This window comes from Oryza glaberrima, chromosome 3 (genome assembly GCF_000147395.1).
Source record: "Oryza glaberrima chromosome 3, OglaRS2, whole genome shotgun sequence".
Classification (NCBI taxonomy): Eukaryota; Viridiplantae; Streptophyta; class Magnoliopsida; order Poales; family Poaceae; genus Oryza; species Oryza glaberrima.
The window spans coordinates 31,678,022-31,737,863 of NC_068328.1; the positions used below are offsets into that span (position 1 = coordinate 31,678,022).

At 44.4% G+C, this 59,842-nt stretch overlaps 11 protein-coding genes, 1 long non-coding RNA gene and 5 other non-coding genes across 23 annotated transcripts; 4 read left to right on the forward strand and 13 right to left on the reverse strand.

The window, feature by feature from the left end:
- Positions 1 to 3,134: 3,134 nt before the first annotated feature.
- LOC127766231 (actin-depolymerizing factor 2) lies at positions 3,135 to 6,256 on the reverse strand. The gene is made up of 3 exons (XM_052291315.1): positions 6,022 to 6,256; positions 3,964 to 4,229; positions 3,135 to 3,589 (listed from the first exon to the last, which is right to left on the reverse strand). Exons 1-3 carry the CDS (start codon positions 6,040 to 6,042, stop codon positions 3,439 to 3,441), a joined length of 438 nt encoding a protein of 145 aa, XP_052147275.1. The 5' UTR covers positions 6,043 to 6,256; the 3' UTR covers positions 3,135 to 3,438.
- Positions 6,257 to 8,184: 1,928 nt separating this feature from the next.
- Positions 8,185 to 13,589, forward strand: LOC127766226 (inosine-5'-monophosphate dehydrogenase). The gene is made up of 4 exons (XM_052291309.1): positions 8,185 to 9,275; positions 10,797 to 10,976; positions 12,079 to 12,336; positions 13,164 to 13,589. The coding sequence occupies exons 1-4, from the start codon at positions 8,280 to 8,282 to the stop codon at positions 13,233 to 13,235; spliced, it is 1,506 nt and encodes a 501-aa protein (XP_052147269.1). The 5' UTR covers positions 8,185 to 8,279; the 3' UTR covers positions 13,236 to 13,589.
- Positions 13,590 to 14,199: 610 nt separating this feature from the next.
- Positions 14,200 to 17,184, forward strand: LOC127766228 (tubulin beta-7 chain). The gene is made up of 3 exons (XM_052291311.1): positions 14,200 to 14,708; positions 15,813 to 16,082; positions 16,181 to 17,184. The coding sequence occupies exons 1-3, from the start codon at positions 14,315 to 14,317 to the stop codon at positions 16,852 to 16,854; spliced, it is 1,338 nt and encodes a 445-aa protein (XP_052147271.1). The 5' UTR covers positions 14,200 to 14,314; the 3' UTR covers positions 16,855 to 17,184.
- A 1,189-nt stretch (positions 17,185 to 18,373) lies between these two features.
- Positions 18,374 to 20,861, forward strand: LOC127766230 (dihydroceramide fatty acyl 2-hydroxylase FAH2-like). 2 transcript variants are annotated; one of them, XM_052291313.1, is made up of 7 exons: positions 18,374 to 18,573; positions 19,256 to 19,321; positions 19,589 to 19,681; positions 19,753 to 19,949; positions 20,035 to 20,140; positions 20,269 to 20,415; positions 20,515 to 20,861. In XM_052291313.1, exons 2-7 carry the CDS (start codon positions 19,271 to 19,273, stop codon positions 20,632 to 20,634), a joined length of 714 nt encoding a protein of 237 aa, XP_052147273.1. In that variant the 5' UTR covers positions 18,374 to 18,573; positions 19,256 to 19,270; the 3' UTR covers positions 20,635 to 20,861. The 2 variants fall into 2 exon arrangements, with proteins under 2 accessions (XP_052147273.1, XP_052147274.1); XM_052291314.1 differs by having other exon boundaries at positions 19,261 to 19,321.
- Positions 20,862 to 20,969: 108 nt separating this feature from the next.
- Positions 20,970 to 24,759, reverse strand: LOC127766229 (alpha N-terminal protein methyltransferase 1). The gene is made up of 8 exons (XM_052291312.1): positions 24,458 to 24,759; positions 24,199 to 24,337; positions 24,019 to 24,077; positions 23,599 to 23,718; positions 23,398 to 23,499; positions 22,790 to 22,844; positions 22,589 to 22,686; positions 20,970 to 22,506 (listed from the first exon to the last, which is right to left on the reverse strand). Exons 1-8 carry the CDS (start codon positions 24,677 to 24,679, stop codon positions 22,378 to 22,380), a joined length of 924 nt encoding a protein of 307 aa, XP_052147272.1. The 5' UTR covers positions 24,680 to 24,759; the 3' UTR covers positions 20,970 to 22,377.
- A 1,047-nt stretch (positions 24,760 to 25,806) lies between these two features.
- On the reverse strand, positions 25,807 to 29,187 carry LOC127765591 (uncharacterized). The gene is made up of 11 exons (XM_052290527.1): positions 28,805 to 29,187; positions 28,135 to 28,323; positions 27,979 to 28,032; positions 27,511 to 27,621; positions 27,323 to 27,385; positions 27,000 to 27,254; positions 26,730 to 26,876; positions 26,620 to 26,647; positions 26,470 to 26,540; positions 26,235 to 26,294; positions 25,807 to 26,154 (listed from the first exon to the last, which is right to left on the reverse strand). The coding sequence occupies exons 1-11, from the start codon at positions 29,051 to 29,053 to the stop codon at positions 26,086 to 26,088; spliced, it is 1,296 nt and encodes a 431-aa protein (XP_052146487.1). The 5' UTR covers positions 29,054 to 29,187; the 3' UTR covers positions 25,807 to 26,085.
- Positions 29,188 to 29,937: 750 nt separating this feature from the next.
- Positions 29,938 to 34,864, forward strand: LOC127766047 (pentatricopeptide repeat-containing protein At4g21300). Of its 5 annotated transcripts, none has more exons than XM_052291058.1 (5): positions 29,938 to 33,003; positions 33,138 to 33,292; positions 33,967 to 34,140; positions 34,219 to 34,269; positions 34,730 to 34,864. In XM_052291058.1, the coding sequence occupies exon 1, from the start codon at positions 30,031 to 30,033 to the stop codon at positions 32,587 to 32,589; it is 2,559 nt and encodes an 852-aa protein (XP_052147018.1). In that variant the 5' UTR covers positions 29,938 to 30,030; the 3' UTR covers positions 32,590 to 33,003; positions 33,138 to 33,292; positions 33,967 to 34,140; positions 34,219 to 34,269; positions 34,730 to 34,864. The 5 variants fall into 5 exon arrangements, with proteins under 5 accessions (XP_052147018.1, XP_052147019.1, XP_052147021.1 ...); XM_052291059.1 differs by having other exon boundaries at positions 29,938 to 32,816; positions 32,895 to 33,292; XM_052291061.1 differs by having other exon boundaries at positions 29,938 to 32,574; positions 32,895 to 33,292.
- Positions 34,342 to 35,417, reverse strand: LOC127766049 (uncharacterized). Its single transcript, XM_052291065.1, has 2 exons — positions 35,229 to 35,417; positions 34,342 to 34,873 (listed from the first exon to the last, which is right to left on the reverse strand). The coding sequence occupies exons 1-2, from the start codon at positions 35,388 to 35,390 to the stop codon at positions 34,703 to 34,705; spliced, it is 333 nt and encodes a 110-aa protein (XP_052147025.1). The 5' UTR covers positions 35,391 to 35,417; the 3' UTR covers positions 34,342 to 34,702.
- LOC127766048 (probable ribose-5-phosphate isomerase 4, chloroplastic) lies at positions 35,387 to 38,340 on the reverse strand. 2 transcript variants are annotated; one of them, XM_052291062.1, is made up of 9 exons: positions 37,952 to 38,336; positions 37,728 to 37,855; positions 37,518 to 37,587; positions 37,323 to 37,430; positions 37,117 to 37,212; positions 36,979 to 37,035; positions 36,734 to 36,851; positions 36,589 to 36,655; positions 35,387 to 36,360 (listed from the first exon to the last, which is right to left on the reverse strand). In XM_052291062.1, exons 1-9 carry the CDS (start codon positions 38,135 to 38,137, stop codon positions 36,291 to 36,293), a joined length of 900 nt encoding a protein of 299 aa, XP_052147022.1. In that variant the 5' UTR covers positions 38,138 to 38,336; the 3' UTR covers positions 35,387 to 36,290. The 2 variants fall into 2 exon arrangements, with proteins under 2 accessions (XP_052147022.1, XP_052147023.1); XM_052291063.1 differs by lacking the exon at positions 36,589 to 36,655 and having other exon boundaries at positions 37,952 to 38,340.
- A 1,029-nt stretch (positions 38,341 to 39,369) lies between these two features.
- Positions 39,370 to 40,928, reverse strand: LOC127766050 (uncharacterized). Its single transcript, XR_008016199.1, has 2 exons — positions 40,743 to 40,928; positions 39,370 to 39,663 (listed from the first exon to the last, which is right to left on the reverse strand). It is a non-coding gene; the product is annotated as an uncharacterized LOC127766050 (long non-coding RNA).
- LOC127769149 (small nucleolar RNA SNORD18) lies at positions 39,797 to 39,878 on the reverse strand. Its single transcript, XR_008016716.1, has one exon. It is a non-coding gene; the product is annotated as a small nucleolar RNA SNORD18 (small nucleolar RNA).
- Positions 40,016 to 40,083, reverse strand: LOC127769161 (small nucleolar RNA Z105). The gene has a single exon (XR_008016727.1). It is a non-coding gene; the product is annotated as a small nucleolar RNA Z105 (small nucleolar RNA).
- LOC127769134 (small nucleolar RNA SNOR75) lies at positions 40,198 to 40,283 on the reverse strand. Its single transcript, XR_008016702.1, has one exon. It is a non-coding gene; the product is annotated as a small nucleolar RNA SNOR75 (small nucleolar RNA).
- Positions 40,428 to 40,514, reverse strand: LOC127769135 (small nucleolar RNA SNOR75). The gene has a single exon (XR_008016703.1). It is a non-coding gene; the product is annotated as a small nucleolar RNA SNOR75 (small nucleolar RNA).
- A 225-nt stretch (positions 40,929 to 41,153) lies between the features above and the next one.
- Positions 41,154 to 41,997, reverse strand: LOC127765026 (U1 small nuclear ribonucleoprotein C-like). The gene has a single exon (XM_052289825.1). It carries the CDS (start codon positions 41,985 to 41,987, stop codon positions 41,472 to 41,474), a length of 516 nt encoding a protein of 171 aa, XP_052145785.1. The 5' UTR covers positions 41,988 to 41,997; the 3' UTR covers positions 41,154 to 41,471.
- A 1,018-nt stretch (positions 41,998 to 43,015) lies between these two features.
- Positions 43,016 to 45,740, reverse strand: LOC127765025 (reticulon-like protein B8). The gene is made up of 6 exons (XM_052289824.1): positions 45,583 to 45,740; positions 44,235 to 44,429; positions 43,979 to 44,159; positions 43,752 to 43,893; positions 43,524 to 43,593; positions 43,016 to 43,367 (listed from the first exon to the last, which is right to left on the reverse strand). Exons 2-6 carry the CDS (start codon positions 44,413 to 44,415, stop codon positions 43,198 to 43,200), a joined length of 744 nt encoding a protein of 247 aa, XP_052145784.1. The 5' UTR covers positions 44,416 to 44,429; positions 45,583 to 45,740; the 3' UTR covers positions 43,016 to 43,197.
- A 5,754-nt stretch (positions 45,741 to 51,494) lies between these two features.
- TRNAA-AGC (transfer RNA alanine (anticodon AGC)) lies at positions 51,495 to 51,567 on the reverse strand. Its single transcript has one exon. It is a non-coding gene; the product is annotated as a tRNA-Ala (tRNA).
- Between the last annotated feature and the right edge of the window lie 8,275 nt (positions 51,568 to 59,842).

Here is a 59,842-nt window from a genome sequence, read left to right on the forward strand (position 1 = left end):
AGGTGGACTTGCTCGGCAGGTCCTCGGGCAGATGTGGCAGGTGAATCTTGTCGCCGGAATCACGAGGATTCTGCAGGAACGTGGCGGCGGCGGCGTCGTCGCGGACTAGGATCCATCCCTGAGGCGTCGACCATAATTTTTTCTTCCTGTTGGTCAGGCTGTCGATGGCGCACTCGATCATCGCCTCCTCGAAGATGTCGAAGAATGTCGGCTTTGGCGTGTTCGCTCCTTCGTACAGCGCGAGGCAGGGAAAAGGGAGAGGATCCATCAAAATACCAAAAATACCGTACTCTGATCACCAAAGAAGCTGTGTGAATTCCACACACGTTCGCTGGATGCAGCAGATCGATGTTTGTTGGTGAAGAAATTACTACCGTGGCTATCTCTTATGTAGGCGAAGAGTGCATTGGCAGGAAGAACGAAGCCGAGTACAAACAGCCCCGGCCGTCGGAGTGCAATCGGATTTTGAGTCTCTCAGTCTGCACGAACCGCAACCGAATTGGATTCCTCCTACACCGTGAATCAGAGTCTGTCGTATCAATCGAATCTACTATAAAATTTTCCCATCTACTTACTCAGTCTCAAAAAAAAAGATTTGTTATACTAAGATATATCATATCTAGTTCTATGCTTGTTTTTCGTGAGACAGTGGGAGTAACTATGACCTCTGTATGATGTGTTTTAAATGGAGCCAGCAAGGCCTAGTTCGGCGCTTGAATTGAGTTTCCAACTCACTCCGCGCGCACGTTTTTTAAACTACTAAATTGTATGTTTTTTTAAAAAAAAATTATATACGAAAGTTTTTTTAAAAAATCATATTGATTCTTTTTTTTAAAATGCTATTAATTAATTAATTAATTACGTTCTAATCGACCGTTTCGTTTTGCATACAGGAGGCATTTAATCACATGCTAATTGTATTTTGTCAAAGCGTATTAATATATGGCTATGCCATTCATCTTAATTTTGTTCTTTCTATTTCACCGAATCGAAGAGGTACAGCCTTACGGAGGTAGACAGCATTGACATGTAGACATTGATAAATGGCAATACTAAAATGGTTGAATTACTGATGCCCCGCAAAAAAAAAATTACTGATGAATGATAAATATTGGCCAATAATGCTAGAAAAATGATATGTCAAACAAAAAACTGGTTGTTATGACCATACAAATTAATATACTCCCAAGAGATTAGAGATAGATCCGATGACTGTATATGTCGTGTACTAGGATATTCACTTGAACCAAGAAATTCAAGTTTTAAGACAAGGGATACCCTGAATCCTGGTAGTATATTATAGTATTGTATTGTTTGATTTCTCATGTGCTGACCTGTCAAAAACAGCTCTCCCATTCCAACAGTTTGACACGACCAATAAGTTTTTGATCATAACTTCAGGAGTTCAGGGATAATGGAGTCATCTAGAATATCCGTACAGGATGTACTTTGTCACATTAGTCGTTGCTCTCCGACTATATATAAACTACTCCTTTTAAAGTGCATGAAAATGACCATAGGATTACTTTAGTTTGTATTTAGTCCCATTGTTTTCAGCAATTGTCAATCTTTCGTATTGTTGGTAGATCCTACTCTCATTCATGCAACAGCTATTACAAGATGGTAACTAGAAGACAAATGCATAGGACAATATAAAAAAAAATGTTCATGGCCAAACCAGTAAGATCACCCACTGAAATCTCACCTGCATTGCAAGTTTGCAACTTGAAAAACCTTTGCTTATATATAAGCAAGAGAGGATCAGCTGTATGAGTGTATCACCATTTCTCCAACTAAGAAACATTAGGGAGAATGGGGGAGATCTTCTCAGTTCATCGAGGGCGCGTCCCGGTGCTCGTCGGCGAGGGGAAGGAGATGGAGAGGACCGTGATCCACATGGAGGAGCTTCACCACCCTTACTTCTTCGTGTTGCTGGAGCTGGCAGCAATGGAGTTTGGGCATGAACAGGAAGGCGTTCTCAGGATCCCTTGCAGCATCAAGCAATTCCAGGCAATCGTTGAGCTCATCAGAAGCAGCATGTTGAAGGTGAAAATGGCGTGCCTCCTTTCAAGATGTTGATGGAGAACTGGGGAGGGTGAGAGATGGTTATCAAGGAATTGCCGGCTGCCTTCTGCGTGTTCTCGATCGTCCTGATCTTTTGGTATCAGCGGTTTAGCACTGTGATTGATAGCTACTACTAAATGTTGGAGGAGTTTTGTGTAGCTTGTACAGGGATGATCCCTAGTCATCTAATCTGATGATAACCTGCCATGTGCAAAGTTTTTCTTGGGCATTATTTTGTCACGTGTTACGAGCTATGATTTCGGTTTCGGATGATTATTGCATATCACTTATATCCTAAACTATAAGAGATTTCACTCATGTAAGGAGGGCAAAACCCTTGTACTGTAGAACCAAGTTAGTACTCCCTCATTCCCTAAATGTTTGTCGCCGTTGACTTTTTTAAATATGTTTGACCGTTCGTATTATTCAAAAACTTTTGTGAAATGTGTAAAATTATATATATACATAAAAGTATATTTAACAATAAATCAAATGATAGGAAAGAATTAATAATTACTTAAATTTTTTGAATAAGACACACGGTCAAACATTTTTTAAAAAGTCAACGGCGTCAAATATTTTGGGATGGAGGGAGTAGGACAGAATAGCCTGCGGTGTACAAAGTTTTGTCAGACATTTTCTTCATCAGAATTACTACTGCTTTGTCTTGTTTTTTTAAGCAAAAGAGAGTGCATCTTATCGAATTGAACAGGTTCGATAAAATTGTCCCCCTGTGGCCTTGTGCACAGCCAAACGCCTCTGTACGACACGCGAGAGATCCAGGTGCGTTGCAAGAGAAACAATTGGCTGGTTGGTAACCAGGTCCAAGTAGGTAGACCAGATCGTAGCGATGGCGTTTTACACGGAACCAAGTGGCCGCCGCCGCACGACACAAGGGAAAATGACGGGTCAAAAACACTCAAAAAGCCGAGAACGAATGTTTCTTAAGAGTACCGACTAATTCAGTAGAATTACAGTATCATGCAGGTTGGTGGCCATAAGGTGATTCCAGCTAGCATAATGTTCCAGAATGACACGAGACAACGAGAGGCAAAGCGACAAAAAACATGTAGGACAATCCACACCCAGTAATCCATATTAATACCACAATATAAGAGTTTGGGAGAGGGTGTTTCATACGTTTTACAGGCTCTGAGACCTCATACGGGTAAATCTCCGACAACACTCCATCTGCAGCTAGAATCATGCAGGCAAGGCTAAACGATGATGATGATGATGGTGGTGGGGATACGTTTTACAGGAAACATGGATATCTTTCTTATTAACAATAGTATCGCAAGGGAGCATCACTGATAGGATGAATTTGCGTCTTGACTTGAGATTCGCAGGTGATCGATCATCAGGGCCAGGGCCTTAATGAGCCCGCTCCCGGAGGACCTCAAGGTCTACCTCAGTTGGGTCGGTTGCCTGGATCTCGTAGTGGAATCCATCAAGTTCTTGCTTGATGCGATCCTTGGAGGTGGAGTACAGCATCTTAGCACGGATCCGGGATGTTGATGGAGACCTGATGCAATATATCAGAAAGTAAGCAAAGATCTGTATATCAGGCATGTAAAAGTTATAAGCGCCTTTCAGATCAGATACTAAGCTCCTAAATACTATATTGGATTACCAACAGCAAGTACAAACCAAAGAAGGTTAAGACTGTCATCACTTCCAGATTCTTATAGCAAAGATCTAATCAGTGTTCATAAATGCCTTTATTAACACAGTAAGGAGCCAATGATATAAAACACTGATGATTACTTGTGTCCCTCCTAAAGTGCCCCCAACTAATTTTACTTAAGACTAAACAGGATTATGGTAGAGAACCACTCCAGCTAATGTAGCTGCTATATGTATAGCATAACAAAGTGGATTTGTGATTAGGAAGCTCACCAGGCGATGAAGAAAATCTTGCTCTTTTGCACATTCTCCCCAGTAACAAAGTCAAAATCATAGAGGGCATATCTGCAGTCATTTTTTGGGAGAGATGCCAGGAAATCATCATAACTCTCAGTTGTTGCCCCGGTCTTCTCCACAACAACTTGCTTTTGCTTTTCCTCGATTTTGAAGATAACATAGCGAAATGCTTTCTTCATCTGAAGCTCAAGGAATGTGTCCCTGATGTCAGGAGCAACCCCCATACCGGAGGATGCATTGGACTGCAAACATAATTACAGACACTTGAGAACATGATCAATAAAAACAAGACCTAATAATAAGAGAAACTGTTCAAAATTCAACATCACATGTCAATTCAGTATTCAAGTAAAAAAAAAGTGAAGTAAACCTACATAGAAGCAAAGACCATTCAAGATAAATCTTATTTAGTGTGACAGAGTGGTGCTAAACTTTCAGAAACACATTGTAAACTTGTAAGAAACCATGAGATTGCTAACGCATTCTGCGCATCATTGAGCCCTGAACATCCACATGTGCCAATGGCAAAATATGTAACACTCATATTTGGTATAACAAACTACAATATCAGTAATCGACTTGTTGTAAAATTGTTAACAGTAACATAACTTGGCTTGGGTATATTTTTTTATGCTTGGCCACAGCTCATAGGCAGTAAAAGAACATGCTCACACAGAAAAAATGCACAAATATTTAAATCAAATAGCACAGAGGCCCAGGACCCAGGGTTGACAAAATGTGTTGAATATGCATCTATTAGGATAAAACTAAGATATTAAAATTTAAGAATCATATGTAAATTACATGGCTGGAAATTTGATATTTGGGCATCATAAAAACTTAATTATACAGGTTATTCTTTAATTAACTCAGCCACACCGAACCTAAAAAAACACAGCTGTGTAGTTGTGTCAGGTTAACTTGACCATTTTTGGCCTTTTAACCTGGCAGACTGAAAATATTGGTGTTCTAAAACTAGGACTTACAAAGATACATACAAATGAATGGGTACCCAACCTTGTAGGGCTTAAGCAACATAAGCGGTCAATTATGCTGTACAGGCTATACAGGGTGGGTGACCGCAGAAATAAGTCTCACTACTTTTCAGAACTCCACAAAAATCCTATAATTGAAGAGGCATCTTCCAAATATCTCTGATGTGGAAAAATATTGTTCTACCCTGATAGGCAGTCACTCAACAAGGACGCAAACTTTTAACAGAAACGACAGCATAATTCATTATTAGAAGTCATAGATTGTTTCAGTTGACTCAAAAATACTTTCGTATAATGCCTAATGTACCTGGCGATCCAACGCCGACATAAATAAATCCAAGTCAAGTGGCTGCTGAAGAACAATGCCTCATTCCCCGCCCACAAAACCAAACTATTATCTCGTGGATACTTTCCACAACGTGTTTTCTTTCATTTCTAAGTCTCGCCTATTCCCAATCAGTCCCTTTCATTTCTGTCTTGCCTATTCCCCGACCAGTTTCTAATGCATTACATACCATCGCTCCCTACTGCACCATCTCACAAATATATACACTAAGATAATGAGAGAAATCATATAATTGCAGTCAAAACAGAGAAACCGTTAGGCATGCAATCTGACCACGAGGAATCTAAAACACTAAACTTCAAATACAGTAACCAACTTTATCTAATCCCAAACTAGCCATAAACAATTTCACATAATCACCCCTAAAAACCTCTCATCTACCTGCTAGCCAGAACCGTCCACAAATCACGTCATCAACCACACGAAACCAAAACGATCTCCATAAATCCATCGCGGCACACAAAGAAACTCCTCCCACGCCAGTGGATCTCACGTTTAGCCGTTAGATGAAACCCATTCGACCGGATCCGAACAACACACCGTGAGAAGGATCACGAGGGGGCCCTCGATCCAGACCACGCAGATCTAAACCACCCCCGCCGCCGCCGCCCGCAGGCACCACAACCAAAACGGCAACCGCCGCCAACGAACCAGAGCAGAATAGGGAGGAGGAAGAGGAGGAGATCAACTCACGTGGGAACGCATGAACGCCATGGGGATCGGAGCCGGAGGAGGAGGAGGAGCGCCGCGCCTCTGCTTCGATCGCACGCAGATTCCGGAGAAGAGAGGAGGACTAGACTACTTGAGGAGGAGGCAGATGATTCGGTTGCTGTGCGCGAGTTTTATTTATTTTTTTTCTTCCTTTTTTTTTCTCTCTTTTTTTCCTTTTCCGCCTTCGCGAGTTGGGCGGCGTCTTTTGGTGTGGAGAGGAAAAATTCGCGAGGAAGGGGCGCGTTCATATATAGTTGTGGAGGCGGGGAGTTGCACGTCGCGTGTGGGATGTTTGTGTCACTGACAGGTGGGGTTAATGTAATGTGGGGGCAGGGTGTCAGTGGCTGGGTTGGGTGAGGAGGTGGGGGGATTGAGGAGACGTGGGGTTTGGACGGCGGGGAAGGGATAATCCAACGGCTGGGATGGGGTCGGGTTGGCTGGCTCTGACTGAGTCTGTGGGCCCTTTGCCAGTGGCGTGATGAGTTGGGAAGTGTTTGAAAGGGTGACTTTTTGGGGAAGAATAAAATGAGGAGGAATTCGAATGGAAAAATGGGGAAAGGAGAAATGTAGGGACAACTTCTTCAATGTACAGTTTTACACGCCTGTTGATATATAAGTTAATTGTTTCATTACTTGTTCAAAGGATTGATGGTTTTTACACGCGTCCATATAATTGAACTCCTGACTTATGGCTTAAAAAATATTTTCAAAATTTTAAATGTATAGAAATCCAACATATATTTATTCACGTTTAATATTTATATTTCTCTTCTATAATATACCCCTGGAGTATGTGTTTTGGTTTCTGGACTGTCTTTTTAGTTAAATTATGTTTTGTGGTTGATAAAAACGATTGCAGTATGTCCCGTGTGATTTAATGAAGTATTACCAACAAAATTGTTGAGAATGAAACGAGAGGGAGAGAGATGAGTAATTCTCATTGATCAAATGTTTAATTTATACATAGGGAAATGGTTTCAATCCGAGGACGTGATGGTTGGGTGTGAGGAGTGTCGAGAGACCGAGGATGTGCGACTAAGGCTTTGTTTAGATCTCAAAAATTTTGGCAAAAAACATCACATCAAATATTTAGATATATGCATGGGACATTAAATATGGGGAAAAAAATCAATTGCACAGTTTACATATAAAATGTGAGACGAATCTTTTGAACCTAATTACGCCATAATTTGACAATGTGATGTTACAGTAAACATTTGCTAGTGACGGATTAATTCAGGGGTGGATCTCAAAAAAATAGTAGTGGGGGCTGAATAAACTACATCAACATAAATCGAACCTTCAGTCCACACATCCTATGAATATATGGAAAAAAAATAGTGGGGGCTTAGGGGGTCTCTGTCCCGGGGCGGTACTGGGGTCTCAAGACCCCCACTGTGAATACGCCCCTGAGTTAATTAGGTTTAATAAATTTATCTCGTAGTTTACATGTGGAATCTATAATTTATTTTGTTACTAGTCTACGTTAAATATTTTAAATGTGCGTTTGTATATTTTAAAAATTTTACACTCAAACACACCCTAAACCGCTGTGGTTCCTTGCGGTAGAGTAGTAGAAGGGTGAGGTGCCTATTCACTGGGTCAATCCCATCTAATGATATGGATGAAACCATCCAAAAAATCGTAACACTTCCCTTGACTGAATCCAACATTTGATCATTACTCACTTATTATTCACTTATTATTGTTCTTACTGTTCTACATACATGTTAAGAGAATCTTAGAAATAATATTTAATATTTATATTTTTCTTCTATACAAGTCATGATATACTTTCGGAGTATGTGTTATGGCTTCTGGACCAATTTTAAGTTCAATTATAAGGTAGGAGTATTAGCAACAAAACAACTCCATTCCTTTAGCGATAGACAATTCAAAAGCCAAGTTCTCAAAAAAAAAAAAAATCAAAAGCGTGTAAACCGTTTTTACCATGAAAATATCTCCGATGATGCAAGACTCGCAGGGGGGCCCGATGGCGAGCCGAATGCCTCTCCAAAAGGGTACGTGGGACCCATTCGTCGGTCGAAAAATTCAGACGGCCTAACATTACTATGGGCCCGTACGTCATCCACCGAGCGCTACCCGCCAAATGTTAGCCATAAACCCTGAGCCGTTCACGTTTCCCATCCCATTCTCATCATCCTCACCCTCCCCCGCGCCGCCCCCCCGCCGCTGCCGCCGCCGCCGCCGCTAAAACCCTAAAACCTCCAACCTCACCCATGGCGGCGAGCAGCGCCGATCTCGCCGACGACGGCTTCCCGGCGCCGCGCCTCTTCTCGCAGGGCGTCTCCTACACCTACGACGACGTCATCTTCCTCCCGGGCTACATCGGGTTCCCGGCCGACGCCGTGGACCTCTCCACCCGCCTCTCCCGCCGCATCCCCCTCTCCATCCCCTGCGTGGCCTCCCCCATGGACACCGTCTCCGAGGCCGCCATGGCCGCCGCCATGGCATCCCTCGGCGCCGCCGCCGTCGTCCACTGCAACACCGAGCCCCACCTCCAGGCCTCCATCGTCCGCGCCGCCAAGTCCCGCCGCCTCCCGTTCATCTCCTCCGTCCCCTTCTTCTCCCCCGCCTCCACCCCATCCCTCTCCGACTTCGCTGGCCACGACTACGGCCTGGTCACGGAGCGCGGCGATTCGCTCTCCAAGCTCGTCGGCGTCGCTGTTGCAGCCGAGACCTCCTCTCGTCAGGCTCCCCTCCCTGTCTCCGAGTACATGCGCCCCGCCCCGCGCTCGGTGTCCGCCTCTTTTGATTTCGAGCAGGCGGCCGCCTTTCTAGCGGACGAGGGTTTGGATTATGCCCCTCTTGTATCCGATGATGGCGAGGTAATCGACCTCATCACTGTCAATGATGTGGAGCGCATCCGGAGCTATCCGAAGCTAGGCAAGCCGTCTCTTGGAGCAGACGGGAAGTTTGTTGTTGCGGCTTCCATTGGGACCCGTGAGGATGACAAGCGAAGGCTGGAGCAGCTAGTTAAGGCAGGGGCAAATGCGATTGTTGTAGATAGCTCGCAGGGGAACTCTATCTACCAGATTGATATGATCAAGTATGCAAAGAAGATGTACCCGGAAGTGGACTTGATTGGAGGTAATGTGGTGACGATTGCGCAGGCACAGAATTTAGTTGCTTCTGGGGTGGATGGATTGCGTGTTGGGATGGGCTCTGGCTCAATTTGCACTACCCAGGAGGTTTGTGCCGTGGGCCGAGGACAGGTAAATGCTCGATAAAGTTCCCATAAACTTTTTCTTCCTGAGTTGTTAAATTCAATTACACAATACATTCAACCTTCTGGAGAATTTATTAGTTATCTAGTTTGTGGATCCTCTGCCATTTATAGGATGACCAGCATGCCCGTGCTGCCTCTTGTTCTGAGAACCATCTGATGCTTTGTTTTAGAGTTAATTGCACTTTGGTCCACCTTTTATTACCAAAGTTTCACTTTGGACTATCCTCTAGCTCATATTTTCACTTTGGACCAGGTAAGATTACCTTTGGTGCACTTTGGACCACCCCAAGTCATTTTCTTTAGCTGTATTTACTCTATAAATGTTGTAAAGAATTACCTACGTAAGTTGGAAAAGATTACCGGGTTACGGGTTGCTGATGTGTTTAAAGTTGGAACAGTCTTTTATGTATTCCTAAAAAAGTTTATGGGGGTGGTCCAAAGTGAAAGAAAGGTAAAGTAACCTAGCCCAAAATGAAAAAATGTGTTAAAGGGTGGTCCAAAGTGAAACTTTGGTAATAAAAGGTGGCCCTAAACGCAATTTACTCTTTGTTTTATTTAGAGGTCTGGTAACGAGACAGAAACATTGTTTGGTTACTTGTATCCCCACTTTTCCACAATCCCGTGCCGAAAGTGTGACAAACTGCAGATTTTGTGTCTCAAAATTGGTCACCACACTTGTGGCCTATTTTGGCTATGGAGAGAGTTGATGACAAGTGGGGCTAAAGGGTTAGAAAGTGTGGCACACCGTAGTGATAGTAACAAACCAAAAGCACCAGCCATATTTGGTCAAATCCACCTAACTGATGTGCGACAATACTTGGCAGCCATCCAAATAGGCCCAGAATCTGATGCCTTACTAAAATTTCTAATCCTTCATCTCTGCCTTGCTATCCCAAGCATCTAAACTAGATTCTGATGCCTTGCTCTAATTTATAATCCTTCCTCTCTGCCTTGTTATCCCAAGCATCTATCCAAGCATCTAAACTAGTTGGATGCTTCGTCTCTGCATTGTTATCACAAGCATCTAAAGTTCTAAACTAGTTGGATGATCTATAGCGTCTTCCATTTCCACCAACACTCAGGAGGATATGGATATCCTGTTTCATATTTTTAGATGGCACAAAGTGAGAATGAGTAGATGTTAGGTTCTTCTTGTTTAATTAGGCTGGGTTGTCCAGACGTTACATTTTAAGTGTGAACTTTGTGTTAGTTGCTACAACCTCCCATTCATACCCGTGGAACCTGGGCATTATGTTGTTTACGAGATTTTGTTCTGTGATGTATTGAGACCTTGTCCAGCTCATTCCTTTTCTGCTGTTTTTAGACCTAAACTTGAAATGAGGTTTGTATAATAAGTGGATCATGGGACATGTGGCGGATACAAATGTTATAGGGATACAACAAATATGGTATATATATGGTATATATTGTATAAATACCAAAGAATTTTGGCACTGCTGTGTGCTGCATGTGTTTGATACTTGTTTCTTGCATTTCTGTGCGACAGGCTACAGCAGTGTATAAGGTTGCATCTTATGCCAAAGATCACAATGTGCCAGTCATTGCGGATGGTGGAATTTCAAACTCTGGACATATTGTGAAGGCTTTGTCTCTGGGGGCATCCACTGTTATGATGGGTAGCTTCTTGGCTGGCAGCCATGAAGCTCCTGGTACTTACGAGTACAAGGTATTCAATTTTTTAAAGCTTCTGCAGGAATTTTTAGGTTCAGCATGTGATTTTATTTCTGATATGCTTTTACCATGCATAAACTATTTTGTAATTCTTTAGCAATGTCTGTCTGAGTCTGTACAACCGTACGTATTGAATTGATACTTTGAAGGACGACCCACATGCCATGCACATGCAAATGTACATCCCATGTGACCACTGCAATGAAAACATGCTATCAATGTTTAGGCAATATTTTGGTCTAATTGATGCCATAAAAGTGCTAATCAGGCCGTCATAAAAGTTCCTATATAAGATGATTGTGTGTTTAGATATGTTGCTTCTGAATATTTGCTTCATGGATGACAATATTAGTAACATGGCTGCTGAAAATCACAGTTTTTTAAAACACAACAAACCTAGTAGCGAGAGATACTGAGACAATTTGCCTCCTGTGCTTTGTATGAGATTGCTCTGTCTGAACCAATTGCCAGCACATATTCTGTTAAGTGTAAATACTAGATATATGTGTGTTCTATTGGTCTTTCACATCACTCTTGGTGATCACAATCTGTGTGCCTGAAGTATTCATGTTAGTTCTTAATTATTTCTGCAAGTGCAACCAGTGGCATGGCTAGATTGTTCTAGCTAGTTGTTTTAAGGTCATATCTGGTAATTAGAAACCATTGTTTTGGATAACCACTCTTATTCTTCAATGATGATTTGGGTGAAACCACACCTTAGCATTTTCCATTTGCAGATGTTTCAGTAAATTTGACCTGCTTTAGGATTATTACTACAATATACTAGTAAAAATGGGGTGATAAGCTGCCAATATATTAGTAGCTATTATTGTCCTATCTTAGATTGCCAATGTGATGCATGTAGTTGATAGGATCATGTAATTTAATGGGCAACATTAATCCTTAAAATATTTTGAATTATTATAATTAAGATGTCTTCAGCATTTTCCTGTGTCATTTCTAGCACTGTGTCGTAGAAGTGGGTTTTTAATTGCTTATTGTGTTGGTTGGTCGAATATATTTATGTTACTCTTATCACACGTACCTGTTGTTTCACTCCCTCCTGTCTGAAATTGTGGTTCTTGGAATGCTTTTAGGATGGCCACCGTGTTAAAAAATACCGAGGCATGGGCTCTCTCGAAGCAATGACAAAGGGGAGTGACGCCAGGTACCTAGGCGATACCCTCAAGCTTAAAGTCGCCCAGGGAGTTGTTGGAGCAGTTGCTGATAAAGGTTCTGTGCTGAGGTTCATTCCTTATACAATGCAAGCTGTTAAGCAAGGGTTCCAAGATCTTGGTGCGTCATCTTTGCAGTCAGCTCATGAGCTGCTGCGATCGGAGACTATCAGATTAGAGGTATCTCCATGCTGGACAACATTTTTAAATTATGAAATGGAATAATAATGTTAAGAATGTTAGATTGGATAAAATGCTTTTTAACAGTACAATTTTTAGAAGATAATGAACACATTCCCTGTTTCTAGGACTACACATGCCTGCAGGCTACAGTATAAACGCTGCCTTTCTGCCTCTAAATTGAAAAAAAAAGGTTTAGTATCAGAAGTAAACAGCTAAGATATGGTGAATAAGCTGTTCCACTCCCTATTTTATAGAGTATGAATCTTATTTCCCGTGCAGTACTGGCTGCTTTTGAGCTTATTCTCTGCCAGCTAAAACATAGTAAAAATTCCAAGGGATTAGAGATCGATAAATTTTAATGTTGTGATAAGGCTTCAAGGCATATGATTTTCACCCCCAAGTGAAATTCAGATTGCAATGCTCGAGGAATGTTCTATTGTTGTTATGCTTGACCTTTGTTTTCAAGATCAAGGGACGATTTACCTCATCTCGCGACCAAACTGTCCCTGCCAAGTATAATCGGTCGTTTGTTCATACCACCAAATGAAGTCTCCTTTTTAGTAAAAACCAAAACGACATACTAGTAGCTAACTGAACATTGTGGTCGAATAAAACTGAAAATGCACAAGACGCCTTGCTCGTGGATGATGTATAGTCCATAAAGTACATGAACTGATTTAAAATTCCCCAAATTATCTATGTTCATAGCATTGTTACCATGTGTGTTTCTCTTGAAATGCTATACTGATTTTGTTTAACCCCCCTCCCCTCCCCCCCAAAAAAGAACAGAGAACTGATAGAACTTTTACCATCTTCCTTTTCAGGTGAGGACTGGCGCCGCGCAAGTTGAAGGGGGGATACATGGGCTAGTGTCGTACGAGAAGAAGGCATTCTAGTTCCAGATTTAATCAAGCATCAGGACAAAGCGGCTATTGCATCCTAAGGAAACAACTGTTCCCTATCTTTACCTGATCAATGATTTTCAAGAACAGCTCGTCTGCTTGATGAACCTGGCATGCTGTTTCATCGGTCGGTAGCATCACCATCCGTTTACCATCGCAACGACATGATCGATTGTGCTTTAACTTCAGTTTTGCTAGAGGGGAAGCTATCCCATGATTTGCCTCAACCGGTTGATGCTGATGTACTTTGCCTTTTTGTGCAAACTTCCAACCGCAAACTCATCCTGTTGTAGCGAATTCGGCTTATGTTTTCTTTTCATGAATAAGAATAAATAAGTTTGGTTTGTACTTTCGGCCAATTCGGCCCCAGATGTTATCGTTGCTTGCTTTTGTTTCCTGATAGACCCGTATCCGTGTGGTTGCTGCTGTTGATTGGTCCCTTTCATCTTTCTTAGCAACAGCTATTACTACATCCTTTGACATCCATGATCCATGCGTTGCTTGGATTACCAGTCAAGCATCGCTATCATCCATGATCCTCTTAAATTGCCGTCACAATTCGATATCTAATCATCCTTCCTTCAGCTACACACCCTATCTCACAGGGTGTGTAGTACGACCCCACCACATCCATCCTCTCTGGCTTATGCCATCCTGGCAAGCGGGACCCACTTCCATCTGCCGCTGCAGGTGGGCCCCCATATTCTTCTTCGGTTGCGCCAGGCTGGAACCGGGGGGAGCGATACCTCTGATCCGCTTCCAGAAACTTCAGGTCCCCGACCGTCCGATGGCGAAACGCACGGTCGAGATCAATAACACAGCCACGGCACAGCTGGTGTCGCCTGCCCGTGGGCCCCACGTCAACTGGATGCTGGGTCCCACCGAAGTCACGCGCCTCTCCACCCACGGAGGCGTCCGGCGGTATAAAGACAGCGAAAAAAACCATTTCGAATTCTCACCCAAGCAAGCAACCCCGTCTCCTCCGCTTCGCTACTCTCCTCGTCGTCTCCGGCTCCGGCTCCGGTTTCCGGCGAGCGGCGGCGCGATCCCGGGCGGCGAAGGAGGGGGAAGCCATGAGGGAGATCCTCCACATCCAGGGCGGGCAGTGCGGGAACCAGATCGGGGCCAAGTTCTGGGAGGTGATCTGCGACGAGCATGGCGTGGACGCGACGGGGCGGTACGCGGGGGACTCCGACCTGCAGCTGGAGCGGATCAACGTCTACTACAACGAGGCGAGCGGCGGGAGGTACGTGCCCCGCGCCGTGCTCATGGACCTCGAGCCCGGGACCATGGACTCCGTGCGCTCCGGCCCCTTCGGCCAGATCTTCCGCCCCGACAACTTCGTCTTCGGGCAGTCCGGCGCCGGCAACAACTGGGCCAAGGGGCACTACACCGAGGGCGCCGAGCTCATCGACTCCGTCCTCGACGTCGTCCGCAAGGAGGCCGAGAACTGCGACTGCTTACAAGGTATCTCATCTCATCTCGCATGTCCCATTCCGCGTGGTTTAGCTAGATCCGAGAGAGGCTTTGCATCATCGAGTTAGATCTAGTACGGATCTGAGCTTGTAGCGGGTGGAAGCGCGATTAACGTCTTTTTTTGAAACCATGGAGTGCGATTAACATCGGTGCCAGTTTCGCATTTAAGGGAGAAGCGGTTTTAGCATTTAGACATTCCCCAATTCGTAGTCCTGTTAATTGTAGTGGTGTATGTATCGAATTGAACTGTCCATTGCTGTTGATCTTCTCTATAAGTATGTCTTCGTGTTATTTGTTGTATAGCATGATAATCTGTCATCTGTGCTACTTGTGTTCTAAATTCTAATGGCCCAATTTGCATGTAGATTATAATGCCATTGTGTGACCAATTTTTCATATCTTGGTAGGGATGTGCCTGTGAGAATTTTAAGCTCCATAAGACGCTCTATCAATCATCAATCTATGTTTTGTATATGAGCTCCTATTGTCTTATGTAGCTTGATCAACATCAATTGTTGTTGCCTTGTTGGTGGAATGGGCATCAACATCAACACCAATATCTTATCTAGCTCCTACTGTAGCTGTTCTAGATGTTTACACAGAACTTTTCTCTTTACCTGTAGTGTCCACCTGTGTCATAGCTGGATTTAATTCTTTAAAAACTCAAAACATAGCAAAATTGTAACCTTGTCTTTCATGGTTTACAATGAAATCAAAACTTTATTGCTTTGGTCATCCTTATGATTATTTATTTTTGGTACAGCTGTACAGGTATAATATTCAACACGATAGACCCAAGTAATATGCCTTAGTTGAATGCCATGACAAGTTCATCGACTAATAAAGCTTGGTAGAAGAAGATGTGAAAAATTGCCTTTGCCTTAATCCATATAATACCTTCTCTATTGGAACATGATCAATTGCTCCCAAACTCTGGTTTCGTGGAAGACACAGTGATACCCTAAACTTCTAGCTGCCCTTGGCCTTTTGAATGTTGCTACATTCGTTGAACCCAAGGCTGCCTTTTGTTGATGCATGTTTGAAGTCTGTTTGCATTGATGACTAACATCATGGTCTTATATTCTTTACTTGCAGGATTCCAAGTTTGCCATTCATTGGGAGGAGGCACTGGATCTGGCATGGGAACCCTTCTTATTTCTAAGATTAGGGAGGAGTACCCGGATAGAATGATGTTGACATTTTCCGTCTTCCCATCACCAAAGGTCTCGGATACTGTTGTGGAGCCTTACAATGCTACCCTTTCTGTTCACCAACTTGTTGAGAATGCTGATGAATGTATGGTGCTTGACAATGAAGCTCTCTACGACATATGCTTCCGCACACTAAAGCTTGCTACCCCTACCTGTAAGTTAGTCTCCTCTTGTTTACTTCTCCATGATATCACTAAATTACTGTTCAACTAGAAGTAGGCACTCATAGCTTGCTTGGTTCTAACAATGCAGTTGGTGACCTCAATCATCTTATCTCTGCAACCATGAGTGGTGTTACATGCTGCTTGAGGTTCCCTGGTCAGCTCAACTCTGATCTGCGCAAGCTTGCTGTGAATCTCATCCCTTTCCCCCGTCTCCACTTCTTCATGGTTGGCTTTGCGCCATTGACTTCACGCGGATCACAGCAGTACCGTGCTCTCACCGTTCCTGAGCTGACACAGCAAATGTGGGATGCGAAGAACATGATGTGTGCTGCTGATCCCCGCCATGGCCGCTACCTCACAGCTTCTGCCATGTTCCGTGGGAAGATGAGCACCAAGGAGGTGGACGAGCAGATGCTCAATGTTCAGAACAAGAACTCCTCATACTTTGTCGAGTGGATTCCCAACAACGTCAAATCCAGTGTCTGTGACATTCCGCCCAGGGGGCTGAAGATGGCGGCGACCTTCGTCGGGAACTCCACCTCCATCCAAGAGATGTTCCGCCGGGTCAGCGAGCAGTTCACTGCCATGTTCAGGAGGAAGGCTTTCTTGCACTGGTACACAGGCGAGGGAATGGACGAGATGGAGTTCACCGAGGCAGAGAGCAACATGAACGATCTCGTCGCGGAGTACCAGCAGTACCAGGACGCAACAGCCGATGAAGAGTACGAAGACGAAGAGGAAGAAGAAGCTGAGGCCGAATAGCATTGAGCCCCGTTTGCCCTTCACAGGTTGTTTTGCCAGTGAAGAGTTTTGTGTCTTTGTGATGCTGTGCTCTTTTTTCTTTCTCTGACGTGCGTGATGGATGTATGGGTGAGGTTTGCGTCCGTGCTTCGTTTTGTCACCTGTGCTGCGTAGCAGGCTGCAGTCCCGTTTTGTAAGACGTCTCTGGTGGTCAGTAGCTGAAGGCTTGAAAAGTGTTTTGAGTGCCCTCCTTGAGCTAAATCACCTGTAAGTTCTGACATGTATTGGTAGTGGTTTTCTCATCTCTGTGAAGTTTCTGTGTAGTATGTTACTATATCCAGTTTCTCTGTATATCGATCGTAGTGTCACCTTGCTTAGCTGAAACGTTTTAAAGATCACTCTGGAGTACGCTGTTAACCACTCGCTGAATGGTAGCTGCATCATGAGCTCGATCATAGCGGAGGAACTGTCATTCTCTGAATTTTCTGCATCTCTAAACATGCCTCTGAACACTTCGAGTTTGTGACTTGTGAGCTCTTTGGCTTTACCACTGACCTCTTCACCAACAGTGCGCCACTTGTGCTGCACTTGCAAGCGCGCACAAGTTACACAACGAGTTACCGTTTCAGATCAGATCCAAACTGTCCATGGATCCAGCGGCCGGTCAAATCGAATGCACATGCACATGCAAAACGGATCTTCAGACAGAATCATGGGCTCATGGCCTCATCATCATCGTTCTCTTAATTAACTTGGGTTAAAATTTTTCTCTCTCGCAAGAATGTCCCAAATAAGAGAAGAAAGATATTTAGGGTCTCCTTGTTTGCTCCAAAAAGAATTAGTCGTCACTAAAATTTGAGTTTCAAACATAAATTTGGAGTTAATTTTAAGGTATTTTGAACATAGTTTCTTTTTAATATTGATTATTAAATCGTTAAGGACACATCATATACAATTCTTTATTTACAAATTATTTTTTACTAATAAATTATTTTTGATTTATAATCAGCATTTGATCAACACATAAGGGCCTGTTTGGGGAGTTTGCTGTAGCTTCTCCCAGAATTAGAAGCTTTCCCAAACAGTACAACTTTTGTTTTAGAGTTTAAGAAGCTGTAGTTGTAGAAGCTAGAAAATAAAAAAATAGAAGTTAGAAGCTGGGAAACCCATTTTTTTCAGATTCTCAGAGACTGGCTAACAACCAGCTTGTGTAGAATTAAATGACCTTTTCGAACCACACATACCATGCCTCCATTTGAATGCAAGTGCAACTATGCATGTTCATGTGAAGAGATGCATTTCTCTATGAGTAGTTGTATCATTTTTGTTTTCTTGTGAGATGCCAATCAATAACAAAATCGCAGTACAAATATTTGCTGGATTACTGTTCACTACTCCCATCACGGCACACTGATTCACAGCACACAGTACAGCCATCGCCAAGCTGGCAGGCCCGGGCCCACCACCCACCTCCCTCCCTCCCTGCCTCCTCCTCTATTTGAGAGAGCCGGAGGGGTTAGCGGGTTACAGTTGTAGATGCACCCCTGGAAAACCCTGGTAATTACGTACTAGTCCTTCTCCAGCCCGGCGAGGCGGGGGAATTTTACAGATAAGCCCTCGGTTCCTTCCCCCTATTCCTCCTCCGCTCCTCGCGTCGTCGTCCTCCGAGAGGGGGAGGAGAAGCCGAGAAGGGGGCTCCGGTGGTGGGAGAGGGAGACCGCCATTGCCGCTGCTTCCGAGGTACGTCGGTGACCTACTCGATCCCGGGTGAAGTCTTGATGGTTTTGGATGTGGGTTTGTGCCCCGTTCGTGTCGGTTCTTGATGGTCGCCACCGCATTGCTTTGTTGCTTCGTTCTTGGCAAGTATGGCATTCGTCGTCGTCGTCGTCGTCGTCTAGTTTAGTTGCTGGCGCGAAATTCTAGTGGGGGTTTTAGGGATCTCGTGGATTAACCGATGGCGACTTGGAGATCGAGTACTTCTTGGGGGGAAGGAAAAGATTGGATCTAGAACGAGATTTTTCCGTGCCTGCATTTGTCGTGGCGGCGTGGTTCGAGTCAGATTCGTGTGAACAGGAAAAGGGCAATCTCTTGTGATGGCACTAGTTCTTGCCAAATTCGTGTGAACGATCGTTGTGCACTGTAAACGAGGAGATGGAGATGAAGCTTGGTTGCTGTTGCTGTTGTGTTAGTGGAGTCCCATGTGTGTGATTGTCCAGTCAAAGAAACGTTAGCGTGGGGCAGTGCAAAAAGTTGGTGATTATGGTACCCTCTTCAGTAATTAGGATATGTGTTTAATAGCATCCTGCGGCTGTCAGCATTGGTAGGATGTATTTGTGGTACAGTTAGTGTTGCTTTTGGACCTTGTCTCTGAGTTGTGATTGTTCAGTTTGTGTATATAATGATGTGTGATTCTGTGATGCAGTTCAGATTGGGGAAGATGGTTGTCCAGGAGTTCACCGTTGATCTGAACAAGCCTCTCGTTTTCCAGGTTTTGATTTGCTCTCTATCAGTGGTCTTTTGCGAATAGTTTTTTTGCGTCACTTGTCCTTGAAAATCATACCGTTGCCATGCTCACCTTCTTATTGTTTTTTAGCTTCTTGCATACAATTCTTAGTTTCTGACCATAAGGTCAGTTGCTCAAATGTCAAATTCTGATTTTCTAGCAATGCGCTGTAAAATTCTGGATTCTAAGTAAAACTAGTTCAGTTGCTTTGCATTTGGAGTAACATTTGTTTGTGGTGTGAATTTGATGAAGGTTGGCCATCTTGAGGAACGTTATCAGGAATGGGTTCATCAACCTATCGTGAGCAAGGAAGGTCCACGCTTTTTCGGAAATGATGTCCTGGAGGTATTATACATTCCAATTATTATTTAGGATTTTGTAAACTGAGCTGTCATAACATAACTTTTTGTGTCCAGTTCTTGACGCGCACAAAGTGGTTTGCTGTGCCAACCATATGGCTGCCTGTCGTCTGCTGGTTGCTTGTGAAATCTATTCGGATGGGTCATACTATTCAGGAAGTAGGTCTAATGGCCCTATTTGGAATATTCATTTGGACATTGATCGAGTATACTTTGCACCGCTTCCTATTCCACATTGAGACCAAAACCTATTGGTAAGAAATTATCAACCTTGAGCTGGTTATTCTATTGTTATTTTTTCCTTCTTCTCAGCGAGTGGCTCTGAATGTGATATTGCAGGGCAAACACAGCACATTACCTTCTTCATGGATGCCACCATAAGCATCCTATGGACTCACTCAGGCTTGTATTCCCCCCTACTGCAACAGCAATTTTGTGTGTGCCGGTACTTCCCTTAACCCATTGTACAAGCATAGAATCTGATGAGACTGTATACTTATGTTTCCATTCAAAAATTGTATCCACAAAACATGGTCCATTTAAATCGAAGTGGTTAACGGCTTCCCTTTTCAGTTCTGGAAGCTGGTAGCGTTCTTCGCAACTCCAACTACCACTCCTGCGCTATTTGGTGGTGGCCTGTTGGGATATGTGATGTATGACTGCACTCACTATTACTTGCACCATGGACAACCATCCAAAGAGCCAGCGAAAAATCTCAAGGTGACAACTTAGTGCCACTTATAAAGCTATAGATTATCTAGCTGTTCCAACCAAAGTCCATGAGGCTTGTATTCCTTACAACGTTTGCTCGTTATGCAGCGGTATCACCTCAACCACCACTTCAGAATCCAAAACAAAGGCTTTGGCATCACCTCATCACTCTGGGATTACGTTTTCGGGACATTGCCTCCGTCGAAGACCACCGGAAAGAACAACTGAGCCACTGACAGAAATGTATTGTTTTGCATGAGAAATTTTAGAGGATATGTAATATATTAAGGCTAGGCACAACTGCTTGTTTTGTCTTTCTGGGACAACAGGTTCACATGCCCATTCAGTTCGAATTCCTGTGGTTTACTGATGACTGCCTTGATGTGGGTGAAGAAGACATTTCATTGCCTTGACATCCAATGTTCTGAATTCAGATAATAGGCAGTTCTTGATGTGATCCATATGCCATGTTAAGCTTAGCAATTCTATTGGCATGTCCAATTACAAAATGTTTGTCTTTTCTTAGGATTTTTTCCCCTCAATCATCAAAGAGTATCAGATACTCACAGATGCGAGATGCCGTTTTCTGGGTCCCCGTCATGCCTGTCATGATTTTTTTTTTGATACGCCTGTCATGAGTTGTCTGGCAACTACATTTCGGTCTAAAGGCAAAATGATGTTTATGTAATCATATAAGTAATAAAGAAATATGAAGTATTATTTTGGAGGAATAAGCATACTGGATAGCCCTACAGATTTATACAGGCGAGAAAGCTACTCAGAAGTCAAACAGCTATGACAAAATAGATTACTAGTTCCTGAATTTCTGTCATGGATATGCCTTTTCTAGTTTTCTTCCTTTTTCTTTGTGAGGACATGCCTTTGTCATGGATATGCCTTTTCTTCCTTTTTCTTTGTGAGGACATGCCTTTTTCTTATTAAGCGAGCCAAGAGTCTAAATGCAAATTCTGACTTTTGTTTCATGAAAAATATCAGACATTTTTTTTTTACGTAAGAAGGTAGAGCAGGCTCTACCTTATGGCCATTTCATTGATAGAAATGAAGGATTACAAGATTTTAAGGAAGCTTATAGAGGAAGAAGAAGAAAGAGAAAACAGAAAAAAAAAAGAGAGAAAACAGACAAACAGGAATAAGAGAAAGACGGGGGTTAGGATTGTAGAATTTACAGAGGTATATACAAGAGCCTCTTCCTAACTTAATCTCGAGCACCAAGAGATAATTTTCTGCTTGATTTACTCGTTTGCTCTTTTTCATGAAACGTTAGAACGTGGCAAATACGAAAGCAGTTCTTGAAGTCGCAGCAGATCGCACGTGAAATGCAGACATAAATTTAACACCCAGTTCAGCTATCAATGAGTCTTTGCTTATCACCAGATCCCCGGTTGAGATGAACAATAATTCCATTCATTATAATTCCAGATCTACAGACAGTTGGGGCGTTGGAAGCACATGGGAACCATCTAGTTCCAGTTCAGATCTTCAGATGCCCCTCATGAAACATATTTCCTCAGATGATAAACACACTACCTCCTTTTCAAAATGTTTGGCACCATTGACTTCCATACAACGTTTGATCTTTCGTCTTATTAAAAAATTTAGTACAAATATGTAAAAATATAAATTAAGATTATACTTTATTTGATGATAAAACAAGTCACAACAAGATAAATGATATTTCACTCCTTTTGTTTTGAATAAGACGAATGGTTAAACGTTATGCGAAAAATCAACAACATCAAACATTTTGAAATGTTGAAATGGAGGGAGTAGTATGTTACAACAGTATCCAATAATCCAGCAGCAAGTGAAAAAAAATCAATTTAGCCACAGTAAAACTGTGCCTATTCAAATTGAAATGTACACCAAACAAAAATGAATCTGCAAAATTCGAGACAGACATTTAGCAATACATTGCCAGACAGTGTAATAACCCATCTGATATGGGGGATTTTAAGAGCGGATCATACGGGGTGAATTTTTAGGGCGCCTTCTCTTCCCATTTTTTTGAATTTTCGGCTTTTCAGTCACCAATGCATACATTTTAACAGCAAATAATTCCTTTGGAAGGTCGCTCTGGTCCTGTTATAATTGCAAGATTAGATGATTTACAGGGAAAATATGAAGTTTGTAATTGAAAATTGCAATTTTATGACATGCATACCTTAATGCTATGGATATATAAACCACATTTTTTAAATAGCTCCTTGAAGTACGCATCAGATCTAGTGATACTGTTATCCTCCTTGTCCAAAACAAATCCTGAAAGTGCAGTACCTCATATTAATTCCCAAATAAGTACGATGTTAAATCTCTCAAAAAGTATATGCAGTAATCAGACAAACCATTTGATACAGTGACTCACCGTTTCTTGCAATATTCTCCTTCAGTACAAAAAATCCATTGGGTTTGAGCCCAATCTGGAAGCAATATTACCAATCCAAACTTAATTAGAATGCGTAGAGATGGAATATCTTAATTCGGATTTTATCACTACTAATAATAAGTGCAGAAACATGAATATTGATATTTTTCATTCGATAAAATTAGAAATAGGCTGAAAATAAAGACTCGAAGACCAGAAATACTACTTGGCATGGATTTAGAACAAAGTATCGGCATCCAACTAGCAGTAAACTCCCTCAAAATAAATATAGCAGTGCAACAGACATAATTATCAAGGTAGAAGTGGTAGCATCATTGATCAACTGGACAGGTATTTGCAGATAGTATATAGTAACAAACAACTTTGTATTCATGCACAAGAAGAAGTTTATCTGTATCGAAGGGAAAAAAAAGACCAGTTTCCTTCTATAAAAATAATGGTATAATGCTATAGCATATATTAACATCTTTTTGCGCACAACAAAAATTTTAAATCTAACTGTCAAGCACAGATGAATACTTCAATACAAACAGAAACAAATCATTGTAACAGTAAAATTTACATAATATATGAATTAAATGCAGCACCTTTGCACGGTTAAAAAATGAAATAAAGTCATCATCAGGAAGTTGCCCTATGCACCACTGGATCCATATTACATCATATCTTCCTTCATCAGGAGTGAAATCCTAAGCAACAAATGAATGCTATTATAAGAAATGGAGTGGAAAACAGCACAAAGTATCAAACTTCAATTAACAATGATCTAAAGAAGTAGAGAAACCAACCTGAAGAGGTACACAATAAAAATTAGCAGCCTTATGTGTATCTTCCCCTACTTCCATACATTCAGTAAGATTTTCCCGTGCCGCTTCTAGAAAATGGGACACTGGCTCAACAAGATCAACCTGAGCACCCATTTCCAGTTTAAAACAAACCATTGGAAGATACAGACAAAGAACATCAACAATAAATATTACAGATAAAAAAGAACAAAAAATAGTACTCCTACTAGAGTTATGCTTGACTGGCAAAACAAAATGCATTGATTCTTGCCAATATATCATCATGTGGGTACTACAACAGCAGCTGCATGGACTGAAGATAACTCTATATGGTCTAACAATATCATGATACCGATAAGCATGTGAGCGTCCATGATTACAGTTACATCTCAAAGATTGTGAGAGAAACATACAGAGGCATACCTCGTTGAAATGCCTAAGAAGAAAATTCTTTGTAACCCTCCCGATGCCCGAGCCACAATCTGCCATAAATTCAGACATCAACCAAGTGGATCAAGCTGCATATCAGCACGGCGACGATTGTATATAGCTCTAGCACCGTGAACAGCCAAAAAGAATATCCTTCCACAGAAGTGAACTCACCGAGGGCGACGAGATGGCGCCTCGCGGCGCCGAATCGCTCGGCGAGGAGAGGACGGAGGAACGCGTCGCTGCCCTTGACGTCCACGTCGTTCACGCATCCGTACCCTCCAAGGACACCCTCGGTCGACGCCTCCACGCCCTAGCACACCCAAATCAAGAAAACTTGTAGCCGAATTCGCCGCGAGGAGACAATGCGCTCGGATTTGGGGGGGTTTAGGGTTTAGGGAGGAGGAGGAGGGAGTGAGTGAGCGCTCTTTACTTGCCAGTAGGCGATTGCCTTGGAGTACCACTCCTCCCGCTTCCCGCCGCCGCCTGCCTCCTCCTCGCCGGCGACCCCGTTGCTTCCGGCGGCGGGGGCCGGAGCGGGTTCGGCTACCGCGGCGGAGACCGGGGCATCCGCCGCGGCGCCGATTTCGTGCGCCCACATCTCGGTGGCGCTGGAGAATTCCCGGCCTTCGGAATCGAAGCCGCGGGAGTCCATCTCTCCGGCGGCGGCTGCGGCGGCGGCTTGCTTGCGCGCGAGCTTGGAGAAGCTGAGAAGGAAGGAAGAGAGAACGCCTTGTAATAAAGTAGGAGTAGTACTTATTTGTAGTTTTTGTAGGGGCCTTTTAGCAAATTTAATCTCCTGCCCTTCTCCCTACCAAATGGTGCCATGAACTAAGGTCCTCTTTAAGCTGTGTTTAGTGTACACCAAAATTAGAAATTTGGTTGAAATTGAAACGATGTAACGGAAAAGTTAGAAATTTATGTGTGTAGGAAAGTTTTGATGTGATAGAAAAGTTGAAAGTTTGAAGAAAAACTTTGAAACTAAACACGGCCTTAGCAGAGCTCCAAAATTCAAAATTCAAGATTTCTTAGAGCTAAGGTCCTCTTTGCACAACTCAATATTCAAGATTTCTTAGAGCTCTCTTTAGCAGAGCTCCAAAATTTTACGGAGCTGAGTATTTCAAGGTCCACAAATACACCCATGGATTTGGATATACGATTACGTGTATAATATTTGAATAAATCAATTTCTTGCTTTAGATGAAATTTAAAATTTTAAATCACTATAATTTAACATATAAACATCAAACCTATCATGAATTTGAAATCTGGAGCTCTGCCAAACAAAGCCTAAGTATTCCTTAAATCTATGGATTTAAATTTACGATTATATGGATAACATTTCTATAAATTAGTTTGTTCCTATTTTAGATAAAACTTAAAACTTAAAATCACTATATATTTTTTACATACATCAAATCTACCGTGGATATAAGATCCGTAGCACTGCCAAACAGAGCTTTTTAGAAACACCTTTGATAAGTTTGATATATGAGTCTTTATGATAAGATTTGTTTAATAAACTTTAATAATCAATTTTATATAATAGTAATTTTAAGGTAAATTTACACATACCATTTTTCTTATCCTAAATATCAAATACAGAGTATTTATAACCAGAGGAAGTATTCCTGAAACATAATAACAAAAAAAACAGATATTTCATCTGGAGTGACCTTAAAACATCAAGCATCTGTTGTGAGCAAAACAATATTAGCTATTTTTTCTTCTGCACATGGCTGGACTAGTGGACTGGCAGTCTGGGGATAGTTCCCTTAACACTGAAAAAAGATGTCGCATCAAATTTTCGATTGAAGATTACAATGTTCAAATGACAGTTTATAAGTAGGTATGTCGAATTATACTCTAATGTTTCGTAGAGAGCTTATCTTGAATGATTTACAAAGCCATGGGCTAAAGCAATGATGCCGCAAAGTTCCAATGACGCAAGTACAGTTAATGTCTCAGACAAAAAAAAAATCCCATGATCTGTTTCTCTCTTGTGCAAAATTCGAGTATATATTGAAACTTCTCGCTGCTGCTATTATTGTTGAGTTGTTGTCAAACGTTGAACCGGAAAAGCATGACATCGCCTTCCTGCACGATGTAATCCTTCCCTTCCAACCTCAACTGCAGTGACAGAGGTAACAGGTGAACACATATCTCTAGCCCTAGAATTCGTTGCATAATAAATTGCAAAATTGTTTTACCAATCCCTTCTCCCTTGCAACTCCAAGAGAACCCGCCGCGACAAAATCATCATATGATACCTGGGATATGGTAAATGACCATTGAAAAATCAGTAAAAGAATATCTAAAAGAATACTAGGAAGTGAGCAATATCTTGATCAAATGCATCTAAAGAGATGCAGATATCGCCAAATCTTAACTCCATCGAGCCAATTACTAGAACCATTAGTTAACCTTTGTGATTATGGAACTTACAGTTTCAGCTCTAATGAAGCCTTTCTGAAAGTCACTGTGAATAACTCCTGCTGCTTGAGGTGCAGTCATGCCTAACACACAGTCAAAACTTTTAGTTTATACAGTAATTGAAATGCCACAAAAGAACAGCACTGTGAAGAAGAATAAAACCTGCAAGAATAGTCCAAGCTTTTGTTTCCTGATAAAGAGGGGGGAAATTGGAATCAAATGGCAATACCAAAAACCAGGAAACGAAGTAGTCCCTTGACACAAAATTTCACCTTATCTCCAGTTGTGAAATAAGTCCTCAATCCCAGAAGGTCATATGTTGCCTTTACCAAATTTCCTAGTCCACTTTCAGTAACACCAAGGGATTTTAGATATTCGACTCTCTCTTCTAATGGCAGTTCAGCAAGTTCAGCCTCAACCTGATTTGTGTTCCACACATTTATTTTTGCTTAGATCAATGCGAACATATTGTTTAGGTAGTATCGATCAATGTCTAAGTAAACAAATGCTCAGATGTACTTATGTAGATGCGTATTACAAACCTGAGCTGATATTGTAACCATGCCAGATTCCAAGTCTGTTGCTAGTTTGGCTACCTCTTTGACATGAGGGTTGTTACCAGGTTCAGCAAGATCAGATTCAGTTACGTTGGCAACATAAATGACAGGTTTCATAGTTAGTAGACAAAGATGTTGGATAGCTTCTTTCTCATGGTCAGCCAAATCAACAGATCTAGCAGGTTTTCCATCCATAAGTACAGTCTGAATTTTTTCCAATCCAGTCCTCTCTGCTTGTTCCTGAGTAGTGAGAACTGTTGGGATCTATAATAACCATCAAAATAAGGAGAAGAGCCTGAAAACCTTACCTTGACCTTTACTTGCTGGTCTTTAGTTTTGCTCTTTTTAAGCTTATCCAGTCTTTTCTCTATCTGCATCTCGAACACAATTGTCAGCGTTAATGGCAAAAAAGAAAGCACATAATTAAATCCATACATGTTTTTTTTTCACCCCACAAAGCAAGCAAGGAGATAACATAATGCAGTTACAAAATTACCTGGTCAAGATCAGAAAATATAAGCTCCAGATTAATTACATCAATATCTGATTTGGGATCAACTTTCCCACTCACATGAACAATATCATCATCTTCAAAACATCGCACAACCTGAAAAGGCCTTAAAACTCAACGATTAAAACCCCCAAAGGCCCCAAAGGCAAAACATAAGACAGCACAAGAAAGTTAAAATACCGATAATGAATTGCAGTGCCAAGAAAAACAAAGTGACACTCATTATGTGTTCAAATTTTGTATAGAAGCTTAATTGGTACTTTACGAACATTGAAAAAACATCTACCAGAGAATAATATAAAGTTATCCTTAGCAATATGAAAAATACAACAGAATAATATGTAGTACTTGATGAACAATGGAATGAGGCATGCGAAAAATGCATGGTTAAAGTCTCCAGAACTTGACAAATATCTGATGGCAAAAGATTTATAAAAACGACAAGAAACTGACCTGAAGGATGGAATCAACCTCACGGATGTTCGAAAGAAATTGGTTTCCTAGTCCCTGATGTATCACGGTTATATAAACTAGTCAGAACTCAGAAACAACATCAGCCAGAACAGCACATTGACATCCTAACATAAAGCGAAGTCATTAATGAAACACCTCTCCTTTGCTTGCTCCTTTGACGAGACCTGCAATATCCACAAGCTCTATGGATGTTGGGATTGTCTCCTTAGACTTGCTTAATTTTGAGAGCACATGCAAGCGAGCATCTGGGATAGCCACAACACCAACGTTGGGGTTTATGGTGCAGAAGGGAAAGTTTGCAGCTTGTGCCTTCCCATTTTCAACCTGACAACGTTGAAAAAAGAATTCATGTTACAACGTAATCAACAATAGCATGCACATTATTGCGAGGAATGGCATGTCCCGTGCAATACGGCAGTTGCATTTTCATTCGTTAAAGATTCACTATACTTCCCATCAAACAATCATCACGACTGCAAAAGCACTCGTGCAGCTAGGGAAATGAAAATTCAGTGCAAAAAATCTGTGACGAGTCCTATCTAAGTTAAGCATCATAAGTTCATAACTAGTCAAACGTTGGAGAGCTGCATCTCTGTGTGGCAAAGAATCAAACAGTTGGTGCGCAGTTCCATTGACGCCGCATACCCACTTCATCCTCGACCAAAACCAATCCATGAATCGAGAAGAACTCCTCAAAAGCACAAATAATCAAGATCGCCTTCTTTCTCCTCGAGTTGCTTCCAGCTAAAAACGAGTTCATAACAGCACGGAATTCTTCGGAAGAAGCAGAGGGAAGGTTCCTTACAATGGCATTGAAGAGTGTGGACTTGCCGACGTTGGGCAGGCCGACGATGCCGGCGCGGAGGCTCATGCTAATCCGCGCGTTGCGGCCGGACGCGAACCGCCGGGCGCCTACACCCGCGCTCCGGCGCCACCGGAGGAGACGCGCCGGGGACGCGCACGAGGAAGGCAAGGTGGCCGTCGGAGTCATAGCTGGTGTCCGCGTGAATCCCGCGAACGCAGAGCCGAGTGCGCGGCGAGACATCGTCGCCATAGACACGTACGCCCGCGCGGCGGCAGAGGCGGAGGCGGCGGCGCGGAACGGAAGGCGGGCGGCTGTACGGTTGTCAGAGAGACGACGAGGCGGGCGGAGGTGAGAGATAGAGTAGATGAGATGGCACGTGAGCCGCTCGTGACGTCACGGCCTTGGAACACAAATGCATTTTAATTTTAAAAATGAACCATTTTAAAACTTATTTTCAAACTTTAAAATCTCCGACTATTGTTAACCTATATGGTGTGACAAAACAGCGTACCCATAATGAACGTGACACGTTTGTCACACCATTTAGAATGGAGAAATCAAACATTATAAGTTTCGCTCAAAGACCACTCTTGAAAAGAGATTCAATAAAATGTATTCTCAATCAATGGCTACACGTTAGAACACAATTTGGAACTAAATTGATTATGCACGCCTTTTTTTCCTCCCAACAGCATCGTCTTCTCCATGCACATCGGCTCATTCCTCGTTCCTCGTCGAAGAACTTCGTGGGAGCGGGCGGCGCTCGACAGCCGATGCGTACGTGAGGAGTGGCTCCTCCCTCGTTCCTCGTTGAAGAACTTCGTGGGAGCAGACGACACTCGACGGTCGATGCATAAGCAAGGAGGAGACCAGACGTGCGCTGCTAAACCAGCTAGATTTGAATGGTCAAACTGGCGTGACAGTATTGTTTTTGACATGTCGGCGTGACATGAAGGTTTTAAGAAAAGTTTATTTTTAAATTTAAAATTAAAGTTTGAGATATGCCATCGGTATCTCAATGACCTGTAGGACCCACATGAGTCAATGACATATGGGTCAGAATAGCATATCTCAAATTTTGCAAAATTATAATGGCATGGTTACAATTTTTCCAAAATTCAATGGTTCGGAAAGAAAAAAAAATTCGAAGCGAAGCCTCGAAATCAAACGCGGCGAGTGAGTCGCCGCCGCCTCACTTCCCCTCCTCGGCCTCGTCGGCGGCTGCCATGCGCTTCCCACAGCGCCGCCTCCTCATCCGCCGCGTCGAGCTCACGCCGCCGCCACGGCCATGCTGCCTTCGCACCACCACCTTCTCCACCACGGCCGCCGCCGCCTCCCCCGACCGCCGCCTCCTCGCCGTGCTCCGCGGCTGCGTCTCCCCGTCGCACCTCTCGCTCGGACTGCAGGTGCACGGGCGCGCCGTCACCGCGGGGCTCGACGCCACCGACACGGCGCTCCAGACCCGCCTCGTCGGCATGTACGTCCTCGCGCGCCGCTTCCGCGACGCCGTCGCGGTGTTCTCCTCGCTGCCACGGGGCGCCGCCGCTTGCGCGCTCCCGTGGAACTGGCTCATCCGCGGGCTCACCATGGCGGGGGACTACCGCTCCGCGCTCCTCTTCTACCTCAAGATGTGGGCGCACCCCTCCGCGCCGCTCCCGGACAGCCACACCTTCCCCTACGTCGTCAAGTCCTGCGCCGCGCTTGGCGCGATCGCTCTCGGCCGCCTCGTGCACCGCACCGCGCGGACGCTCGGGCTCGACGGCGACATGTTCGTCGGCAGCGCGCTGATCAAAATGTACGCCAATGGCGGCCTCCTCTGGGACGCGCGGCAGGTGTTCGACGGAATGGCGGAGCGGGATTGTGTCCTGTGGAATGTGATGATGGACGGGTATGTGAAAGCTGGGAGCGTGTCGAGCGCGGTGGAGCTATTCGGGGACATGAGAGCGAGCGGTTGCGAACCCAATTTCGCAACCTTGGCATGCTTTCTATCTGTTTCTGCCACAGAGAGTGACTTGTTCTTTGGGGTGCAGCTCCACACGCTTGCTGTGAAGTATGGGTTAGAATCTGAGGTGGCGGTGGCGAACACACTGGTGTCTATGTATGCCAAATGCAAATGCCTGGATGATGGCTGGAAGTTGTTTGGCCTGATGCCGCGTGATGACTTGGTGACCTGGAACGGGATGATATCCGGATGTGTGCAAAATGGTTTTGTTGATCAGGCATTGCTTTTGTTTTGTGATATGCAGAAGAGTGGTATTCGACCGGATTCAGTTACACTGGTGAGCTTGCTACCAGCTTTGACTGACTTGAATGGTTTCAATCAGGGGAAGGAGCTTCATGGTTATATTGTCAGAAACTGTGTGCACATGGATGTATTCTTGGTTAGTGCTTTGGTGGATATCTATTTCAAGTGCAGAGCAGTGAGGATGGCACAAAGTGTCTATGATTCTTCTAAAGCCATTGATGTGGTTATCGGCAGCACTATGATTTCTGGTTATGTTCTAAATGGGATGAGTCAAGAGGCAGTGAAAATGTTCCGATATTTGTTGGAACAAGGCATCAGACCAAATGCTGTAGCGATTGCTAGTGTGTTGCCGGCCTGTGCTAGCATGGCAGCTATGAAGCTTGGTCAGGAACTCCATAGTTATGCTCTGAAAAATGCATATGAAGGAAGGTGTTATGTGGAGAGTGCACTAATGGACATGTATGCTAAATGTGGCAGGCTTGACCTGAGCCATTATATTTTCTCTAAGATATCTGCTAAGGACGAAGTGACATGGAACTCAATGATTTCAAGCTTTGCACAAAATGGAGAACCAGAAGAAGCCCTTAACCTTTTCCGTGAAATGTGTATGGAAGGAGTAAAGTACAGTAATGTGACCATATCTTCTGTGCTATCAGCTTGTGCAAGCTTACCAGCTATATATTACGGAAAGGAGATTCATGGTGTCGTCATAAAGGGCCCCATAAGAGCAGACTTGTTTGCTGAGAGTGCTCTTATAGATATGTATGGCAAATGTGGTAACTTAGAATGGGCTCATCGTGTTTTTGAGTCCATGCCTGAGAAAAATGAAGTCTCATGGAATAGCATAATTGCTTCCTATGGGGCTTATGGCCTTGTTAAGGAGTCAGTAAGTTTATTACGCCATATGCAAGAGGAGGGATTCAAGGCAGATCATGTAACGTTCCTCGCTTTGGTTTCTGCTTGTGCTCATGCTGGACAAGTTCAGGAAGGATTGCGACTTTTCCGATGTATGACCGAGGAATATCAGATTGCACCTCGAATGGAGCATTTTGCTTGCATGGTTGACCTATATAGTCGGGCAGGGAAGTTGGATAAAGCTATGGAATTAATTGTTGATATGCCTTTCAAGCCAGATGCTGGTATTTGGGGTGCTCTTCTCCATGCTTGCCGTGTGCATCGCAATGTCGAACTTGCAGAGATTGCTTCACAGGAATTATTTAAGTTGGATCCTCATAATTCTGGTTATTATGTGCTCATGTCCAATATCAATGCAGTTGCTGGACGATGGGATGGTGTATCAAAAGTGAGAAGGTTAATGAAGGATACGAAAGTCCAAAAGATACCTGGTTACAGCTGGGTAGATGTAAATAACACCAGCCATTTATTTGTTGCAGCAGATAAAAGCCACCCTGATTCTGAAGATATTTACATGTCCTTGAAGAGTCTTCTTCTAGAATTAAGAGAGGAAGGTTACATTCCCATGCCAGATTTATGTTGTCCCACGCACCTGGACAGCAGCACACAGGTTCAGCAACAATAACTCTGCAACTTGTTTGATTGTGCACTTTCATACTTCAAACCTTTTGAACTGCTGTGTCAATAATGTCTAAACATGTTCTGAAGATACTATGTTATGGATCTACATACTAACTAGCCTCTGTTGAAAAGCCATCACTGCTCTGCTAGCATCATTGTAGTACCAGATTGTCTATCCATTAATAGCATGCAACATCAGAATGTAGGGTCACTTGGGCAATTGAAGTTTAGGTAACCTGTCACAGATCGTCTCTGTGTTCAGTGAACAGAACAATGGCATATCATGACTTACCTTAACATTCTTTGCAGATTGGCTAAATCAGAATGGCATTCTTGAATCTCGACAAATATATGATGCCCCTATGCTATTGTGTATTTTCTGTCAAGGAATTATCAAAAGCTATTTCTATCTGATTCAGTAATGTCGTAACATTGCCTGGTTCAGGAATTCATTTATTTTGTTGTTTCTTACGTGTGCGTTAATGAAAAGTTTGGTAAGAGTTGCCAGTCTAGAGTTAAGATTTTACTGCTAATGTCTTTATCTTCTTGCAGGTCATGGGGATTTGATTGCGATGTTGTCCAACACTGCAATCTGATCTTCTGCTGATGATTAATTGAGAACCATTATATCATTATCATACAAACTTTTGTTTGTGACCAAATGATCTTCTTATGCAGCTTATTCAATATCTTCATCTGAAAAAGTGGTGGGTTGACTTACATTGCCCGTACATTAATTGCTTCAAGAGTGTAGGGTTCATCTAACTGACTAAGTAACTATGTCAATCAACCTTCTCCTTGTTGTTCAGGGCTGTTCATATCATGACAATTAAAATCTTCTGCGTGTCAACCTTCTCCTTGTTGTTCAGGAGGGTTCATATAATACCAAATTTAAAATCTTCTGCATGATTCAAATGTTTTTTGTGTACCAACATGGTTAGCCTTATTCTCTTACGGTACTCACTTAATCTGCCAATCATGAGAATTTCAGTTTTGCTGGTTTAGTGTATGTGCCTTTCAATCTTTCAATTTTTTACAGTAACTGAGCAGTGAACTGTGCCAAACTAGATCTGAGAAATATCTATATGATACCTAGAATCAGTACAAAATCCAAAATAAGTGCAGCTACACCTAGGCTTGGTTGAATTTATAGAAGCTTCTTGATGTGAGCCCCTTAATGATTTCTGTAGGTGTTATCCTGCATAAATAAATCCAGAAGCATATTGCCTTGTCTTATTTGTGAAAAGTTGTTCCATTTTGCCACTGGCGTGAGCTTTTTTTTTTTTTCCATGACATTTCTTGGTTAAATTATGTGTGTTCTTGCTCCATCATGGCCCTACTATCCAACCTTTATCTCGTGTGTAATCTAAGTGAACATCAGGCTGCAGGATGAGAGGGTCATGAAAACAACATCGGCGTCAAAGCTTGGCAAGTTAATGCACCATCGTTTCCTAGCAAGTATTTCATTGAATAAGGCTTGAGTTGTATTATATGGTGCTAATAATAATTTGGAACTTTCACATCAATGAAGTCCAGCTTTTGAACTGATCAAAAGGTAATTTTATCGGTTTTACCCATATCAATCGTACAATTTAGCATGATAGTTAGTTATATGTGTTGGTTTATTTTACAGGGCTTTGCACATGAACAGAGGGCTCCTTGATTGCTAACTTGGAGATATCTAGTAAGTTTGCTCAGATTTTGAAAAGGAAATATTCGTCAGTTAATGATATAAATCAAAAGATCCTTATGTTGACTTTATTATTATATAGGATCCTGTATTCATGAAAAACATGGTACTATATTATATTATATATACAAGAGATTTCTGTATTTCTGTTGTTTCTGAATAGTAACCTCACAATGGTTGATTTCAAGGCCATGTTTTTCCCCCTTGCATAGCTGTCACTTGGTACCAATGTTTCATAAACATTTCATGTAAAGAGCAACAGTAGTTGAAGTACATACATATGAAGTTGGCCGATGTTCTGATCCATAATCTGGATCATAACAATAGCATCACAAACTCAAGTTAAGAATAGTACAGGGTCACTTTATACTACACAAACCGTCACGTTTCTTTTGATTCATGTATTCCTGTTTAAGAGACTTTTAACTCATATGTCGTCGTCCAAAATTTTCAGATCTTTTGGAAGCTTCTCACGCTGTATGCGTGCAAGGCTCTGAGGATTTCTGATTGCATCCAGCATCCTGTCCAAGAATTCAATGAACTGGCGATCTTCATGAGCAACCTGAGGATCTGAAAACCTATCGAAGCGATACTGATCCTGCACGTTCCATTACAACCATAAAGCTTCAAAAAACAGAGGAACTCCAGCACTAAGCAATAGATACATCGTGGGGATATCATATACTACATAAGTACGTCTTAAATCACAGGTATGTGCAAACAGAAGGTCAGTAAACTTGTAGATATATATTTACCTCAAGTTTAGTTTTATGATGATTATGATTACTAGTTTACCACAATCTTGGAATTTATTTGACACTGTACATGAAAAGCTGAACAACAACACATCTACTTGTCTAAGCACAAACCTTTTATTTAAACGGAATAACCAAACCACAAACATTCAACTTCGATGTAGAAAAAAAAAGGCAAATTTTGGATAGAGGTCGAACCTTGATCGTCGTGTCGACTTGCCCACACGCGCTGCTGCAGAAGGATTGATAGCTCGCCGGAGAAAGACGACGGAGCCCCTCCCCATGGAACAGCTGCAGCTGGCGATGGCCGGAGAGGCGGCAGATCGCCTGAATTCTCCCGAGGACCAACTCCGATGCCATGTTTGCCCAAGCAAGCGGTTATCCTTTGTTCCCCTCTTCTAATTTTCCCCTACTTCAATCTACAAGCTTCTCCAGGGATCGAGCAGTAGTTGTAGTTGTAGTACTATCGGAGTATTACGCAAGGTATCGGCAGTCATGGAAAGCTTCGTTGGCCTCGTTTGGACCGGCCGGGTCAGAGATTGACTGAGATTAGCAGTCATCCTTTGACGGAACGTTCTTTGGTCTCGTCACTGATGACTAGATAATCGCAAGTCACAACGTGTCTCCTGATCTCATCTTTGATTTCTCCTCCTGTAGCTATCTTGTTGATTACTACTAGGTTTGTCTCCGCACACCTGGGATGCTCCCAGTTTAGTTATTATCCCTCTCAGGCTCTGCCACGTAGAGCAGAATTACCATGGCTGTAGACCCCAAGGCGCCGTTTGGGCGCGTAACTGAATTTTTTAGAGATGTTTCGTTACGATCCTTGATTGCCAATTTGGCTGGAAAGATATGGCATCTGTAGCAATAATTTTGATCGAGAAAACGTGTACGCGTTTCAGCGGAAGCCTGGAAAGATGCTTCGAGAAGAATATTTTGCCAATTGGTCATACATATTACATGGTCGCTGGCCAACTTTCTTTTATGACTCGGCTACAAACTTTTAGTCCATGGTCTCTGAAAACTTAATATAGACGTGATTCACAAAAAAAAAAAAAACAGAAAAATTCACACGATTCTTCACAGTAACTGTAGATCTCGGGTTGTAAAATTCTCCGGTCGTGTGGTGGTTGTCATAAACCGAACGACAACAATGTCGTATGGTGAAAAAAATACTGCCACACGATTAACTCACTGGCATTTTTCAGCCTATCTGCAATAGATTCTTCTGTAAAACTTGGTGAATTTGTATTTTCGGTGCTATGGTATCACCGATGACTTCTCATCCAAGACCTGCACTTCCCCGTTCAATGCAACTACGACATATGATCTGCAGATAAGGATTGCAATGTCTTAGAATATGTAGAGCACTGCATAGCTGCATTACTGTGCACTCAAGTAGTAAGTGTAGCATTGATAGAAATCTTGGGCATCAATGATTACTAAATATCATAAAGGAAAGGCTGCTTCTCCTAGGTCTAACTATCTATATCTTTGAAACACCTTGGTCTAGTACTAGATTAAACTATATATAGTCATGTTAGTTTGAGAAATTTACGGAATGCTGGAAACTATCCCATGGTCCACAACACCGGCAATTTTCTCCAAGCTTTCTGCTACCTTACCTGTAACCGAAACAAGTCAAACCAGCTAAAAATCAATCGAAGAAATGGTCACTAAATCATCGAGTTAACTTAGCATACCAAGATCCGGGATGGGAGTTGTGAAGATAACATCAAGTACATGATGGCCCTCCTTGGTAACCAATGGGAAGTCACCTCCTAATGGACCAGCGGTTCCAATCGATGGCCGCCTCCATACCTTCATCAGGTTATCATGTAACGATGACCAATGATGGAAAGTACTCAGATTCACATCACCACAAATCCAGTAGTTGCTCAGACTTCAGAGTAAACATTAGAATTACATAATAAATATATGAGTGCACCTCTGCGTCTCCTAGGAACAAGTCATCAATCTCTTCAGCAGTGTCGATCCAATTTGCCTGAAATGACCCGTTCTTCTATTAATGATGATTATTGCAATTGCAGAAAACTGATCACTCCAGTACCAGAAGGTTGCTTACACTTTTCACCAAGACTGGAATTGAACCTTCGATGCCTTTCACATATTTTTCATGGCCAATGATGAAGGCAAGTTTATCAGCTGATTTAACAATACCCTATGGAGGCATTTTCACATGACAATGTGGAAAAGAAGAGAACAGATTACACCAAGGTTGTCTCGATGAGCAACTAAATGAATCTCATTTCTGATGAGCTTTTTGAATACCTTCTCCACCATGAAAGAAGGCTCTCCGCTCTCCGTTTTCCGACGGCCAATGACAGCGGTCATTGTGTCCTCTTCAATTATATCAGCATCAGTGAAAGCAAAGTCAATCTATATGTCAGTAAACACCGTTTCAGCAGTTCACCCACTTTCTCCCATTGTCAGCAAGATTTACAATGGTGAAAGAAATCAACATACTTGGGTGCCTTCCTCGTAGCTGCTGACCTGTATCCCTGCTTTCTCTGCCTCACTTGCACTGATCGTGGACCTGGCTGATCAACCCCAAGAATGGATTAGATGCAACTGACAAAGCATGTCATCCAAGGAAATTCAGGTCAGGAGCTCATGCGTCCACTCTGAAACAATGAGTGATCCAAAAAGAAGTTAGCTTCAGCAACCAGAACTTACGAGGGTATTCCAAGGATGCCAGTGAGAGACCCTCGCCGGAGGCGAGTGCCGAGGTACTGGATGGCGAGGCCGGACGCCGGGCCGGAGCCGAGCCCGACCACCATGCCGCTCTCCACAAACCTGTCCACCTGAGGCCAGGCCAGGCCAGCCACCGAGCTCGTCAGAATAATATACACATGATCCAAGCGTCAACGAGCTGATGGAACAGTGGAGAATCCCCTCACCGTGAGCTTGGCGGCGTCGAAGAGGCCGACGACGTCGGCGTCCGCGGCGGCCGCGCAGGTCACAGCACGTCTCCGGGTACGGCGGCGCACGGTGGCCGGTGCGACGTTGCCGATGCGGCGGGGGCGTGGGCACGGGCGGAGCCGAGCCGAAGAGGAGCTCACGCTTGCCCCGGCAACGGCGTCCATGGTTGGGCTGGTGCCTCAGCTTGCTGGCCTAGCGAGCTTGACAGTTGCATACATTGGATGGATGGCACATTGACGAAGCGGATAAGGGGTGCGAAGCAGGTGCAACACAAGCCTATTGTCCTTGTTCTCCTCAGGCCTCATATGCTCGGTTGTGGAGTCACCGATAGCTCTTTGCGGTATAAATACGTTCACTAATCGATTTGTACTCAATTTACATATTCATATGTTTTATACAATGGTAGTTTGTACTCAATTCACATATTCATATGCTTATACAATGGTAGGCTAGCATTTGAATATTGGGTTTTCGTTGCAATTGTACAGTGGGATTTTAGCATCAATAAAATGATTTAGGCTGCGTTTCCCAACACAGCTGCTACACATGTAAAACAGAGCGATCGATTAGCACGTGATTAATTAAGTACTCTATTCATCCCATAATATAAGACGCACCCGTATTTGAAAATTAACCTTCAACCAACACTTAGTTAATATAAAATATTTTTTATTTATTAAAAGTTATATTATTGGATTAAGATTTAAATTTACTTTCATACGGTAATAATTTTGTTGCTACAAACCTTATATAGTATGTGAGAAATTATAAACTAAATATTAATTTTGGATGGAGTATTAGCTTTTTTTTTTCAGAAATATATCAATATAATTTTTTTAAACAACTTTCATATAAAAACTTTTTTTAAAAAATACACCGCAGATTGAAATCATGACAGACAAACAGCATTTGAATATTAGGTTTTCGTTGCATTCGTACATTGGGTTTGAAGCATCACAGAATGATTTAGCAACATTTGCATATTGGATAACATGGCATGTAAATTATGTAAGTTTGAACGACTGAACAACTTTCCATGTAAATTGGATAACATGGCATGTAAATTGTAAGTTTGTAAGCTGCAAACCACTAATTATTCACAAAGCAGATTTGATAACGAAATCCGGCAGGCAGATAAAAGCACAGAACAGGCAAAAACCTCTTAAGCTCCATATTCAAGCAAATAAAACACTCGGCAAAAATATGAACGATTATTCAATACATAATCAGTATCTTGCAGAGCAAAAAAAAAGAGACATTTTCCAAACCACGTTACCACATATCAATGCTGCATTGTTCAATACTTTAATCCAATATCAGGCAAGAGCAAGAAAGCATTTCAAAAACACAAAGCAGATACAACACATCTAACAAAGATCAAAAGGACAGGTAAAGGTACTTCAAATCTCATAAACTTTCATAAAGCGAATTATGGTCATCACATTACATAATACTCCAGTCTAGGAACATAACCAGAGACATTTCAACAGCTAGAATTAACCAAAACCAGAAAAGGTTTCACATTCCTACACCAATAACTGGAACATCAAGAATCCGAAGGCACCATCAATCCAAATGCACCGGTCAACATGATGTAAGAAGACATCCACACTACTGATAACGACTACTTGGATCTCTGCCTCATCTTTCGGCGCTTCCTCTTGAGCCTCCTCATTCTCTTCTTCTTCCACTGCAGATTAGCAAAGGCTCAGAACAAAGCATCGACGGTATCCATAATTAAGTGTAGTAGTTGAATAAATTAACATGCAAGCAATCTATCTCGTGGGGATAGAAGTAATCTATCTCATGAGGATAAAAGTTTTGGAATCAGAAGTATGAGTGCTTCATTGTAGTTTCATCACGAGATGATCAGAAACACGGACCAATGGTTCTTCATCATGTTCCATAAAACGATTAATTTTGTGGTAGTCATACAGCATAGAGCCTTGACTGAATCATGTTCATGATTTAGCAAGCAGAACACTAACGTACTGACTAACCTACATATGAAAAGAAAGAAACAAATGTACAGGATTTGGCATTCAGAATGAGTAGGAGGAATTCATCATCAAATAGATCAGATAAACGTAAGGTTTCCTCATCATGCCAATACAGTATCATAAAGAAGAATCACATACAGAACAAAGGAAAATCGGCAAGAAAATAAATAAAATGTTCTCTCAGACAAATGCCTCGATTGTCCCCATGGAAAATAAGTAAAATGTTCTCTCAGACAAATGCCTCGATTGTCCCCATGGTTTAATGGAATGGATTAGATCGGACTCGTCATCTGTGTGTTCATCAAGGAGAACCGCATCCAGAAATATAACAATTTAGAACACCTACTCCTATAGTACACACGAAGATTGCTAGCGAAAGAAACATTTTTACAGCTATATAGCAGTAGTAGCAGAAGAAGAAAGTTAAATCGCGCAAGCGCGACACGCAATGCAATTCTCTCAGACAAATGCCTCGATTGTCCCCATGGTTTAATGGAATGGATTAGATCGGACTCGTCATCTGTGTTCGTCATCACGGAGAATCGCAAGCCACAAAATAAACCAACAATAATTTGCACATCCCAAAACCTCAAATCGAACGCACAAAGTACAACAATTTGCACATACCACAACCTCAAATCGAACGCACAAAGTAACCCTACCACCAACGCTACATCGTAACATCTAGATAACCGAATCAGCACAGGTAACAAAGCGAAACGAGGCATGCGAACAGATCAAAAGGGAGAGGATGAACGCGGTAACGAACCTTGGCCCTCATCGCGGCGGAGGAGACGGCGAAGCACTCGCTCTCTGTCCCTTCTCTCTCGACGTCGGCGGCGGCGGATTTGTGGAGGCGGCGAACCGGGTGAGATGGTGGCGGCGAGGTCTCTCTCGTCTTATTTATAGAGCTAAGGGAACAGCGGAAGGGAGAAACCCTAACCAGGCGTGAGCGATGGACGGCTCAGATCTTCCGCCCAACCCGGGTTCTACTCCGATTAGGGCTTTATTTAATGGGCCCAGAAAAAAGGCTTTACCATCTTATTAGGCCCGGCCCATGAAAACTATCAACAAAAGTGCGAAAAGCTTTTGAGTCAAATTCAACGCGAATTCATAAAAACGATAGATTTGTGCCTCGTTTTACAGGACATATGGAAATTTTAAAAGGGTGTAGCTATATTTATGGTGCCAGATTTTTCATCAAAAAATAGTTGACATGTATTTACATTGTAAGTCCCTAAATTACATATGTAATTTTAGTGTATTTACAATGTAAGTCTCAAAATTACATATGTAAGTACTAAAATTATATATGTAAATTTGAAAATTACATATGTAATTAGTATGTAAATTCGTAAATGAGGTGTAACTACTGTGTAAGTGGCTGAAAAAAAATCGACTGTAGCATATGACGTGCAACTCCGTTTTAAAAACTCAAGGATTCATTTCGTGGTAGTAGAACTAGAACTACGTGGTGTGCCACGTCATCGATATTGGCTCAGTTGATGACTTGGCTGGCGGCGCTCGGGTCCGCGTCGCCGTCGGCGCCGGCGCCGGCGGGGGGATCCGGCGCGTACTGGCCGGGCGCCGCCGGCGAGCCCCAGCCGATGGGCTTGAATGGGATGCCGGGGAGAGGCATGCCGAGGCCGGGCATCCCGGGGAACAGCGGGAACGACGGGATCGTCGACGGCGGCAGCCACCACTTCATGCTGTCGCTGCCGGCGGCGCTCCCCGCCTCGGCCGCCGGCCCAGGAGCCGGCGCCGCCGCGTCCGCATCCCCCGCGGCGTACGGCGTCGACCCGGCGTCGACCGGCTCGAACTCCAGGTGGCTGATCTCGTTCTCGTAGTCGTCCAGCAACGGGTCCAGCGGCTCCGTCTCGTCGGCGGCGGCGGCCTTGGAGCCGAAGGCGAAGCCCTGGCCGAAGTCGCCGTCGACGTCGTGGAGGATGCGCAGGCCATGGCCGGAGACGGCGAGCAGGAGGAGGCAGACGAGGATGGACAGCTTCTTCTCCATGGCGTTCCTCCTCTTTGGCTTTCTTGGCCTCCTGCAAATGAGGAGACGCGTGATGAAACCATCAAATCCATCGAAGAAATTATAGCTTGGCAGCAATGGAGTTAGGTTGGATCATGGTGACCTGCATTCTCATTTCAGTATGATAATCTGATAGCTCCAGGAATTGAGAAATGGCATGTCGAAGGTGTGCATTGCCACCTAAACTGCATCCGCATCGTTGAGTATTTGGTAATCTAGTATGATATGCAAATAGATTTCACTGCACAAAGGCTTGAATCAACAACCTTGATGGATCCGCATCTGTTCAGCATTGCAGCCTTGGAGCGGATTTTGAACACAGCCTGACTGCCTGAGATAAATTCAGAACAGCAACACAACATACTGATCCAAAGTTTTGTACGTTCCATTGTCCCTATTCTTTATTCTTATACCCTGTTCTTTTCTCCAACTAAAGTTGGATTAAATTTTGGATACTCATGGCACGCTTTTTAAACTACTAAACGGTGCGTTTCGTGTGAAAACTCTCTGTATGAAAGTTGCTCTAAAATATCATATTAATCTATTTTTCAAGTTTGGAATAATTAAAACTCAATTAATCACATATTATTACAACCTCGTTTTGCGTGAAACACTTAATCTCCATCTTCATTTTTATCTTCAGGACATTCAAACACCATCATTAATGTTCCTCTTCCTTTTCTCATTTGCCCTTATTCATGCAACTTTGTAACTTATCATTTCTATCAATGAAATGGCTACAAGGTAGAGCTGTCTCTACATTCTTATGTCAAAAAATAAAAGATCCAGAGTTCAGAATTCAATGCTATCATATTATTCAGCAGTCAATGTCCATGAAGCCCCTGATATCAGTAGTATCATGATGGTGATCTCACTATTTTCTAATTTCTGCAAACGAATTATGGTGATCTCACTAATTCATTGTTTTGCTGAGCTCCAGTAGTGAAAAGAAGGAAATTAATTGAGCCACTTGAATAACACTACATAACAGAAGAAATGCAGGGCAGAGCAGTTGAAATATTAATTCAGATTGCAGCAAATGAGCGCCCCATTCAGGAAAGCACACAGCTCTCAGATGACAACTGACAACCAATGTCTGCAATACGCAACTGCGCATGGTACAAATTCTTGATTCATTCCACTGATGAAAACCCAGCTAATCTATGATTTCAGTACTTAAAACCCAGACAATCTACTCGCTCTTCTTGAACTTCATGTTCCCCTTCGGTATCTTGCTCAAGACACCTTGATCAAGTTTCTGATACTGGTCACGCAGGAGGCCAAGAATATTGTATAGGAAATCATCAACTTGATCTTCATACTTCTCGTAGAGCACGGGCAGCGTGTGAGCGCTAACAAATCCTGTTCCAGTTAATCAAATGTGAAATATCAGTGACATCTGTCACTAATACAGTGGACTGCGTACATTCAGAAAATAGTGACAACATGAAATTTCTAAATTTCAGAGGGAGAGAAAGATCTTGTCATGGAAGAAAGTTTGAAGTAGCAGTCTCTTACCAATGTAAATGACAGTTAAGAAATTGCACCAGCCCCCAATAACAGCCGCAGCCCACAGTCCAACGATTGCCTGAAAGGAACCATAGTTTGACACAGGCATAAAGGTCAGTGATAAACAAACAGAACAATTTTGTTTGCATATTCAGGGTTTGATTCTTTAGTCTTTACCAGTTTAATCTATTCATGATGTTTATGGAGTACATAAGAACCTAAAGAAGGTCCACATACCAGTACAAAGTGCTTCAGGTTTCTTTCACAAGACACATCCTGAAGAAAACTCAAGAACTTATTTACTTGGGTACCAACTGCAACTGCAATGTTCACAAACAGCTCTTCTGGCAGCTCAACACGGGGTACTTTAGAAGGAGATCTAAAAAGTGGCAAAAGGCATTTTTTATGACAACATGAAGAATTATTAGGGGACACACTATTCAGATGCTTTGTAAATTCCATACCCGCTTAGAGCACTTGAGAAATTGGACCACACGAACTGGACAACCATTCCAAGGACAAGGGCAAATGAAACAATTGTTAGGAAGTGGTAGTCGAGCCACTCAAAGAATACCCAAATTGCTGTTGCAAGAGCCAGGACACTGGAGGATATCTTCTTGTTCCTCCATAGCAACACATCAGCAGCTACAAGCACAGACATAGAGCATCACACATGGCTACACAAAGGAAACATTATAAAAATATAAGAAGATTACATACGCTTTCCACCACCCAGAACTCGATGAATGGTCTTCTGACGACCAAACAGCTTCTCCTTCATTTTGTCAGAGGCAGCGCCTGCGTCGAATTTCCCAGACTTCTGCTTAGGAAGGTTCTCAGCAATGGTATCCATGATGCTGCTCATAATTTTTTCTGTTGCACTCTCCGAATGTTCCGACATCTTGTCGTACCTCACTGCAGAGCACAAAGATAAGTTAGGCAATATGATACTAAATCATATCATGAACATAAATACGAGAAGAAAGACCAGTGAAATTCCAACTTTCCAAGACATGTGCAAGTCTAACTAAAATTAGGGCCAATGTGCTTGATTGACTGAATTCATTGGGACTACACATTCAACATTTCAGGCTAAAGCGTATACAAAGACTCAAATTTGTTATCACTTGTTAGGATACCCATTCCGACTAGTAGCTTTAGTCCCCAGAATTCTCAAGTCTCAATAGTCTCGACTAGTAGCTTTAGTCCCCAGAATTCTCAAGTCTCAATAGTCACCAGCTCATGGAGCAATCTTCTTTTTTTTTCTCGACTAAAGCTTCTTATCAGAACAACTTAAGATAGTCAATTCAGATTTCAATCATGCAATTTGACAAGCATTTCTTTAGAAAAACATTTTTTTTGAAAGATGTCACGCAAAGAAAGGAAGACATTAGATCGTTTTTCATCTAAATCATTTATAGCCATATACTCTTTACAAAGTAAAGTGCTAGCTGAATCTGTTTGCTACAGTACAGCAAAATTGGGGGAATCGAATCGAGTACCAAAACAAGCGTACCGTAAAACAAAAACAAAAGTACCGAAATCAACCCATAATCACAGATTATTAACCAAAACTATCTCCTTGAATGAAATCTGCCCAGACCAAGACCCAGGCTGACCGATCAAACATCAACCAAAAAAACCTTCGATTTCTGGCCTAAGAAAACATCATATACCTTAAAGAAGCATAATCAGAAATCAGAAATGATCTGGTACGGTTCCTCACCTAATAGCAAAACCGTCACAGAATCACAGCATTCATGATAAGACAACCACCTCTAAAATCCCAACCAAAAAAAAACAGACACACGAGCAATCAAATCAACCGCTCTGCAATCAACCCCCAATCACACAATCTAAAAAACCAAACCACGCCCTTTCCCCCAATCTTCCGAACCTATATTAAAAAAACAAATCTACCTTTTCGTTCAGTGGAGTCCCCAAGATTCTCCCTTCCAACAAAAGGCTAGCCAAAAAAGAAAAGAAAAAGATTCCACCTCCACATCGCCACACATAGCGACCATCAGAGCTCGAAACAACCAAGAACAAGGTCTCAAACAGATCATACCCAGGGGAGACACAGCAGCAGATGAACGAAGAGACGGAGAAGCCCTCGGCTCTCGAGCTTCTTGGAGACGAACGAGGCGAAGAGCAAGAGCAGGTATTCAAAGTAGGAGTAGTAGTAGTAGTAGTAGTAGATGGGGAAGTGTTCTTCAAGGGGACTAGTAGCAATTTTATTCCAGTGGTGTGGGTGCGCGGCGTGTGATCTGATTTGCAGCCTGTGCAGTGCTGCACTGCGGGTCCCACGAGCAGGTTATCTGCTACGTGTACGCGTGACCGCTACGGGTTGTTTCACTTACAGGTGGGCCATAGCGGGGGATATTCATCGTGGGGCCCACGTGCAAGAGAATGTCACGATCTCGAGTAGGAAAGGAAAAGAAAAGTGGTTGCATGGAGCACGAGGGAAGTGTGGTCCATTCCGAGGATATTTTTCGAATTTATTATTGGGCTTGTTTGTGTTGAGCAAATCGCCATGTTGCCTGTTGCTGATTCGAAAATAATTGCTGAATTGTTCGCTGGGGCCAAAATATATATGAGTTTAAGCAAAATTTACACTCCACGTGGGTGCCATTGTTCAAAAAAAAATTGAAGAAAAAAGAGTTGAATGATTGAGTCGGCAACTGCCTAGATATATAGAGCACGTGGGCAACTAAAAGTAACCACAACCTGCTTTGTAAGTCGTTTTGATTTTCTTAAATCAATTAAGTTTATACAAAAGTATAGTATTCTCTTCATCCTAAAATATAAGAACATAAAATTAGATGGGATATTTTGATATTTTTCTAGTACTACATATCTAAATAGACTATGTATAGATTAATTTGTGCTTTTCCTTAAACACGTTCACGTCATTGTATTGTACTATGATCTGAAAAATGTGTTTTTGTGGTTTGCTAAAAATGCCTTTTGATATGATTATCTAAAGATATTTATCCTAATACTATGACGCACTAAAAATGGTACTATTGTGGACTAGGTTCTCTCAAACATATTCTTTTTTATGTGTGCTCTAGTCCAAAGTGCAAACTAGTGTAAGCACGTGTGGTGTTAAGTGAGCACTTAGGTTTAGCCCTTGTACATTATAAATTTATGCTCAAAATATATGGCCCAATGTAAAATTTACTCTTATAAATTTGATAAACTTCACAATCCATGACAAAAACAATGGCCCTTGAGGCCTTACCTCCTTGCATCATTAATTGGCGCACAATCAAAACACCATGGCTCTCTTTCTATGAAAGATTCTGGATTTTCAAACTCATGAACAGTGCATTTCATGTAAAAAAAAATCTATATAAAGGTATCTCCTCTGATCTTCTTAGAACAAAATTTCAACTTTATAATAGTTGATTTAGTCATTTATATACCCTAGAATAGTGAGCTGTCACAAAACCAGATAATCCACTCAATTAGACAATTAGAAGATAAAAAAAGCTAAAAAAATATGGGTGGCTAGTTTGGTAAACATAGAATGGCATCTTGCCAAACTCTTTTGGCAAGAGAAAGGTTTGGCAACTTCCGCTTGAACTGGCCGAAGTTGTAAGCAATTGAAGCCTCCCAACAAGATCATCTATCAAAACTCCATTGGAAAGCCTGCAACTGTTTTTTTTATATTAAAAAAAAACTCCATTGGAAAGAGTCAGAAAAAGGCCTGGCTACAAAGCACCCAAAGGCTGGATCATTGGGCCGGGTCACTGGCTGCGGTTGGACGGACAGTGGGCCTCTGTTGCCGTGTGGGGTGGGCCGGACCGTGGGCCCATGCAGTCACTCCATACCCGGACGGACGACGCCTCCGCCGCCCGCCGCCTCGCCTGCGTCGATCGATCTCCATCGCCGCCGCGCTACCATCGTTTCCGGCGTCTGCTGCTTCCGCCGCATATCCTCGCTCGATCGCTGGCTGGTGAGTATCCATGCATCCCCTCTTTCTCGAATTTGCATTAGTCCTAGCTAGGGTTCACAAACTGTGTGTGTCGCTTGACATATCTAGGGGTGGTACTCATCCTGACATATCACATATGCTCTTTGATTTGTGCTAGAATCGTGTGCCAGGCTAGCTTAGATTGTTTCAGATCTGTGTTGAAATTGAGAACAATGCTACATGTTAAATTGAGGGATAAGTTTTTTTTTTCTGATGAAGTTGCGTGCTTGTACAAATTAGTCTTGATTTTCACCGCACCTGAATTTCATTTCTCAAACGGAAAAAAAAAAACTCTGTACAAACGACGGGCAAGGCTATAAATTATTCTCGATTGATTATACCCTCTCTAGTCATTGCTCGTTCCTTGCTGTTATTGATTAATAGCTCAAAAATAATCCAGATTTTTCACCCTTCTCCACTGAACGTCTAGTTACTTCTCCTTTTCAGTGTCAGTCAGGCTACGGTACCAACGAATTAAGAGAAATTTAATTTAAGTCGCTCATCTGTTCTGTTGACATGTGCAATGAATTATTCTCTTTCCTTGATTGGACAGACCTTCAGGTCAACGAAGTGTGAGTGTTGAAGATGAGTTGTCAGAAGTTCAGCCGTCAGTCTCTGCACTTGGCGTTGAACGAGGGGCGCGGCTTGTACTCGCTAAGGCACATGGACGTATCAAAGCTCTTCTACCCATCAATGGCAGAAGCACTGGAAGCAGAGGCTAAAGCGAAGAAGAAGAAGAATGGCGCCAACAAAATCGGGAGCATCGGCCGTTTGCCAACACCGAGCATACACTACCAACCACATGTGTCGGCTACGTCTAATCCATACAATTTCACTAATGTGTTTGCTCTCTTTGGTGAGAACAAGAACAAGATCCTCTTCTCAGACATGGAAGGCCACTCCAGCACCTACAACACCGAGTTGCATTCCTTCATGATCATGCCTGATCTGAATTCACCCAAGGGACCCAATTGTTTGGCTGCTCATATCACCCGCACTGCTGCCCACGCAAGGTATGACTTTGATATCCGGCCTGATGTGGACTACGATTTCTTTGCCTATAATCCCCATGGTGAGCACACTGACAGCCTCTACTTGATGGACATGGACCAAGGCAAACCAAGCTCCTTTGAACTGCTTGCATACTATCCTGTGGGGGAATGGCAATGGTGCTCACTCCCATTGCCGCCGTTCTTTGATGACCCGGAGCACAAGGCCTGCAACAACATATCCTACGCAGTCATCGATGGTACCCGAATCTGCATATCATCTGCCACTGCGACCTACTCTTTTGACACAGTGGCCCTCGAGTGGAGCAAGATTGGTGATTGGGTGTTGCCCTTCCACGCCAAAGCCGAGTACATTCCTGAGCTCAAACTATGGCTTGGCCTGTCAGCTAGCAGTCCCTCTGACTTGTGTGCTTTGGACCTCTCCACTGCTGCCATGGATTCTTGTGATGTGCTACCCATGGTGCATCATGTTGGGCTTGATGCTGACCTTCCTGAGGGTTGGTCGCTGAAAAATCGTACCCTGGTGAACCTGGGCATGGGCCGGTTTTGCATTACCATGTTCTTCCATACTGCAGATGACGGTCCTCAGGTGATCGTCTTCACCGGTGTGGATGTCGTGCCCTGTGGTGACAATCAACAAGGGGGGCAGGCCCTCCACAGGATCAAGCACAAGTCCAAATGCCTTGTCACAGACAGGATCGAGCATGTGCTATGAATTGTGATCGTCGATGCTCTCATCTAGAGATTGCAATCGACAGGTTTTTATTTTATTAGGAGCTAATCGTGTTCTAACTCTTATACCAAATGTTTGACCGTTCATCTTATTCAAAAACTTTTGTGAAATATGTAAAACTATATATATATACATATAAATATATTTAACAATGAATCAAATGATAGGAAAAGAATTAATAATTACTTAAATTTTTTGAATAAGACGAACGGTCAAACATATTTAAAAAAGTCAACGGCTTCAAATATTTAAAAACGGGGGGAGTATTAATAGCGCTGTTGCTAGAGAAAATATTGATGGTTTATAACTCTAATATGGCCAATTATAGTACAAAACTTACGCTGTGTTTAGTTTCTGAAATTGGGGAGAAGTTTGGAGAAAGTTGGTAGTTTGGAAAAAAAAGTTAGAAGTTTATGTGTGTAGGAAAGTTTTGGATGTGATGAAAAGTTGAGAGTTGGGGGGAAGTTTAGTGTGACCTAAACACACCCTTAGCCCGAATGATCAAGCACAAGTCCAAACGTTTCATCACTCACATCAAGTTCGTACTCTGAGGTCATCGATTGATCCTCATTTATCCATGTTTAACCTACTGGGAGAAGTAGGTTCAGAGCCATTAGGAGGACAAATACTGCACGCAGTGATTTTGCTTTAATGTGCCATCTACTCACTCCGTCCCAAAAAAAGACAAACACTGTATTTCCGTGTTCAACATTTGACCGTCCGTCTTATATGAAATTTTTTTATAATTAGTATTTTCATTGTTGTTAGATGATAAAACATGATTAATACTTTACTAGTAATATGCCCGTGCTAACGCTACGATGTTATTATTGTTATTTTATAAAAATATTAGAATTTCATGTTAGGGCAAATAATTTTCACACAATCCTCTCAGATTCAATGTCGTATATGAATTTAAAGTAGGCAGATAACAATAATATGATTTGCCTGAAAATAATAATCCATAACCATCGATTACTTCAATATACAATATACGTGAGCAATATATGTGGACACTATATGTCCACATAAAAAAGACAAAAAGTGGTAGAGAATTATTCCATTAATTTGCATACAAACATGATTAATACTTTATGTGTGACTTGTCTTTTTAATTTTTTTCATAATTTTTTCAAATAAGACGGACGGTCAAACGTTAGACACGTAAACCCAGAGTTTGTCTTTTTTTAGGACGGAGGGAGTATATATTTATGTTACTGTTGTACTGTGTTTTATTTTTTGTTGTAAGGACTATGCATATCTTAGCCCTTGTTTCTCTGCCGATAAAACTTAATATATGTGCCATCTATATTTATGTTACTGTTGTACTAGTTTTTATTTTTTTGGTGGTAAGAACTATGTATATCTTAGCCCTTGTTTCTCTGCCAATAAAACTAAAGCTATAGCTCAAGTGTGGCGTCTGCTCAGAGATTGGCTGTGAATGGCATTCCCGCTTCCAGAAGAAGGGCCTATGGAGTTTGGGGATTGGTGGCTGAAATCTATTAGCCGTTTTCGGACGTGCTACAGGGGGCTTTTGATTCCCTTTGTCTCATGGTGTATTGGTTCATTTGGAAAGAACGCAACACAAGGATTTTTGAGCATACATCTTGCACAACAGCTTAGCTCTACCGGGATATTAGAGAGGAAATCCTAATTTGGAGAGAAGCAGAGATCTTTAAACGAGTAGATTATCAGTGCTCAGTTTTGTGAGAGTTCTTATGTGGTGTTTGAATCTTCTGAAGATAAGGATGAAGATGAAGATTAAGTGTTTCACGTAAAACGAGGTGGTAATAACGTGTGATTAATCAAGTTTTAATTATTACGAACTTGAGAAATGAATCAATCTTATATTTTAGAACAACTTTCATATAGAAAGTTTTAGCATGAAACGCACCATTTATCAGTTTGAAAAACGTGCCATGAGTATCCAAAATTTAATCCAACTTTTGTTAGAGGCGTCACCCGAAGGTGATCGCTCCTGTCGTTTCTTCAACAATCAACACAGCTTCTACGGATTATAGGTGCGGTTGCAGCACTGCATGCGAGCACAACTTGACAGCGATCGATTAATGAAGCTGAAGTTACCACGAAATCTGAGGCTGCATATCTTTAGACTAATGAAGCTGAAGTTACCGATTACTAATGTTTGAGGGAGTTCCTTCTTGCTTCGTTAGTGGAATTTGGCCCGGCACAAAAATGATAAAATTAAACGCAAATGAAGATTGGCCCGGCGCAAAGTGACAAAATGAAACAGGAATTGGAGATGCGGGGTATCGATCCCCGTACCTCTCGCATGCTAAGCGAGCGCTCTACCATCTGAGCTACATCCCCGTGATGAGCACAAGTTTTTTGATCTTGATTGATACTGTGTTCATAACTGATGGACTGTAAATCGCCAAAATGCATATGCAACACTGCAGCTAGCAGTACATCGATATGCAAGTGTTTTTTTTTTTTTTGAAAGGAACCAGCACAAGAATGTGCTTATTCATTAAATATAGCAGGAGAAAAATACAACCCCTAGGGGCAAAGAAAAAGCAAAAAACAAGGAAAGCTGTACACTATACAAACTGCGGGATGATCTCTCCAAGACGCTTGGCGCCTGCCAAGGCCCACATGCCAGCCTCTTCTTTTATCTTTGAAAGTAGATACGAGGTTGCGGTTTCCTTATGATCAAATATCCTCCTATTTCGCTCCTTCCAGACTTCCCATACGATGAGTAGAATCAGGGTGCGGAGTCCCTTCTTGGGGACGCCAGACATAGAGGTCAGCATTTCCCACCAATCTTTGATTGATTGCGCCACCCCCCAGCGTCGGGGTTCTAGCTGGTGGAACCCTACCCATGTCGCAACGAGGTTCCAAATCCGTCTCGTATACCTGCACTCGACGACGAGGTGCAAAGCCGTTTCATCTTCTCTTCTGCAGAGAGGGCACCTGCCATTATTTTGCCAACCCCTGGTTGCAAGCCGGTCAGAGGTCCAAACCCTATTCTGTATGATAAGCCAAGCGTGGAGTTTGCATTTTCCGGGCGCCCAGACCTTCCAGATCAAGGAGTCAAAAGTTGTGTCAGGCGCGCCAACACACTGCGCTTTGTAGGCCGATGAAGCCGAGTACTGCCCATGAGGAGTGAACTTCCAGGCGATTTGGTCTGACTCTTCTTCTTCTAACTGCACGTTGCGAACTGTAGTCCATAGGGCCACCAGCTGCTCCACAAGGGCCACTGTAATTACTGGGTTTGTCTCCAGTGCCAAATCACCTACCTAGGCATCATTCTCCTTTCCTTGGCGTAGGGTCTTTTTCCTCTTCTTAGAAATTGCGTATACTAGGGGCATGAGGTCCTTTGGTCTTCTCCCATCAATCCACGCAGAGTCCCAGAATCGCGCTATATTCTCGTCACCAATGGTTATCTTAGTGGATGCGGCAAACAAGCTCTTGTCTACTTCATCGTAGGGGATCTCGAGACCAACCCATGGCTTGTTTGGGTCCTTCCATTCATGCCACAGCCAGGTAGACGCAGGGCTCTCATGAATTTTTCTAGGTTCAGGACCCCGAGGCCTCCTTGCCTAGTTGGCAGACATGTCTTTGTCCAATTGACTTTGCATTTTCCACCCGTGATGTCCCCCGTGCCAGCCCAGAGAAAACGTCGCCGCTGCTTGTCTAGGCACTCCAAGGCTTCCTTTGAACTTTTTAGAGCGGTCAGTAAGTAGATTGGCTGCGCCGTCAGCACTGATTTGACAAGTGTGGACCTCCCGGCAAGCCATGTTTTTGCCTCTCCATCCCGTTATACGCCCTGTGATCTTATCAAAGATGTGCTGCATGTCCGCCTTTCGCATCCGCCCGAGGATCAGGGGAAGTCCTAGGTATTTGATCGGGAAGCATGCTCTCACTGCCGGGACTCCCTCTAGGACGTCGTCCAAATCAATGTTATTGCATTTGATGGCCGCGACTTGAGATTTTTGGAAGTTGGTAACGAGTCCAGTGGCCATGCCGAAACGTTGCAAGATTTCCGTGAGCACTTGGACATCCCCTCTTGTGGGATTAACGAAAATGGCAGCGTCATCTGCATACATAGATGTTCTCAGGCGAGGCATTCTGCCTCGAAGCTTACAGAGCGAACCCAGGTCTGTTGCCTTTGTAAGGAGCCGTTGGAGAGGGTCGATTGCTAGGACAAAAAGGAGCGGAGACAGCGGGTCTCCATGCCAAAGTCCTCTCCCATGCGTGATTTTTTGACCAGGGATGCCGTTGAGAAGAACTTGCGAGGTAGATGTGCAGAGGAGGGCACCTAGCCAGTCTCTCCATTTTACAGGGAAGCCTAGGCGTTGCAAAAGGGCCATCAAGTAGTCCCAACGAATGGAATCAAATGCTTTCGTGATGTCGAGCTTGAAGAAGAGCATCAGCCGATTCGTACGGTGAAATCTTCTGGCCATGTTCCTCACAAAGAGGAAGTTGTCATGAATGCTTCTTCCCTTGATGAAGGCGCTTTGGTTGATGGAGACCAAGGAGCGCATGTGGGGCCTCAGCCGCAACGCCAGTAGCTTGGAGAAGATTTTGGCTATGCTATGGATTAGACTAATCGGCCTGTAGTCCGAAACACTCTCCGCCCCTTCCTTCTTCGGGATCAACACAATATTCGCTGAGTTCAGAAGGCCCAAGCTGGCGCAGTGGAGGTTGAAGATGGAATTGAAGACAAGGGAAACATCCTCCTTGACGATATCCCAACAGCTTTTAAAGAAGATACCAGTGTAACCATCTGGCCCTGGCGCTTTGTCAACTGGCATCTCTTTGATAGCCCGGTGGATCTCCTGCTCCGAGAAAGGCTCTTCCAAGGTAGAGAGGTTGAAAGGCTGGATGTCTAGAGCTTCCCAGTTGAGCTCATTCGGCCTCGGCCCCGGCCGCCCCATTAAATGGTCATTTCTTTCTCATCGTGAGTGACTGCCCAGCCATTTTCCTTGCGGAGTCTTTGAATGCTATTCTTCCTCCTACGCGCATTCACCCTGAAGTGAAAAAACTTTGTGTTTGCCTCCCCTTCACGGATATGAGTCAACCTGGAAGCCTGTCTTTTCCTTGCCCTCTCTATCGTGGCGAGAGTCAGAGTTTTGCGCTTTAGGGTAGCTCTTAGCCGCAATTCCGGGCCAGAGAGATCTCTGTGTTCCTGGGCCACATCAAGCCGCTGAATGACATCGAGTGCCATGTGAAACTGAATTTTCACCTCCATGAATAGACTTTTAGCCCAGGTTTTAATGCAAGAAGCTGTGCGCTGTAGCTTGTGATTTATGCGGCGCATTGGCTCTATGTGCGGGGATGGTTGTGTCCAACTAGCCTTGACCATGTCCTTGAAACCCGAAATGCGTGTCCAAAAGTTCTCAAATCTAAAGGGGCGCGGCTTGCGCGGGGCAGCGGGATTTGAAAGAACGAGAGGGCAGTGGTCTGACGGCCTTGTTGGGAGGGCATGCAGGACATGGTGATGGAAGGCGAGATCCCAGTTCTCATTGCAGAAACAACGATCAAGCTTCACTAGAGTGGGCCTTTGACGCTCATTACTCCAAGTGAATCTCCTGTTTTGCAAGGGGATCTCGCGGAGTTCACATCGATCGATTGTCGCTCGAAAGCGCCTCATGCGAGCTAGATTAAGGTTGCCATTGTTTTTGTCCCTTGCTCGGTAGATCATGTTGAAATCCCTGAATAGGAGCCACCCTTCGCCAGCATTGGGCTTTAGCCACCTTATGTGCCTAAGGAAGGCATCCTTAAGCCGGTGTCTCGTGGGCCCGTACACCCCGGTCATAAGGAAGGTAGCCCCTGTGAGTGGGACCGTCACTTGTGCTGAGATCGAAAAGCGGCCGATTCGAATATCTTGTAGGATGAGGGCAGCACTGTTCCAAAGGATGATAATTCCCCCTCTCGTGCCCATGGCCGGTTTGAAGGCAAAGCTATCCAATTTGTAGCCACCCAGGAAGCGGGCGAGGCCGTCGTCAATGTTCTGAAGTTTCATCTCTTGGAGGCATGCTAGGTTGCATTTCGTATCCAACATCATCTCGTGGACCGTGTTGCAGCGTGCTGGCGAATTGAGCCCCCTCACATTCCAACTAATGAAATCTAGGTTGTGCGACATCTGCAAACCAGAGGTGGACTCTTGATTGGGAGAGTAGGCCCAGCCGGGGTTAGAGCACGGCCTGCTTGGCGCGAAGGAGGGGAAGGGGACTTGGGCCGGGAAGATCCCGCACGGCCATAATTGCGTCGGCCTCGAGTGTCGTTGCACGCGCAGCCCAACGAGGCCCAAGATGGAGGACGGCCTTAGAAGGCGCGTGGAGGCCCAAGCGAGAGCGCGAAGGCCCAAGCGAGGCCTAGCGAGAGGTATGGCCCGTGGCTGGGGAGCCGCTAGCGTCGTCGTCATCATTTCTGCCTTCGTCGCGGCGGCGCACATACACACAGACGCCGGCGGCAGATGAGGCGCAACTCAAGCGGGGAAAAAGACAGCGCAGGCAGGGTGAAGCGAAGCGAAGTTCTGACCGACATGTGCTCCAAGAGTTGAGGTTCCATAGAAATGCTGGGAAGACGGCACGCAGGCCACCGGCGACACACCAGCTGCAAAAGAAAAGACGACGACGATACATGGAGCGATGACAGCTCCGAATCCGACGATACATGGAGCGACGACAGCTCCGAATCCGCGCGCACAAGCGCTGCTCAAGCGAGCGTTTCTTCCACTTCATCGGCCACATCAGTGATCCCTTCGCCCACAAGAGGGAGCAGAGCGGCATCCATGGCTCACTCATCATCGTCGTCGAGGCCGAAGATCGCCGTCAAGGCGGCGATGGCGTGCGGCGGCAGGGGCCCATCCAACATGGCCATGTACTGGCTGAGAATGCGCTCCACGGAGGCATCTTCTTCGTCATGGAGGATGCCCAACCTCCTGAACAGGACGCATTGGCACCTCTCCATCGTCGGTCTTGTAGGTTGCTTGGCGAGGCGCTCACTCCGCCGGGTTACCTGGCTATGCTGCCTCGGCCGGAGCTTCACCTTTCTTGTGAGGATGACCGGCCGCAGACATGGAAGCGTCAAGCGCGGCGGCGGCGCAATGATAGCCGGCGGAGGCGAGGTGAACAGTCCCGCGATGGTGCATGGCGAGGATGCATGTTCCGGCAGCGAGCCCGGCTCCAGCGCCGACGGGGGCGGGGTGGCTGGCATCGGGGTCATCTCTTGGGGAAGCAGCGCCCCGGGGAGCGGCGCCGGCAGAATCTTGTCGGCCGCAGCGTCGCTGGCCAGATCTTCCAAGCAGCGAGGCGGGGACGCTGCGAGAGGTGCCGGTGACATGGGCTGTGGTAGGAGAGTGTCATCGCCTGGGGTGCGAGCTGCAGCGGCAGCCAGCTCAAGGCGCATCAGCGCCTCCTCAATTTGCTAGCAGGTTGTCAGCGTTTCGACCGCTGGCGTGGCCGGCAAGGCCTCCCTGATGCGGCCAAAGACGCGCGCAATAGGCACCGGCTTCCATGTCGTGCCGCCAAACCAGGTTTCAGTCCCAGTGGAAGACCGGATGGCCAGGTCCTCCGTCGCCGTCGGAGGTGGCGCAGTCATGGCCTTATCAGCGACAAGCGCGAGGCGAAGCAGCTGATCACCAGTTAAAGTCGGAGGGCTCGCCGGGATTTCCTGCGTCCTGAACGGGGAAGTGTGCAAAGCATGCAGCAATCGAAATTTGCAAACCTCGGTGTGAAGCTCCTGCTGGCGGGAAGGCAGAGAGATCTCTGCCAGGTGTGGCTCGGGGTGGACAGGGTCGGTGACGTTGTCCACGTCAGTTGCACTAGCGTGATGACGCCGGCCGCCATGGCGACTGTGCCCTCCCCTGTCGCGCTGGCATGGGGAGCGTGTACGTTCACGGCGGTAGTCTTGATCAATCGCACGTTGTTCGCCGCGGCCGCGCCCGAAGTCTCGTCCCCGTTCGTCCCAATCGTCGTCATCTCGATCCCTGCGCCGCCAGTTTTGATTAGCCCTGGGGTGGTCGTTGTTGTGCCCCTAGCGGCCTCTTCTCCCGCCGCGGGCACGGTCGTCATGGTCGGCCGGGGCGTCACGATCATCATCGCCGCGGCCGTCTTCGTCTTCATCTTGGTCATGCTTGATGCCCGCCGCGCATCCGCGGCGAGACCGATCACGCACCCGCGCACGACCGCCGTGACGTGCGCCGTCGTCACCCCTGTTTCCTCGCTCTCCGCGCTCTGGGCTATGCGCTCCACGGAGCTCGTCCTCCCGATCGTGGTCGCCCAGGCGGTCATGAACAGAGCGCGGCGGCGGTGGGTGGTGTGGGAAGTCCTCGAAGACTCGCCCGGGTGCCTGCTCGCCATCCAACACCCCCAGGGTCCACGGCAGCAAGCGTCGCTTCGTCGGCTGGAAGGAGCCTTGCGCCTCTAGGTCGATGATCGCCGCCGTGTAGTCATGGATCGCCGTCGTGTAGTCATGGATCGCCGCCGCCGCGTGAATGGAAAAGCACCGGATGACGCACTCCCCGCTGCCAGTGCTCTGGTGGATTTTCCGCCACGAGCAGGGGGGCCAGCTGCTGGTCCTTCGCGCGGGTGGTGAAGCCAAGCCACATCCGCTTCGGGATGGTACTGGGGTTCGCCGTCCACGCCCACAGATCAATGGAGCAAGTGTTGCCAGACTCCATCGGGTGGACGAGGTCGGTCTCGATCTGTTCCAAGGCACAGGTGCGCCCAATGAGGCGCTCAGCGATGTCCGCTGCCCAAGCGTGCATAGGGACGCCATCAAGGCAGAGCCGCACACGGAACATCAACGCGACGCCGAGAGCGCTTTGCAGGCTGCGCCACTTGATGAAGTGGATTTCAATCCCGCGACGCTTGACGTAGCCCTTCGCAATGGCTTCCTCGCAATGGCGGCGATGTTGGAACTTGATGAGGAAAGCTTGGGGATGGTGGAGCGAGACAGCCACATCACCGCGGCGAAGCTTGAACTCGTCCAAGAACGCCTGCTCGATGTCTTGCGGCCCCGTCGACGGAGGCGCGTGCGGCCCAGGAAACAGCCGCGGTCTCACTCCACTCGCGCAGCTCCTCATCAATGGCGTACGAGGTAGGGATGAAGATGGTGTCTTCCTCCGGGCGCGTGGCCAGGTCGCCGAGCTGCGTCATCCTGGTTGCCCGCGTTCTCGGCGGGGGCGGCGGAAGCTGGAACGGAAAGGCCGGGCGATTGCTCGTCTGCAGCTCGCGCACGCGATGACGGGGAGACGGACTCTTGCGCAGGTGACACGGTGACGACGAGCGAGGACACAACTGCGGGGGCGTGCGAGCGCCCAACCGCGCGCGCCGAAGCGGGGACCAAGAGAGCGCACGCACGGCGCGACGGCGCCGGCAGTCATGCGCGCGATGTCCGGAACGACGGCAGTTGAAGCAGGAGACCGGGTCCCTGCACTGCGCAGCGTGGTGCTCTCTGCTGAGGCAAATGAAGCATTTCCCACTTGTTTGAGCCCAGAACGCACGATACGAAGAGGAGTAAATGGGGCGCTGTCGACTTGAAGGCGGAGGTAGGCGGGAGGCGGATGAATGCTCTTCTCTACGCCACCAGCGCTTGCGACGCACCGGAATCCAAGGCGAATCCCCGGAGATATGGCCATCCATCTTCTGCTCGGCGACGTGACGGTGAGGAAGGCTAGCAACGTAGGGAGTACTCCTCCGCGGCGGAGTGACCTCTCGAGCAGAGCGGTTGTTGCGCCGGACAGTGGAGGTAAAAGCCAACTTGAATAGGAGGCGTGGCGGAGAGCGCGCGCGGCCAGTGCCCAAATTTGAATTTGGGAAGCCCTGACCACGGACAGCATCAGCGAAGGACCGGCAAGCGGCAGCAGGTGGCGGATCTAGCGTCTTTGCTACCATCAAGGCGACGGAGGCCGAAGGGGGACGCCCAGATCTGGGCGGAGGCGGGGACTCCGGGCACGGCTGGAGGACACTTGTGGAGAACTGGCGCGGCTGGGAGGAGCTTGCGGAGCGCTGGGACGACGGCCAGGAGGCGGCGAAAAAGCTAGCTGGGCGTCGGAGGATACACATGGGCGGCGTCAGCTGGAGTGCCGACACCGGCGGCGGGCGCGGGGGCATGCTGCTTACCTTTTTGCCGATAGATATACATGTTATTGCTACCTGCTATTCTGTCGATATGCAAGTGTTGAAGTGAAGCCTGACCAGCTTCACTAGCTGCCTGCTTATATGTTGCCCTCCACAGCCTCACAGCTACTAGTAGCAGAAACCAATATCTCGTTGTGGCTTGGTCTGCCAACGCACTACGATAGTTTGTGGGTAGGCTTGTGGTGAACTGGTGATCAGCCTAGAGTTTGAGGCAGGAAGTGGCGCCGGCCGACGTGTTCCAACATGCAGTAAGACGCGCGCGTATTTAAGACTCAACTCTCTAAATATTTTACCGATAATATTTTATTTTAAATTCAATTTTATTTGATAGATGACATTTGAATTTACTCTCGTATAATTGTGGTTTTATTGCTACAAACAATCGTATTATTCGAGAAATTTAAAGCCAAAAACTAGTTTTAAAAACCGTAATAAGTTGGACTGTGTCTTAATCAATAGGAGGAAGGAAGTATGTAGCAACAGTACACATGCTT

What these genes read in the sequence shown, in the direction of transcription:
- LOC127766231 (XM_052291315.1), bottom strand. Translation starts at nt 6,042, where the DNA reads ATGGCGTTCATGCGTTCCCAC. An exon ending in TGGCGTTCATGCGTTCCCAC is followed by an intron (nt 4,230 to 6,021) that starts GTGAGTTGATCT and finishes TTATGTTTGCAG; the next exon opens with TCCAATGCATCCTCCGGTAT. An exon ending in AAGATTTTCTTCATCGCCTG is followed by an intron (nt 3,590 to 3,963) that starts GTGAGCTTCCTA and finishes ATATTGCATCAG; the next exon opens with GTCTCCATCAACATCCCGGA.
- LOC127766226 (XM_052291309.1), top strand. Translation starts at nt 8,280, where the DNA reads ATGGCGGCGAGCAGCGCCGATCTCGCCGACGACGGCTTCCCGGCGCCG. An exon ending in CTGGTACTTACGAGTACAAG is followed by an intron (nt 10,977 to 12,078) that starts GTATTCAATTTT and finishes GAATGCTTTTAG; the next exon opens with GATGGCCACCGTGTTAAAAA. An exon ending in CGGAGACTATCAGATTAGAG is followed by an intron (nt 12,337 to 13,163) that starts GTATCTCCATGC and finishes CTTCCTTTTCAG; the next exon opens with GTGAGGACTGGCGCCGCGCA.
- LOC127766228 (XM_052291311.1), top strand. Translation starts at nt 14,315, where the DNA reads ATGAGGGAGATCCTCCACATCCAGGGCGGGCAGTGCGGGAACCAGATC. An exon ending in GAACTGCGACTGCTTACAAG is followed by an intron (nt 14,709 to 15,812) that starts GTATCTCATCTC and finishes CTTTACTTGCAG; the next exon opens with GATTCCAAGTTTGCCATTCA. An exon ending in AAAGCTTGCTACCCCTACCT is followed by an intron (nt 16,083 to 16,180) that starts GTAAGTTAGTCT and finishes CTAACAATGCAG; the next exon opens with TTGGTGACCTCAATCATCTT.
- LOC127766230 (XM_052291313.1), top strand. Translation starts at nt 19,271, where the DNA reads ATGGTTGTCCAGGAGTTCACCGTTGATCTGAACAAGCCTCTCGTTTTC. An exon ending in TCGGAAATGATGTCCTGGAG is followed by an intron (nt 19,682 to 19,752) that starts GTATTATACATT and finishes TTTTGTGTCCAG; the next exon opens with TTCTTGACGCGCACAAAGTG. An exon ending in CAGCAATTTTGTGTGTGCCG is followed by an intron (nt 20,141 to 20,268) that starts GTACTTCCCTTA and finishes TTCCCTTTTCAG; the next exon opens with TTCTGGAAGCTGGTAGCGTT.
- LOC127766229 (XM_052291312.1), bottom strand. Translation starts at nt 24,679, where the DNA reads ATGGACTCCCGCGGCTTCGATTCCGAAGGCCGGGAATTCTCCAGCGCC. An exon ending in CATTTTTTAACCGTGCAAAG is followed by an intron (nt 22,845 to 23,397) that starts GTGCTGCATTTA and finishes TATTGCTTCCAG; the next exon opens with ATTGGGCTCAAACCCAATGG. An exon ending in GGAGAATATTGCAAGAAACG is followed by an intron (nt 22,687 to 22,789) that starts GTGAGTCACTGT and finishes CTGCACTTTCAG; the next exon opens with GATTTGTTTTGGACAAGGAG.
- LOC127765591 (XM_052290527.1), bottom strand. Translation starts at nt 29,053, where the DNA reads ATGGCGACGATGTCTCGCCGCGCACTCGGCTCTGCGTTCGCGGGATTC. An exon ending in TATTTTCTGATCTTGACCAG is followed by an intron (nt 27,386 to 27,510) that starts GTAATTTTGTAA and finishes TTCGAGATGCAG; the next exon opens with ATAGAGAAAAGACTGGATAA. An exon ending in GCTTCATTAGAGCTGAAACT is followed by an intron (nt 26,295 to 26,469) that starts GTAAGTTCCATA and finishes ACCATATCCCAG; the next exon opens with GTATCATATGATGATTTTGT.
- LOC127766047 (XM_052291060.1), top strand. Translation starts at nt 30,031, where the DNA reads ATGCGCTTCCCACAGCGCCGCCTCCTCATCCGCCGCGTCGAGCTCACG.
- LOC127766049 (XM_052291065.1), bottom strand. Translation starts at nt 35,390, where the DNA reads ATGGCATCGGAGTTGGTCCTCGGGAGAATTCAGGCGATCTGCCGCCTC. An exon ending in AAGTCGACACGACGATCAAG is followed by an intron (nt 34,874 to 35,228) that starts GTTCGACCTCTA and finishes TGGAACGTGCAG; the next exon opens with GATCAGTATCGCTTCGATAG.
- LOC127766048 (XM_052291062.1), bottom strand. Translation starts at nt 38,137, where the DNA reads ATGGACGCCGTTGCCGGGGCAAGCGTGAGCTCCTCTTCGGCTCGGCTC. An exon ending in GGCATCCTTGGAATACCCTC is followed by an intron (nt 37,588 to 37,727) that starts GTAAGTTCTGGT and finishes TTGATCAGCCAG; the next exon opens with GTCCACGATCAGTGCAAGTG. An exon ending in GGGATAGTTTCCAGCATTCC is followed by an intron (nt 36,361 to 36,588) that starts GTAAATTTCTCA and finishes CCTTATCTGCAG; the next exon opens with ATCATATGTCGTAGTTGCAT.
- LOC127765026 (XM_052289825.1), bottom strand. Translation starts at nt 41,987, where the DNA reads ATGGAGAAGAAGCTGTCCATCCTCGTCTGCCTCCTCCTGCTCGCCGTC.
- LOC127765025 (XM_052289824.1), bottom strand. Translation starts at nt 44,415, where the DNA reads ATGTCGGAACATTCGGAGAGTGCAACAGAAAAAATTATGAGCAGCATC. An exon ending in AGTTCTGGGTGGTGGAAAGC is followed by an intron (nt 44,160 to 44,234) that starts GTATGTAATCTT and finishes CTGTGCTTGTAG; the next exon opens with CTGCTGATGTGTTGCTATGG. An exon ending in TTCTCAAGTGCTCTAAGCGG is followed by an intron (nt 43,894 to 43,978) that starts GTATGGAATTTA and finishes GCCACTTTTTAG; the next exon opens with ATCTCCTTCTAAAGTACCCC.